The sequence below is a fragment of the Tachysurus fulvidraco genome, chromosome 1 (genome assembly GCF_022655615.1).
Source record: "Tachysurus fulvidraco isolate hzauxx_2018 chromosome 1, HZAU_PFXX_2.0, whole genome shotgun sequence".
Taxonomy (NCBI): Eukaryota; Metazoa; Chordata; class Actinopteri; order Siluriformes; family Bagridae; genus Tachysurus; species Tachysurus fulvidraco.
In genome coordinates this window covers 12,186,240-12,258,328 of record NC_062518.1, presented here as the reverse complement: position 1 = coordinate 12,258,328, position 72,089 = coordinate 12,186,240, and the positions used below count along the sequence as shown (strand labels likewise).

The 72,089-nt window shown below is 40.4% G+C and overlaps 3 protein-coding genes across 11 annotated transcripts in view; 1 reads left to right on the top strand and 2 right to left on the bottom strand.

The window, feature by feature from the left end:
- Positions 1–13,352: 13,352 nt before the first annotated feature.
- On the top strand, positions 13,353–50,651 carry phf21aa (PHD finger protein 21Aa). 5 transcript variants are annotated; one of them, XM_047817123.1, is made up of 18 exons: positions 13,353–13,649; positions 17,473–17,591; positions 22,125–22,176; positions 24,898–24,990; positions 25,916–25,948; positions 26,054–26,119; positions 34,935–35,105; positions 35,363–35,614; positions 37,857–38,300; positions 39,334–39,513; positions 41,260–41,311; positions 41,489–41,568; positions 41,655–41,712; positions 43,992–44,158; positions 44,812–44,967; positions 45,372–45,447; positions 46,068–46,171; positions 46,307–50,651. In XM_047817123.1, the coding sequence occupies exons 3-18, from the start codon at positions 22,147–22,149 to the stop codon at positions 46,931–46,933; spliced, it is 2,589 nt and encodes an 862-aa protein (XP_047673079.1). In that variant the 5' UTR covers positions 13,353–13,649; positions 17,473–17,591; positions 22,125–22,146; the 3' UTR covers positions 46,934–50,651. The 5 variants fall into 5 exon arrangements, with proteins under 5 accessions (XP_047673079.1, XP_026988838.2, XP_047673080.1 ...); XM_027133037.2 differs by lacking the exon at positions 17,473–17,591; XM_047817124.1 differs by lacking the exons at positions 17,473–17,591; positions 43,992–44,158 and adding an exon at positions 43,886–43,908.
- A 14,947-nt stretch (positions 50,652–65,598) lies between these two features.
- On the bottom strand, positions 65,599–69,097 carry zgc:110699 (uncharacterized protein LOC325371 homolog). 3 transcript variants are annotated; one of them, XM_047803846.1, is made up of 7 exons: positions 68,807–69,097; positions 68,588–68,668; positions 68,383–68,439; positions 68,207–68,280; positions 67,233–67,380; positions 66,824–66,917; positions 65,599–66,337 (listed from the first exon to the last, which is right to left on the bottom strand). In XM_047803846.1, the coding sequence occupies exons 2-7, from the start codon at positions 68,655–68,657 to the stop codon at positions 66,148–66,150; spliced, it is 633 nt and encodes a 210-aa protein (XP_047659802.1). In that variant the 5' UTR covers positions 68,658–68,668; positions 68,807–69,097; the 3' UTR covers positions 65,599–66,147. The 3 variants fall into 3 exon arrangements, with proteins under 3 accessions (XP_047659802.1, XP_047659775.1, XP_047659739.1); XM_047803819.1 differs by having other exon boundaries at positions 67,167–67,380; positions 68,780–69,096; XM_047803783.1 differs by having other exon boundaries at positions 67,167–67,380; positions 68,807–69,096.
- A 1,354-nt stretch (positions 69,098–70,451) lies between these two features.
- harbi1 (harbinger transposase derived 1) overlaps positions 70,452–72,089 on the bottom strand; it is a 2,890-nt gene continuing 1,252 nt past the window's right edge. For all 3 annotated transcript variants that reach the window (XM_027133052.2, XM_027133053.2, XM_047815383.1), the window contains exons 2-3: positions 71,661–72,089; positions 70,452–70,976 (exon numbers count right to left, since the gene is read on the bottom strand). The exon at positions 71,661–72,089 is cut by the window's right edge and continues 256 nt beyond it. In XM_027133052.2, coding sequence (XP_026988853.1) covers positions 70,600–70,976; positions 71,661–72,089 — 806 coding nt within the window. In that variant the 3' untranslated portion in view covers positions 70,452–70,599. The remainder of the gene's footprint in view (positions 70,977–71,660) is intronic.

The window sequence follows — 72,089 nt, the reverse complement described above, 5'->3', positions numbered from 1 at the left end:
AAGACAGCAATGAAAGAAATACCCCTTCACAACATCCAGCCAAGAGAAGAATGCTCTTCAGGAGGTAGGTGTGTCATTGTCAATGTCTTGAGTCAAGAGAAGACTTCATGAGAGCGAATACAGAGGCTTCACCACAAGGTGCAACTCTTCATAAGCCTCAAGAAGAAGAAAGTCCAGATTAGGCATCTAGACCAGTTCTGGATAAGCATTCTTTGGATGGATGAAATGTGCCAGAATGACAGGAAGGTTTGAAGCATCCAACATAACCCACAGTGGAGGCAGTGTGATTGCATGGGCCTGCACGGCTTCTAGAGGCACTAACGATGTGAAAGAAGACAGTAGCAGCTGGATGAATCTGGAAGTGTACAGGGATAAACTGTCTGCCCAGATACAACAAAATGCAGCAAAGTTGATTGGACGGCACTTCACAGTACAGGTAGACAATGACCCAAAACATGCTGCAAAAGCACCAGCAGTTTTTGAAGGTAAAGTATGGAATATTATGCAATGGCTGAACCTCAGTTTTTGGTGATGTCCATGGGGTCCAGACTTCAGGTAGTCATTGACCGTAAATGATTCTCAACAAACGGTTAAAAATGAAAGCTTTATTTATGATTATATTCATAAAAATGGTTGACAATCCTAAAGGATTCAACCCTTTGAATTAAAGCTAAAAGAAGATTATTTTTTTCATTTCATTTTATTTCTTTTCTGGTGGTATACAGAGGCAAAACTTTGAAAATGGTGCCAGTGCCCAAATATATATGGAAATAAATGTATGTACCAAGCTATAGCAATGAAGTAAAACATTCTGCCATACTATATTTATATATGTGGTTTAGGTCAGCACTTGAGTGTTATCCCTGTAGCCTGACCCTAATCCTTGGCCTAGCAATAAAGGTAGCCAAATTTAGCATGGGTACATAGCGACAATACGATTTACTTCACAAAACAAAAAGAACAAAATTTGTAAAGATGACTGTTAGGGGGAAAAACTGAAAATAGGGGAAAAAACATCCAGAAAAGTAATTTTATGTGTTAGACACTGTGTTAGACAAGACTGGGTGAGAATGTAGATTAGTGTCTCAGAATAGATCTTTACTTCATTTACATCAGCCTCAGTTCTGAGAATATAAAGGAGATGATTTCATACTAAACTGTGAGGGGGAGTATGTGTGTGTGTATGTGTGTATATGTGTGTGTATGTGTGTATCTATGTGTATATACTCGCCTGCAAGCATGTGAGCATACAGTTTTAAGGGCTTTCCACAAAACCACCTCACAGCAGCCCTTCCCATCAGCATTTCAAAAGCCGGCCTCATAAAAGCACATTTTTATGGAGGCTTTTTGCTTAATATGCCTGATTCTTTTGCACCCAGCATATGTGTGTTTTAAATGCAAGCTGAGATTTGCATGACATAAAATGGCTGGATGAATCAGAGTTTAAAATGTTAACATGTTAAAGAGGTTGACTTATTAGGATGAATCTGATGTATACTAGTTTGTATGTGTGAAATCTCAATTTAGAAAGTACTTACGCAGTTACACACACACACACACACACACACACACACACACACACACACACACACACACACACACACACACACACACACACACACACACACACACTATTTGTGCTTGATAAAATGAGAACAGGGATGTTCTTCTCCCTGGCCTGCAATACTGTATGTCAGGCAATAAATAGCATGAGTGAGTGATGGACAGATGAGTATAAGAATATGTTGCTAGAGAAATGGGAGAAAAGGCATGTGACTGATGTACAGCTTGAAAAGACAAGAGAAAATATTGATAAATATTAAAGTTCGGCTTTCAAACATTTCCCTCTTCTGTTCTTTTTTTGGACAATTCTTGGTAAAATGAAATTCATGCTATTACATTTAGAATAAGAATATTTTCCTTAAATAGAAGTTTTTCCCCTATTTGTTTCCCTAATTTAGTCACCTGCAAATTTCAAAATCAACACAAAAGCAATATGTTATCACTTATACACACGTGACAGCCTCATTTCATCTAAACACATGTTCTCCTGTTTACATGATTCTCATTAACAGAGTGATACATGTTAGTCTGTAGTCACATCTCCTCAAGGTTCATATACAAGGTTTATTTCCAGATTACCATCTCATTGCAAGTCGAGGTTTCCATGGGGAAAAGTGAAGGGAGGAGGTGCACAGCGAGGGGTGGGGCATATGAGAAGGATATTTTCGCTTCACTTGACATTACATCCAAGCTTTATGCTTTACATATTTGTAAAAAAAAAAGTGTATATCATAAGGTTTAATGAATAGGAAAGCATATTTTCATATTTTCATTATGTATTAAGACTTGTGTAGAGGAAGGCGAGGGCTGGCATGTGCTTCCTCCCAGACCCAAGGCCAGCTGATTCTAATGTTGGGGCCTTTGTATAATCACAGGAAAGAGCTCACAGACTGGCCAGTGTTGCTGTGATTGATAGAAGAGAGAGGAGAGAGAGAGAGAGAGAGAGAGAGAGAGAGAGAGAGAGAGAGAGAGAGAGAGAGAGAGAGAGAGAGAGAGCAATACAGAAAGAGAGAGAGACTATACCATCACTCCCTACCTGAGATCATGGTGTCAAACTCTAAATCTTTGAACAAAATTGAGAACTCTAGCAACACTCAAGACCCAAGACTTCTGTTCCAGACAATTACATTTAAGAGCTAAATATTAACATGTTATTCAGCAGTGAAGGTATTTTAAAGTTTATGCCCCCTCCTCTCAGGCACAGCCACACCTCACCCTATCATCGCCCCAACACTATCATCGTCATCCCATTCCCCGAAAAAACATGTATACACACACACACACACACACACACACACACACACACACACACACACACACACACACACACACACACACACACACACAAAAGACTCACACTTGTGGTTGTCCATGATTGTGTGTGTGTTGTGGGTAGGGTGGCAGACTGTGTTGCGTTGTGTGTGTGTGTGTGTGTGTGTGTGTCTGTGTGTGTGTGTGCACGCGCATGGTTTAGTGAGTGCAGTAAGATGGGCTGGTTAAGGCTGTGGTTGCTCTGATGAGAGGGTTTAGATCAAGGTCATGATGTAAAGAAGTTCACCACGCCCTGACTTCACTTCTGTTCCCGAATAAAGATGTAAAGTAGTCATCAGTGGAGTAAAACAGACATCACAGCTTTATATTAGACTAAACTGTGCTGTGTACTCGCTCCCCTCCGTATTATTCTGGAATTATCCTCTCACCAAGGTAGCAGCCTGACCAATCACAGCATGGCAGAAAGAAATGGATGAGAAATATCCAATCACAGCGCAGGACACAGGGGATGAGTCAGTCTGCCAGAACCTACAGTGTTTGACTGATGGCTCAGAATCTCAGACCATAATGAAAGACTTTGTGAGATGAAAGGAGTTATATAGTATTCATTGTCTGCAGCAGCTCACAACAAACTCTCTTTTCAAATTAGTTAAAAACTGTCGCTGATAAGATTCATATTGCATGTGGTATTGGATTTAAATCTCATAGTAACTCTAGAAGGATACAAATCTGCAGCCAAGAATTCTTTTTAGCAAGGAAGTTTTATTGTTTCAAATAGTGAAATGAAATCTCTTGTTTACTGCTGTAGCTAACGATGCGCAGTTGTCCAAACACACACACACTTTTATGGTGTGTGTGTGTGTCCTGTTTGTCCAGTGTGATTAGCTTCTTTAATTAGCCTTCTGGAACTTTTTTAAGGCAGATGATGAAACATAACATATGTACAACATCTGTCAAGGTGCATCATATTCTTCTGATAAATCTGAAGTCTCCTGAGGTTTTCGTGACTTTCAGTAAAACGCTTCTTTTTCATTAGGACAATTTATTTAGATTTTGCTGATGGAGAAGATAAAGATCAAGTCTGTAGTTTTAGTGTTTGGGGAATAGAAATGGTGGTGAAACAGCATGACTACTCTGGACTCTGTCTCCATCTACAGGTTTCAAATACAGTGGGCAGAGAGGATGAGTCAGTAGAGGATTTCCGCAATGAGAGATCAAATGACAATGAGAATAGAATGCAATGGTTCGGAAAACAGGCCGAAAAATAGGCGCTACCACTGTATCGCAGACACTGTCCATCACAAGTTTCCCTGCAGTAGGCACTAGACACTGTGAGGATACTGTGTTCACAGATCATCATTAAATGGCAGAGATAATATCACATTCTGCTACACAAGAATAAATACAAGTGGGGAGTCTCTTCCCAAACTGTGGAACTTCCAACTTTTTCTTCCAACTTTCAGGTTTTTGTTCAATATTTATTCATTTTATTTGTATTTATCTGAGGTACAAATTACAAACTTTATTTTTATCAGAATTTTCTTTGGGTGGGGGGGGTTCCCTACTACTATTTATTATTATTATTATTATTATTATTATTATTATTATTATTATTATTATTATTATTATTATTATTATTGTCATTATTATTATTATTCATTCATTCATTCATTTTCTGAACTTCATTCATTATCCGAACTTCTCTGGTCACAGGGAGCCTGTGTCTATCTCAGGCGTCATCAGGCATCAAGGCAGGATACACCCTGGACGGAGTGCCAACCCATCACAGGATTATTATTATTATTATTATTATTACTTCATATATGTTATCTGGCACTAAGATTTTAGCAGTAGGTCCTTTAAGTCCTGTAAGCTGTGAGATGGAGCCTCCATAGATCAGATTTGTTTGTCCAGCACATCCTGCACATGTTCGATCGGGTCTGGAAAATTTCTATGCCAAGTCAAAACCTTGTTCCTCAGACCGTCCTGCTGAAAGAAGTCACTGCCATTAGGAAATACCGTTGCCATAAATGGGTGAACTCGGTCTACACTAATGTTTATGTAAAAGCTTTCCCAGCAGAACATTATATAGAGCATCACACCACTGCCTCTTGCCTTATTATAACAGAGTGCATCCTGGTTTAAAAGTAAACATGATTCACCAGACCAGGTCATATTCTTTCATTGCTTTATGATTCAGCTCTGATACTCATATTACCAATGTGGGCACCTTTGGTAGTGTACAAGGCCGACATGGGCATTCTGATTGGTCTGGGGCCTCATACATAGCAAGCTGCAATGCACTGTATGACACCTTTCTGTCATGGCCAGTATTAACTTTTTCATCAATTTGCGCTACAGTAGCTCTTCTGTGAGATCAGACCAGATGGGCTAGCCTTCACTCCCCACACACATCATGAGCCTTGGGTGACCATGACTTGTCCCTCCCTGGTCCACTTTGGGTAGATACTAACCACATCATACCAGGAACACCCTGCTGTTTTGAAGATGCTCCGATCCAGTTGTTTATCCACTACAAAGGTTCTTACACTTACCCATTTTCCTGCATCCAACACATCAACCTTGAGAGATGGCTGTTCACTGTGCCTAATGTATCCCGTGCCACTGTGACAAGATAATCAGTGTTAATGGCTGATGTGTGTGTGTGTGTGTGTGTGTGTGTGTGTGTGTGTGTGTGTGTGTGTGTGTGTGTGTGTGTGTGTGTGTGTGTGTGTGTGTGTGTGTGTGTGTGAGAGAGAGAGAGAGAGAGAGAGAGAGAGAGAGAGAGAGAGAGAGAGAGAGAGAGAGACTTCCACTGCCTTAAACAAACATCCCCCATTCCAATTAATGGGTAGTTCTCTACATCTCTACCAATGAAAATAATATTGTGTTGCATCCAGAGCTAACACTTCTGGATCATATGCATCATTCTTTAATCAAAGCCTGCCTTCCTACACCATGGCCTCTCATAACTAAGAATATCAATGCTTCTCTTAGTTCTGGCTTTGTTCCCCTTACTTAAAATTGGATGCAATCTTTCTGGTTCTTAAAAAGCCAGGGTTTGACCCTGAGGAACTCAGTAATTACAGACCCACTTCTAACCTGCCATTTCTGGACAAGCTACTAGAGCATGCGGTAGCAGCTCAGCTCAAAGGACACTTAGCCTCCAACGACCAATTTGTGGAATTTCATTGTGGGTTTTGGACAAACCATGGTAATGAATCCGCAGTTGTCAGAGTTACAAATGACTTGCTAGTTGCAACTGATCGTGGGTTGCTGAGCATATTTGTTCTGCTTGACCTGACTGCTGCTTTTGACACAATATCCCATGACATACTCTGGACTCAGCTAAAAAAAAAATGGTCATTTTGGTATTGCACTCTTCTATTTCCCATCTTATCTGTCTGACACACGGCAATTTATTTTAATTGATAGTTCTAGTTTTTACTTGTCATGCCTTTCTCATTGCGTTCCCCAAGGCTCCGTTCTTGGCCCACTGTTATTCATTATATACGTGCTCCCCCTTTGTAATGTCATCAGCTCTGTTGTTATGCTATGTGTCCACTTTTCCAGGCTTTATGCCTTTACATAACTGTCTGACTGAGCTAATTATCTGGCCTTTTCTATGACATTGATAAAGTTGGTTATCGTGAATAAAAAATACTTACTTCATGAAGCACTTGCAGGAGTGATAGGTCCTTTCATCTACATAATGTTTTGCTTTATTCGACTTTTGCCACTGCACACTGAGGCAGAATTCTCTGCTCTACAACCTGTGTGAGTGAGGCAGAGCTCTGTATTAATGTGAAATGAATAGCATGCAGTGTAGAGAAATTGTGAGGACTTCCCGCTGCATTGGCTGTATGATACTCTGTCCAGGTTAAATGCAAACTTTCTGAGGCTCAATAAGAAATGAGGTCATACAGTTTGCAGCTATCCTAAAGAAAATGAAGCAATGTTTATTGAACATCCACCTCTGTTCATTTAGAAGACTTGGTGTCACTTTATACTCTATATATTAAAAGCACAATCATGCCAGCTTTCTGTCACCTCAAGAACATTGCATTCATTATTGATGATGAGTCGTGTTTGTCATAGCCAGAAGTTTGTCATTGCCAGGCTTGATTATTGCAGCATTGGTACTTCTACTTAAATACTACTCTTATTTATGCTAACCCTGTACTCCTATACTACTACTACTACTACTACTACTACTACTATTCCTTTACTACTACTAATCGTACTACTCCTGTACTACTACAGCTACTATTACTATTACACTGCTACTGCTGCTATTAAATTACTAATATTGTCATTACTACTACTACTATTCAATTTCAATTCAATTCAATTCAAGTTTATTTGTATAGCGCTTTTTACAATAGACATTGTCTCAAAGCAGCTTTACAGAACATAAACATAGAGCAGTAGGTAAACATAATTAATAATTATAATAATAAAAGTAAAATAATTGACAGAATAAAAAATTCTAGATTATTATTAGATATATATAGTTCACAATCTGTATGTATTTATCCCCCAGTGAGCAAGTCTGAGGTGACTCAGGCAGCAGTGGCAAGGAAAAACTCCCTTAAATTGGTAAAGGAAGAAACCTTGAGAGGAACCGGACTCAAGGGGGACCCATCCTCATATGGGTGACACTGGGGGTGTGATTGTAATATACAGTCAACAAATGTTGTATTGGTGTAAGGATCATGGACTTCAGATCTCCTTAGTATCACAGAGTCTAACTGGAGATGTCTCAGATAATGAATTTTCTATAACAGTATCTCTGACAATAAGGCCTTTTGTAATACAATTACAGACTTTATTAATGTGCTATTTTTTTTACACAACTAACACTCACCTATGTCTTTAAGCCCAATAACAACTGATTATGTTGTAAAAACTCTCAGGATTCACTACAACCCAGCCTTAGTGTAAAGCAGTTAACAACTGTGAAGAAATAAAGAAAACTAAAAAAGCATGAACAAATACAGAGTCCCTTTTAAAAAGGAGTTTAGGAAAGCAGTACATGCTGTATAGGAATCACTGTGTCCTAGTTAATGGTTCTACATTCTTAAATATTTATTCATAATAAATGATGTATACTGAAACAATCACAGGACAAAAAGCAACAATAGGTGGTCCTGACCAAGAGGAGAAACATAACCATACTGTACACATCTAAAATACAACACAGGAAAGTCTCAGGAAACACAATACTGAATGATGTGACATCCAGTAATGACTCACCAACCCTGAACACTTCCAAATGAAACTCCTATCACCAATTTCCATGTTCCTCACGACAACTGATTATAGTCTGCTGAAAAGGTATATGATTAAAATCAATAGGAGGTCTAGTGAATGAGTCTTTGTAAGCAATGAACAAGAGCAGTATCCTAAAGAAAATGGATGAAATTAAGAAAATGTGGAGTTATGTAGATGGTGGGAGCCTTCATTATACAAGCTATTATGTGAATGGATACTCTCTCTGCCCTGTTAGTTACAGAAACATTAGGCAATTCTGGACTTATGTTTCCCCTGTTGCAACACGTATTCATATTTTCATGTATTCTGTCACTTAGATTGAGATCTTTCGAATTTTAAAGCCAGTAGCATCTTTTTTCATCCTCATCCTAAAGCTGTTCACTTCTGTGAGTCTTTGGGTGGGTGTTTATTCAGGAAGTGAGCGCTTCCATCAGGACAGACATGCTTCATCACAGAGTGAAGGTGATCAGTCAGAAAAACGTTTGCAGCCGTCTCTCCTATATCTAAGGGGACAAGTAAGCACAAACCACGCAAAATGATCTATAAAGCCTTAAAGCTCCACTAATTTTTCTTTTCTTTGGATTTTGTACAATTTTAAATTTATAAAATGAATTTATAAAAGTAAACGTATATTATTTATATTTAGAGAAGCTCCCTGAATTGATATGAGGAAGAAATCTCGAGAAGAACCAGGTGTTTATTAATAATAATAATAATAATAATAATAATAATAATAATAATAATAATAATAATAATAATAATAATAATAATAATAATAATAATAATAATAATACATTTTATTTAAAGGCGCATTTCTGAACACTCAAGGTCACCGTACAAAAACAAAAAAATAACAATTTCTTGGTGCTCATCTGGCGGAGAACCTCACTTCGTCACTCAAACACCCCCCCCCCCCCCAATCCTGACCATGTTCTACAGAGGGACCATTGAGAGCATCCTGAGCAGCTGCATCACTGTCTGGTTTGGGAACTGTACCGTCTCGGATCGCAAACCCCTGCAGCGGATAGTGAGGACAGCCGAGAAGATCATTGGAGTCTCTCTTCCTTCTATCATGGACACTTACACCACACGCTGCATCCGCAAAGACAACAGCATTGTGGATGACCTCACACACCCCTCACACACACTCTTCACACTCCTGCCGTCTGGAAAAAGGTACAGAAGCATTCAGGCCCTCATGACCAGACTGTGTAACAGTTTCTTTCCACAAGTCATCAGACTCCTTAATAACTGAACTGAACTGTACTGAGCACAACACACACACACATCATCTGCATGGACTGCACAGACCTACACCACATACACACACTTCTAATATACATCTATCAACTTGTTTACATACTGCTTACATGCTGTTTTGCACACTTTTTTTTTCTTTGCACACACTGTCTGACATTTCAGTCATTTTGTTCATACTGTGCAATATTTCAGTTGTTGCTGTTTTTGCACAATCTTATACATTATCTCAGGGACCTGCTGCTAAGAAACTGTGTTCATTCTAGTATTACTGCACGCAATATTGTCTGAACTTACAGTATTTACATATAGTACAGTATTTACACTGGTCGGTCGGGGCTGTTTTTTGTTTACTGTCTTTTGTGTACTGTCTTTTTTGTATTTTGTGTATTGTCTTGTAATCTTTTGTCTGCACTGTCTTTTGTCTGCACTGTCTTGTCTGTCTTGTTCTGCACTTTCTTGTCTGTCTTGTTTGTATTGTCCTGCACTGTCCTGTCTGTCTTGTCCTGCACTGTTTGCACCAGGTTGCACAAATACACTTTATGCGGTTAGGACTACTTACAAGTCCTTAACCCTGTTTTATGTAGCACCATGATCCTGGAGAAACGCTGTCTCATTTCACTGTGTACTGCAACAGCTATATATGGTAGAAATGACAATAAAAGCTTCTTGACTTGACTTGACTTGACTTGACTTGACTTGACTTGACTTGATGAGTTTTGAGTTGAGATTTAAATAATGAAAGAGATTCAATATTACAGAGTTCAGGTGGAAGTGAGTTCCAGAGCTGATGTGCAGAGTAACTGAAAGCTCTGTTCCCCATAGTTACAAGACGGACAGAGGGAACAACGAAATGAGTGGAAGAGGAGGATATAAGAGTGCAAGTTGGTGTTGGAGTATGGAGAAGATCGAGAAGATATGAAGGTGCAAAATTGTGGATAGCTTTATATGTTAGAAGAAGAATTTTGTACTTAATACGGAAAAATAATGGGAAGTCAGTGTAGCTGTTGCAAAACAAGTGTAATATGATGAATAGAGGGGGTACGAGTGATAATGCGGGCAGAAGAATTCTGCTGCATACATTCACCTTCGAAATATCATATATTTTGTATATCATATATATAAAATATATATGATATACAAAATATATGATATTTCGAAGGTGAATGTATGCAGCAGAAGTAAAACAAAATAGGGTACTATCAAAGACGACACCAAGACTCTTAACCTGAGATGAGGGAGCTATGAGAGACTCATCGATGGAAATAAGAAAATTTTAAAATTTCTTTTGCGTAGATTTTGTGCCTACTGTATAATGAGAAATTCTGTTTTATTATTATTTAGTTTAAGAAAGTTTGCAGAAAACCATGATTTTATGTCAATGAGACAATCAGTAAGAGCAGATGGAGGGATTTAATAATTAATAATTATAATTCATTTCTCTACTGTAACTGTGTACAATATGGTCAAAAGATGCAATTGCTCAAGGAAATAGTTTAGGTCAATCATGTTGAAGATTTAATAACTTCATTATTATAAAGAAAATAGTACAATTTAGAAAAATGAAGCATTTCTCTATAAATCTGTGTGAAAGTCTATTACATGATCATTATTTACATCATATTATAGCTCAGCTCTGTTTGCTGCCAACATGAACATAAGATGGAAGAAATCAGCATCTCAATTTAAATCCTGGTTAAGAGTCAATCAGCGACTGATTTATTATTTTAGGTGTTTGCACAAGGGAACACTTAGTTGGCCTGCAGGTCAGAACATCAGGTCTAAGTACCTTAGGCTTTATTATTTTTTTTATTTGTAAATTATTCGAACACTATAGAGGAGTGCACATGGAGGATTAGTACAGGTGGGATTATATGTACACCACTACATGGCAGATTAGTACATTTGCCTCACACCTTCAGGGTTGGGGGCTCATTCCCACTTCTGGCGTGAGCATGTGTTCTTCCTGTGTCTTGTGGGTTTCCTTCATGTTCTCTGGTACCCCAGTCCAAAGACATGCATTGTTGGCTGATTGGCATATCTAAATTGTTCATACAAACCCGATTCCAAAAAAGTTGTACAAATTGTGAATAAAACAGGAATGCAATAATTTACAAATTTCAAAACTTATATATTTTGTGCACAATATAATATAGATAACATATCAAATGTTGAAAGTGAGACATTTTGAAATGTCATGCCAACTTGGCTCATTTTGGATTTCATGAGAGCTACACATTCAAAAAAAAGTTGGGACAGGTAGCAATAAGAGGCCGGAAAAGTTAAATGTACATATAAGAAACAGCTGGAGGACCAATTTGCAAATTAATAGGTCAATTGGCAACATGACTGGGATAAAAAGAGCCTCTCAGAGTGGCAGTGTCTCTTAGAAGTCAAGATGGGCAGATGATCACCAATTCCCCCAATGCTGTAGTGAAAAATAGTGGATCAATATCAGAAAGGAGTTTCTCAGACAAAAATTGCAAAGAGTTTGAAGTTATCATCATCTACAGTGCATAATATTATCCAAAGATTCAGAGAATCTGGAACAATCTCTGTGTGGAAGGGTCAAGGCCAGAAAACCATACTGGATGCCAGTAATCTTCCGGCCCATAGACGGCACTGCATCACATACAGGAATGCTACTGCAATGGAAATCACAACATATATTATATTATCACAACACCTAATATTTGTACTATGTATACCTCGATTGCACATTTCATACTTGCACATCTGTACATACATATTGTCTAAATGTTTACTGTTACTTCAACTGCACATTTCACAATTGCACATGTGTACATACAAATTGTATATATTGTATACCTAAATTGCACATTTCTCACACTTGCAAATTTGTACATACAATTGTCTATATTTGTATATGTATATTTCATATGTATATTTAAACTGCACATTTGTGTACATACAGTTATACTGTATATGTCATTCTGTTAGACTGTGGAGCTTCTGGCACTAAAACAAATTCCTCGCATGTGAAAACATGCCTGGCAATAAAGCTGATTCTGATTCTGATTCTGAACATGGGCTCAGGAATACTTCCAGAAAACATTGTCAGTGAACACAATCCACCCTGCCATTTGTCGCTGCCGGCTAAAACTCTATAGGTAAAAAAAGAAGCCATATCTAAACATGATCCAGAAGCGCAGCCGTTTTTACACAATTATTGCTATACATTATTATAATATTATTATTATGCTATATTATTATTATTATACAAAAACCATTTAGGGATTAATAAATTTTTTTTAAAATTCTGGCCATTTTTGTCTTACAAGAGCTCTAACACCAACAAAATGGCTTTATGAATAATATAATATTAAACATAGTCATTTTGCTAAAAGGGGATGTAAATTAAATATTTATTGTAATGATGTATGATTCATTTTTTGGGGGAAATGGCACAACAAAAAATATAAAAATACATATGTACAATAAGCCTGTAGCATTATTAAAGAGGACATTTTTAATATTACTTCTGGGGCAGAACATAATGAAGTTTGATGAACTGAGTGGAGGGAAGCTGTGTGTGTGTGTGTGTGTGTGTGTGTGTGTGTGTGTGTGTGTGTGTGTGTGTGTGTGTGTGAGAGAGAGAGAGAGAGAGAGAGAGAGAGAGAGAGAGAGAGAGAGAGAGAGAGTTGTGCAGGATGCTGATTGGTCCGTCCGCGCGTTCACGTGCACCGTCTAACTTCAGTTTCACCGAGTTTACATCCGGGTTCTTTTCCCTAGGCATTGGGGGCGCACTACCCCCGTTCCTTAGGCAAAGTGAAATAAATTCGCCGCACCGTTACATAAACTAGTCCTCTTTACAAAACTAATCTTCCATTTGCTACGTAGCCAATTACAGCGCAAACTCTAGCGGTATAATTGTGCTTTCCGTGCTGACGTAGAATCCCGATGAGGATCGTGTAGAGTTAGTGTTTAATTCTGAACCCCTTCTCTCTCTCTCTCTCTGGCTTCCTGCGCGCAGTGATACACGATGCTCGCAGGCCCGGCTGAATGAGATTGAAGAAGAGTTCTTGTTTTGTATGGCAGTTTCTCTGCTTTTCACACAATTTTGTACAAAAAAGCGATCCAACTCGTCGGATAAGGAATGTATTATCACACGCTATGAAGCCTGAATCGTATCGGAGGGTATAAAGTGAGCCACGGGACAGGATCCGGTGGTGAATATTTATTTATATCATTAGCGTGTGTGAGGAGGACGAGGGGCTGCTGACTGCCTGCTGCCTGCTGGAGCAGTGAGAGGACCGACCAGGGTGAGTGGGGCTCACATTATAGCCTTACAACTTTTACTGTCGACGGGAATGGGCACTCATCACTTTTACTACAAAATGGGACGGGTTTCTTACGGGGGGATTCGACGCAAAGACAAACGTTTTGTTCGCTTCTGCTTATTCTAGGAGTTGGCCGCGAGTGGAGAGCTATTGGATACCCAGAGAGGGGGGGTGGGGGGGTGGATGATGTGGGGGGGGGGTGTGGGGGGCATATGTGTGTGAGTGTGCGGTTGGGGGGGTGTTACTGAGCAACTTGCAGCTCTTCTTCCAAATTAAAATGAAATCTCATCTAATTTTAGTGTTAATATAAAGCCTTTATAAGCCCTTATACACTCTCGCATCCAGGTTCATCATCACCATTCCATTCTTTACGCTGCTCTTGATGTTATAACGTCAGTGATGCTAAAGGCCTGTGGCCAAAGCGTCAAGTTTATACAAATGATTTATAACAACTTCATAACGTGTGAATAAGGCCTGCATGAGCTTTGGTGAAGTAAACGATGCTCTGAAGGAGGTTTATGGCTGTATTTCTCTGGTTGCCGGTAGTGCTGAAGGCCTCTGACCCACTGCAAGTGCACCGAGGTTGGATCGCATCGTAGCGTAAAGTGGTCCATGTTGCCAGATTGGACGCTTTCCCTCCAACATGCTGTGTTTCTAATCACCTTTGGCTGGGAATAAATAGCCCAAGGCCATTAGCATGTAGTTTAAGCGGAGTGCTGATGAAGAAGCAGTAATAAACTGGGAGGGATGGTAAATCCAAATCTGGCAACCTGAGCAGGTGGAAGCGTGTTTTTTTTCCTGCTTTCTGAATTCCTCTGCCTTATTTTATTATTACTATAATTACAAATATTTCTCCTTCCATGCAGGTGTTTATTATATTTTTATTTAATCTCGGTTTGACCCTTATTTCTGTACACAGCAGTACTTATGTGTAAAACTAGGTCTGTTATTTCCTTTGTAAAGTCAATGTAATTATTAGTGATTATATCAGAGACGAGCATGTGTGACGTGTTAGGGACACGTAGTAGAGGAGTAGCTGTTGTGAACGTGATGACGTAGATTTCAGGTTTATTTATACACCTTCATTAGTAGCAGTATGAACACTGGAGTGTAATTACAGCACGTGTCTGTTGGACAAAACGAAGAAGACAGAAATGTGTCATTCAAATCAACACAACAGAAAGGATTAGTTTTATATGAAGATGTCGACAGTGAATAAAGATATAAGTAGATTGCACAGTTCTTTAAGGATCCTCTGATATAGAAAACTCAAAGCATTTCTTCTTAACAGCTGCCAGATTGCACGTTCAGTCTTTTCCCCTTCCTCTTGAAATACCTGCTGTAACTCTACCAGATGGCCGATGCTGCCTTCTGAACCCATTTAAAGTCCCAGCTTATTATTCTTTTATTTTTCAGCTCATGTGAATCATGCCGTGAATCTAATAAGACAAAAATGACAAATAACAAAAGACAGGATTAATAAGTCTGGACCCTCTGCTGACAGTTTAACGGGTTAAATAAACGTCTGGAGATCGATAAGTTTATAGCAAAAAATTAGTTTGTTTTGGATTGTTGTTAAAAAACATATACTTGTACATATAATATACATTAATTTATTACTTATTAATAAACGTTACATGTAAGTGCTATATAAATATACTTTGTTTTTTATTTTTATTCAGACTCTTTCATTTTTGACAGTATTTTTATTTTACTGTATTGTCATTTTAAAATAAAGAACGGCTTCCTGAACAAAAACACGATCGTATCATAGCATTACTGTCGCATACAGTGTGGAAGAAAAGGAAGAGAATTAAAGAAAATTGTGAAAAATGATTCATTTGAATCATCCATTAAAATGATGTCTTAAATGTCATTTTAAAATGTTTGAATTTTGAAATAATCATTACAAGCGGTATTGAGTTTCATAAATAGTTACTCAAGTAAAAATACCATTAGCCAGAAAAAACACTCAATAGAAAAAAGTTCTCATCCAAATACCTACTCGAGTAAGAAAGAATCTACTTCTACTGAAGTAGCTGATACTCGTTACACAGGAAGCGTCGTGTAAAACGGTCCGAATGTATGTCGGTGTGGATGCAAGACACTGTGCTTATCGTTTAATAAAGAACAATAAGTTTTTAAGTTTTGTGTTTTGTGTATATAAATAATCAGCAGTGGTTATCTGCATCGTATCACATGCTCTTCATAACAGATCACAGACTCTACTGTCTTCACTCCAGTTGATCGTCACTGCGCTGAGCCGCTCGACGTTTGCTTAAAATTCAACATTTCCCAACGCTTCGCTGGACATAAACACATCTAGTCACCGACAGACGCTGTATTTCGTGTCGCCAGCTATCGCTGAAAATGATTGACCTCTGGTATCTTTGTTGTGTAACGTAGCAGGTGACGGACAGATGTTTGTGATGTTTGTGTAAAAGTTTGGAGCTCCAGTCAGGAACGGCTGCATCTGTCCGGCCAAATTTAGGATTTTTAACAACACAGGAACGTTATGTTGCATTTGAGCTTTAAAGCTGGTTGATATTGAGGATAAATTTGTAATAATATGATACAGTAACTCATAGCTGGGTTTAATATTTCATACTAAACTGGTGTCGTGTCAGCCGTGTCCTATTGCAGCTTTAAACTGGATCCTTATAGGCTCAGGAAATGAGAAATGCTAGTCAAATAACGGACTTATTTAATGCCGTTAGACCATGGCTTCTGTAGGAGAGCGAGGAAGAGTGTGAGATGATGATGATGATGTGCCCATGGTGATCACTGAACAATGTTCCAGTTCTTTCTCCACATACACAAGCAGAGGAGCTTATTTTGATATATCGTGATTGAGGATCTAACAAATACGGCCTCTGAAACATATGTTGGAGATTTTAGACAAATTATGATTATTTACAAACTTGTCCCGTATCTAGTAATGTTTGCCAGTCGCAGCAGTGCTCTACTGCATGAGAATGATATCATCTGGCATTAAAGATGTATAAAGGCTTTCTAAATATCATATAGAGTGCATATTGCATTCAGACTTTGCTTTACCTTTCCCAGGGGTGGCTTGTCTGAAGGGGCAGGTGTGGCAGAGCCCCACTGTTAATGTTCATGTAAATCAAACACTAACAAGTGACCAATGATAGAAAAGTCAGAAAGCAGCTATACAGAAATACATAAGTCCAGGATACAAATTTATCAGTTTATCCCCAATCAGAAAGTCAGATGTGACAGTAGAAAAGAAAAACTCGCTGAGACAACATGAGGAAGAAACCTGAGAGGAATCTGACTCAAAGGGAAACTTTTCTTCATCTGGGTGACACTGGAGAGCGAGATTAGAAATCATTGCCCTTCTATAAATGTAGAAAAATCTTTATTATGTTATTACAAATGATTCATTAACATTTTTAAAGTGACATGAAATTCCTAACATGAAGTCTATCTAGTCAATGTTATTAAACTGTTCCCTAATGGACACTTGAGTGTAAGACGGTATGAAAAAGATAACAACAAATTTTCCATTGATGTGCCCCAATGTGCGCCTCGAAGATTTGGTTTTTAGCAAATAATTGGGATTAAATTGAAATTTCTGTTTTCTGAAAGGTCTGGTAAAGGTTAAGAGGAATTATGGAGTGGATAATGTTCACATGTAGGAAATACACAAGGAGCAGTTGAAAAAGGTTCCTGTTTTTTTCTCTTGGCCAAATTTTGGACTAGTTTAATGTCATTCATGTATTTTTTTAAATCTGGGTGTTATCTTTGGAAGTTTTGCTGAAACACTGTCACTCCTCATTAACAGAGTTATCTTGAACCCAGCTGAAGAACGTCCACAATCTCCGAGTTAAATCTGCTGCTAGACTGTACTCTGGACTCCTCGCTTCAAAATTCACACAATACTCGTCTACAGTATAGAGTCAAGTATGAGAACATCTCTCTCTCTCTCTCTCTCTCTCTCTCTCTCCTTCTCTCTTGTTTGAGGCTATTATTAATGTTGGCCTGCCTCACCAAATCTGAGGTCACAAGATGTTATTGCCCTCTCCCCATTCCCTCACTCCTCAGTTTCTGATTTTAGACATGATTCACAGAGACACTCTCATGATTCTACATGGAAGAGAGATCCATCCGCAGAAAGGACACAGGACCGGTGATGAAGCAGTGTTCACATTTTTCCTTAAAGGGACTCTTGTTTTGTTTAATGCTGATGTGGCAAGTTTTAAATTCTGGCCTGAAGGGAACCGCATGGAAATTTCTGTTGCTTTTGTTTTACACTGAAAGCATTTGAGTTTGAGATCAAAAGACAAATATGAGATGATAAATGAGAAGTTCAGAGTTCATGTCCTGATATTTACATCTAGATGTGTACTTAGACCACAGCACCTTTAGTGGCAGAGCAGCCCATTTTCAGGTGTGCCTAAAGTACCTAAATCCTTCTATGTTGTCTTCTTCTTAAGCCCTTTGTTGAGCTGGCAGTGTGTTTTTGGATCATTGTCTTGCTGCATGAAGACGTTCCTCCCGATTAGATTCAGTCTGCTGCTACCATCATGAGTTCCATCATCAATAACGTCAGTGAGTCTGTTCCAGAAGTAGCCATGCAAGCCCAAGTCATGAATCCATGAGCAGATCCTTTCTTTCTCCAAACCTTGGTCTTTCTATCACTTTGGTAGAGGTTTATCTTGGTCCCAGACCTTCATTTTATGCATACCAGATTCTTATATTGTTGGACAATGTTTATGCAGTATCTCAGACTGATTGTCTTTCTTTTATTCAGAATGGCTTGCTTTTTGCTTATAGATGGCTCTCTGGTCTTCATGATCGTTTATTCTTTTAACACCAAAGGCAGTCTTCACTGGTGAAATCCAGGGTTCAGACCAAGCCTAGATGTTCACATCTATTAATTGTTTAAACAGTCAAACGTGATTCCACATGGCAACATGAAACATCTTTTAGCCTGTTTGAATATTTGTGATCACTTAAAATGTGTGGGTGAGATATACCCACATAATAATATAATATATATATATATAGTATAGAGGGTTGGATATAAAGTATAGCAGTTTATACATACATACATATATATATATATAGTGTAGTGGGTGAGATATATAGTGTAGTAAGTGAGATATATAGTGTAGTGGGTGAGATATACAGTGTAGTGGGTGAGATATGTAGTGTAGTGGGTGAGATATATAGTGTAGTGGGTGAGATATGTAGTGTAGTGGGTGAGATATGTAGTGTAGTGGGTGAGATGTAGTGTAGTGGGTGAGATATATAGTGTAATGGGTGAGATATATAGTGTAGTGGGTGAGATATATAGTGTAGTGGGTGAGATATACAGTGTAGTGGGTGAGATATATAGTGTAGTGGGTGAGATATGTAGTGTAGTGGGTGAGATATGTAGTGTAGTGGGTGAGATATATAGTGTAGTGGGTGAGATATATAGTGTAGTGGGTGAGATATATAGTGTAGTGGGTGAGATATATAGTGTAGTGGGTGAGATATATAGTGGTATCCTTGAATGAAATGATATGAGATTTTATTCCATGTCACTGTACACTTAAGGTTCAAACATGTTCTCATTGCTGATGTTTGGTAACTGAACACTGTCCATCCTTGTTAGAAAAAGATAAGTAGCTCAGTAACCTGAACAACATGCGGCAGAGACGTGCTCTCATGGCTTCGATGAGTCAGAACCTGCCTGTGTTTATTTTTAACTGTTAATCAACAAAGAAAGTGAATAACCGATGTGTTATGGCTCCAAGGTGGAAATTGCCTTTTTTTTTTGTTTTTTTTTTGTTTTTTTTTGCATCTCACCAACCTGCATCTGAGTTAAATTTCACTTTGGAACAATAAAACCATTTCTGCTTATCTCAGATTCATTCCACTGAAGTCTCTCTGAAACCTATTAGCACGTGTTTAGAGCAGAATACTTGGTTTGGTGCTGTACAGTCAGGAGAAGTTAGCAGTCTGCCACATTGAGATCGAGAAGTTCAGTAGTCTCAAAACATATGGGACGACGGTATGTTTTTGCTGAGAAATCCAGGTTGTTGAGATGAGACAGGAGACATAAGATTCCTAGCTGAAGAATGCAACACAGCTACACAACGCAGTCGTATTGTACGCACACTTTTCTGTCTAGTGTAGGAATTTTAGAGGGACATTATCGTTTCAAATCGAATGCTAACTTTTTTATTAACAGAACTATAAGACGTTTCCCAATCGATGGTAAATGACATCAGACGCATATTAACGTGACACCGGAATACATGAAAGGGATTTTCTTTACCATCATTTCCCCATAGACTATTTGTGCCCCATGATCCATGAAAACTAACACACTAATACCCCTTTTCCACCGAATAGAACCAGGTGCTGGTTCAGAGCTAGTGCTGGTTCTAAGTTCCACCTCCCTTCTAAGAACCGGTTTGCCTTACTGTGAGTTAGAGAGCCGAGTCTGACGTCACTGTATACGTGTCACGTGTCCCAGCATCGTTAGCGCAGCAGCGGCAAACACAGCATCAACAAATGTTGCATTACTGTTAATGCTCATGGCTTTGTGAACCTACATCGCCATCCAAACGCGGCGAATCCAATGTGTACGCACAGCTCCATGTAATTTGTATAAACAGAGGTTGTAATCGAGAAAGTACATAACGTTATTTTAGCATGTACTATCATGCGTGCTGATAACTGATCATATTGCGGTAAAAGTGTATTAAACAGTAGTATACTTAAGGTACATTATCATATGTGCTAACAGTAGCTCCGCCCATAACCCCTGACATAAGCAGTTCTTAAGTCTAGACCAGCAACGTTTTGGTGCTATTTAAGAACCACTTTTAGTGGATCAGAGCCGGTGCTTTGTCGAAACAGAAAGAACTGGTTCTAAATTAGGCTCTGGCTCCGAACCAGCACTCAAACTGCCTCTGTGGAAAAGGGGCATAAGCTTCTAGTAGCCCTGCCCCACTCCCACTATGTGCCCACTGAGCGCATCAACTGAACAGCAGTCCACATCATCCTGCTACTCGAAGTACAATTCATCTATTTCTACCACAAAACGGTGTAGAATAGCTCATAATATACGTGGTACATTTTTGTGATCTATGAAGCAATATTGTGATGTGTTTGCTATGAAGCAATAAATCTGATGTGTTTGAGCAGCATGTATCAGATGAGCAGGTGAGAGAGCTGGACAGACTAAAGTGCTGCCGCACTGCTCTCTCTAGGTAGAGACTGAACATCCCACTGACACCACTATCACAAAGTAGTTTTGTGGGTAATGTAACCAGTGTGAAAATCAAGCATCATGTCAGTTAAAGAAGTTTCCACAAACACCAGCTTATCGCCGTGTAGCCCGTCTGATGTAGTCAAACGCCTCATCGCTTTAACCCCGATGGGTAAAAAATGAGAGCAGGTTCGACATTATGAGGCGAGTCGTATGAAGTCACTTCTCTTACTGCTTGTGAGGATGTTTACTGCAATAATATTTAGTGACAGTTTTTATTTGGTCTCACATTTTCTCACCCTAATCCACATGTATATATCTGCATATTAGGGTTGATATAAGAGTTGTAGATTAGTTTAGCTTTGTCTTCGTTTGGTTGTCTTTTATTCCTAACTATGCATTAAATGTTTGTCAGTTAATCTGCGTGTGTATGTGGACTGCATTTGCATTTGTAACAGTTTCATGAATTAAACAATGCAGCATATTCTATAGAAGAGTTGGACAAATAGTTACACAACATGTGACACAAATTCTGTATTTGTATAGTTTATACAGTAGATAGTGATGCTGATTATTGTTAGTTTTGGCTCAATGTCAGTGTTTATAGTTCTTTTTAGTCAACTAGCCCTAAGACACAGAAACACACACACACACACACACACACACAAACATACACACACACACACACACACACACACATACACACACACACAAACATACGCACACACACACACACACACACACACACACACACACACACACACACACACACACACACACACACACACACTTTTTATTTGTAAAAAATTGTAAAAGACCAGTTTCTATACTGTACTGATGCCAAAATCCACAAAAAAATTCAGCTGATCAACAGTAAATATCTGTGACTCTGTGTGTAAGCAGTTTATCATGTGGGCATTGATCGAACCGCAAACCTTTTATTTTCTATGAATTCTGCGCTCAGCCAGTTGCTTATAAATCCACACCTTTCTCTGTATTGCACTTTAGTATCAGGTCAGCGATGAACTTTGTCTGACTTACACCTTTAGAAAGCCAGAGTTGTTCACTGCTGGACGCTAGGGGTGTGGCTTAGGGTTAGGTTCAAACCCTACTCAGATCAAAATGTAGTGTTTGTAAAAGTATTTGAGAATTAGCCTTTTGTTTTATGTGTGTATGTGTGTGTGTGTGTGTGTCTGTCAGTGACTCATATCTGCCCTTCATTTTTCCAGGCTCCCCCACACTGCCAGTTGGATGGTGTTCAAGACAGCAGTCGCTGTGAAGGTACACAACACACTACACTTTGCTTCAGATTAGACAGAGATCAGATAACAGATGTGATCCAGTGGTTCGTCTTTCATTCGGTCATTTATAGGTTAAACACGTGCAAGCTAAAGTGTACCGTTTAAGTGGCTCACCGACTTTTGGAAGGAGTCGATATGCGGTATATCAGTACACAGCATCCTCCTCGAGCACTAAACACACGTAGATGTTAGCTTTAAATCAGAAACGTGTGTGTGGTCTGTACAAGGAGTTTGTTTATTTCTTTAGTTTTTATTTAAAATCTAACATGACTGTAGCTGCGTCCCAAATGTCCGACTACACACTAAACACTAATGCTATGCACTAGACTTACGCAAGCGGATGAATTTTAACTTTAACCTGAAACAGAAGTCGTTTCATATCAAGTCCGTTGCAAATGATGTCAAACAGATATCACGTGATGGCCTTTAGATTAGCCCAGCGTGGACTAATTCATAAGACGTTTATAAGACGTCTTGTTCATCAGAATGTCATTAGAAACCTCCTCCAGCGTCAGTGCTCGGTAACTTCACCCCTCTTTATGCTACATCTGTACTAAACTCATAGCATCTCATAAAATTTGCTCAGATTTACTTTATTTTTGCATTTCTTGCATTCCAGAAAGATCAGAAACGTTCACTGGACACGCTTTCATTATCTGCACAAAGCAGGGTCACACATGCTGGGAGCTGCAAGTCAAAGAGGGAGCTGCTTTTCATTACAATCTCTCTGTTACCTTCTGAAGAGTGCCAGAAATAATACAGTGATTTAAACAGGAATTTTGAAAATGTACATTTAAAATGAATTAAATGCGTATCTTTATTATATATACATATTGTGAATTTCGCTGAAACCAGGCAACTCTCCCTACTATGAGCTTTTGCTAGCTGTTCATTAGGGTGCATTATTACAGTACAAACCGCACGCTGACACGACTTCATTCGTCCTGTAGGATCCCAGTGCGCTCAGCTATTAGCGTTCTCAGAAAGCTTTTTCAGAACAAAACCCTGAACACAGAATACACGTACCGTTCACGTCTGTATTCGTGTCCGATGCACGTATTCGGTTATATATACGTAATATATAATGAGAATCAACACTTAAACCTGATTTAAGTCGGTTTAACCACAAATTAGAGAATCTCATACCATTTATTTAAAAAAATAATAATAATAATTTTTGTGTCAGGACAATGTTGGTCTTCCTTCCTGACTGGGTAGATTAATCATTTCCTTTTTCCCCAGCCTGTGTCGCGTCACCTCACAGATGTATAGATGGATTTGCGTCTAGTCATTAACTTGCTCATTCAAAACATTCATCATCTTTTGGATAAATCCATTTCTTAGTTATTAGAATGTCTGCTTCAGGTCATTGTTGTGCTGAAATGTGAAATTCCTTTTTATCTTCAGCTTATTAGCAAACACCTGAAGGTTTTATGCTAATATCAGCTGGTATTTATAGATGTTTATGCTGCAACGTGGCCCTGCTGCTCTTATGGTGTGTGTGTGTGTGTGTGTGTGTGTGTGTGTGTGTGTGTGTGTGTGTGTGTGTGTGTGTTCACTAAACCTACCTTTTGTGTGTGTGTGTGTTTGTGTATCTGTGTATCTATGTGTGTGTGTTCACTAAACCTACCTTCTTGTGTGTGTGTGTGTGTGTGTGTGTGTGTGTGTGTGTGTGTGTGTGTGTGTGTGTGTGTTCACTAAACCTACCTTTTGTGTGTGTGTTCACTAAACCTACCTTTTGTGTGTGTGTGTTCACTAAACCTACCTTTTGTGTGTGTGTGTGTGTGTGTGTGTGTGTGTGTGTTTCACTAAACCTACCTTTTGTGTGTGTGTGTGTGTGTTTCACTAAACCTACCTTTTAGAATAATGAAATTATTATCATTTTGGTGTTAACCATAGCACATGGCCACATGGTTTTGGGTTATTGAGTTTGGATTTGTTTGTTTGTTTGTTTATATTTCAATGTAATTCAGGTTTATTTGTATTGCGCTTTTTACAATTGACGTAGTCTCAAAGCAGCTTTACACAACATAAACATAGAACAAAAGGTTATTATAAAGAACATAAAGATTTATATAATACAAAATACAACATTACTATTAGACATATTTAAATGTGTTTGTATTTATCCCCAATGAGCAAGTCTGAGGTGATTCATGTTAGTGTAATAGTTTTAATATAACGTATAATTTTATGTTAGTTTTTTTTTTTGTTTGTTTGTTTTTTTGAGAAAGGTCTCAAGAATAGAAGAGCTTGTTGTCACATGCAGCGAGTAATCAGTACTCTTCAGATATTCCTGCAGCTCCATGGAAAGTTTTTGTTTAGTTTTTATAACTTTTTGGATGGACATAAAGAAGACGTCACTGTGGCGCTCCATATTCTATATTTGTTTACTTTGTTAAAGGCCAGTGCATCTCATGTTCCTCAGATTCTTTCATGCTCCTTTTCCTGATCGAGATCCAAGCATTGTGGACAATAGCTTTTGCAGTCAAATCAGTAAACACCAACACGACGTGAAGAAAACCTTACATAAAACAGCTGATCTATATTTGGGGTTAATCTGAATAATCTTAGCGACGTCAGCTGTACGATCTACCTCTGAACGTGATTGGTTCGTTCTGAAACTAGTCACACCGCCTGTTATGAAAGGGTGCACATACTTATGTAACCACTGTCTCACTTTCTGTCTCTGTCCCCCTAGGCTGAGGGAGGTGTGGAATTTGGGCAGAAGGGCTTGATGATGGAGCTCCAGAGTCTACAGGAGGCTCTCAAAGTGGAGATACAGATTCATCAGGTAATAAATTGAACTTGGGACCAAGAGATATTTTTGTATATTTTTTAGATATATTTTAATATGATTTCATTCTGATGAACTCCGTCTGTGTTTATGAATTACGGCTAGTTACAGGCTTTTACCACCTTCCCCGTTTTTACGTGTACCATGTGGATGTAAAGACTTTACTGCCATATACAGTAATGCTGGTATTCACCTTTCTCATTATGACAGTTACATGACTGCTCATAGGGGAGATGAACATTAGTTTAATATGACTAAACTACTCACCTTAAAGAAGATATTTTCACTAGAGCAAGTCTTACAACACCCATAACCACAACCACGGCGTTGTAAAAATCATCTCCCGTCCACAGTCTATTCGAAATCTATTCAGAACGAATCGTTCCTAACTTACCTGGGCTCCAATGTGGCCCAGTTACAGGGTGTTTCATTAGGAATATGATCACAAATACATTGTAAGTGATATCTGTCAGGGTTCAGTCTTCAGTCTTAAAACAAACACACAAAAGAGCTTCTTTTCTTTTTTCTTGAAGCGGACTCAAACATGAATATTTTTCTGGCTTCTCACGTTTTTAGTTCAGCCTCATTTTGCAACAAAAACCCTGTAATTGTGAACTCCAACATGGAGTACAGCTGTAACTAGGCTGTAGGATTTGTGCTGCTGCTTACAGTTTCCCTCTCTGCCTGTAGGGGTCGCTGTGTGAACAGCCTGAATTACACTCTGCTTGGCTAACCAAGTATATATGAAGAGCTCTGAATGATCTGTGTTCTGACTATTCTTTCTGTTTGCTTTTCTTTCTCTCTCTCTCACACACACACACACTCTCTCTCTCTCTCTCTCTCTCTCTCTCTCTCTCTCTCTCTCTCTCTCTCTCTCTCTCTCTCTCTCTAATACTTTGTCTCAATGTCATTCTTTCTGCAGAAGCTAGTGGCACAGATGAAGCAAGATCCACAGGTGAGAGCCGGAGCAGTGTGTAAAAATATGAATAAATAAGTAGAGACGCACACAGATACGATTTCTCAGTAGGAGTGTCAGTGATCATGTTTCTTTTGTGTGTAGAATGCTGAGCTGAAGCTACAGCTGCATGACCTTCAGGCCAAGATCACAGTGCTGAGCGAGCGACAGGTAAGAGACAAAAGACATCTGACTTTGTGTGTGAGAGCGAGAGAGAGAGAGAGAGAGAGAGAGAGAGAGAGATCTGGGTCTGAGAGACAGTTGAAGACAATTTAATCATGATATTAAAAAGAGTAATTTGATCCTTTTTGGTTTTACAGATTTATTATTCAGTGACTGTTTAATTCCGTCGAAGAGGCGTAAATATAAAACTAGTGTTTTAACTACAAACTTAAGGCACACTGTTCTTTACTTATTTGCAATAAATAAGCAACCAAGCGACTGATTTGAGGGAGTTTTACACACACTTATTGCTCTCTGGCACACAGTTCTTAATAACAACAATGGCTCTCTGAACTCTAAGCAGCGCTTTCTGATTTTCTATGACAAAGGCCGAGAGAAGATTAAGAGCCAGTGTCAATATCTCAGGTAGGAGGAGATTTCACACTTTCATCGATCTCTGAAAATCAGCTGAAATATGATGACAGGGATGATGAGGACCTGGAAGATTAGGGAAGTGTCTGGTGGTACAGCACCAGCAGCAAACACATTGACATCATCGTGGCTTTGCGAACCTACATTGGCATCCAATGAAATGATTTAAAAATGGCGCTAACCACGTTCACTTTTGTCTTGTTGGTCACAGTAACCCCTCCCACAGCCCCTGACGCAAGCAGTTCTTAAGTCTAGACCATAATGGCTTTGTGGTACTTAAGAACTTATAGTAAAGAAAGTTGAATTGAATTGAAACTGAATTTAAATTAATATCTGGCTCTGAACCAGCAATCAAACTGCCTTGGTGGAAAAGGGGCATTACAGGATGTACACTGCAGGAATATACCGATGGAATAAAGGCTGCTTTATGGTCAGGACCTTTGGAGAAAGCAGAGAGAAAGATAATAGAGAAAATAGAGGAGGAGTTTGATGGACGGATGGACGGACAGATGGACGGATGGATGGAAGTGTAAAAGAAGGGCTTTGTGTCAAAGTGGTGGAATAAAATGATCTTCAATTACACCAGAGGATAATAATCAGCCAGTAGGTGGACTAGTGAGTCTAGTTTGCCCGTGTGTGTGTGTGTGTGTGTCTACAGCAGTGACACTAGCATATCTACTGTAACGGACATGTTTAATAATAATAATAATAATAATAATAATAATAATAATAATTAGCAAAGCATGAAACATACATGTTCTAAGTAAATGTGCTATTTTGATCTAAACATTTCATGTGGTTTGCATTTTGTTGCTGGTTTTGGAGCCAGTGATTAATTCTGCTCACAGTATATTTGTGTCATTTTGTGTTTGAGCATTTTAGAAAGTGAGACATTGTTTACAGAGCTGTGTGTAAGCAATTGGGAGAAAGTGTGAACACACACATTGGCATCGGGCCTAGTCAGTTATTCCTGTCTTAATGTTGAACAAGAGAATTTGTTTGGAAACTTTTAATAAACGAATACCAGTAAATGGCGCACGAAGCTGCTGTGGTGGCCCAGTGGAGGCTGGCGCTCGTGCTGAATGTAGAGTCTGTAGCAGTAAAGCCTTCTGAGTGGGAGAAGGCAAAAAAGAAAGGTAGTCAAGCAACAGAGGGGAAGCGAGAGAACGGTCTCTCTGCAGCGTGTCTGACGAGCTGTATAGTCACACAGTGTGAAATCTCCTCAAGAAAACACTTTCCACCTGTCGCTTATTGATCTCCTTCATTCTTCCTGCCTCTCTCGCTTTTCCTCACTCGCTCAGTCTTGTACATTCACGCTGAGAATTCTTTTAAATACCACCAGTTATTAGTGCAAAGGACTGCTGCTAGGGCCTCATTTAGAAAGACATAAATGAAGTTGTGACCCTGCTTCAGCTCTTCTTTATGCTTCCTCCGTCGTTTTCTTTGCTTTGACGTCCACACGCCGGTCTTCCCGTGTCTCTTTGTGTTCGGCATTTGTACAGAATAGGAACATAATCTATTTAGTGGTTCAGTGCTAATGGATTTAGTATTTTTTCCCCCACTAGAGTTTTTTTTTTGTTTCCGAGTATTTTGATCATTATTAGCCTGGGAGAGACGGGGTTAAAGACTTTGTTTCTTAGCAACAGGTAGAGTACATGAGTTTCTCACAACCAGCCAGAATTACTCTGTGTGTGTGTGTGTGTGTGTGTGTGTGTGTGTGTGTGTGTGTGTGTGTGTGTGTGTGTGTGTGTGTGTGTGTGTGTGTGTGTGTGTGTGTGTGGCAGGTAATTTCTTTCAGTCATAACAAAGTGTGTGTGTGCATGAGTTTCTGTGCTTTTTAGCTGGTGTGACACAAAGGATTTTGTGTATCGGGTCCTTCGGCTGCTCTTAAACCTAAGAAAGCAACGCAATGAACATTGAAGTGGAAATCAGCACTAAATGCATACATGTTTTTTGTATAGCTGTAGATTTGTAGATTGTGTTCAGTAGCACATAAAACACCTAGTGTAGAAAAACGTTGGACCTGGAGGAAGCAGTTGATGAATGAATGTAGCAGCCTCATAATCAGACCCTGTGTTACGTGTTATCCTGTTACAGTTCTGTACAGAAAAGTGCTCATTATTGGGTAATTGGCTATTCGCTAAGGTACTTTTATTTCTAATTGTAGTTCAATCACAAAAGCTTTGCTGTATATTAAAGGTGGAGTCTCCGTTGTTTGAAAGCCAACGCTGACATATAAAATGACCAAAACAAACACGCCCCTAACCCAAATGGGTCCCACCCCTGTATTGATAGCTCCGCCCCCACATGCATACATAACCCAGGCAACTAATGGAAAGAAATGTCTTTATCATAGCTGAAGGGAAGAACAATACGATTGCAGATAAGGAAACAAGCAAAAATGACACACAAGCATAATCATGTAAAGGACAATCATGTAAAGTTCTGTGTAACAAAGCAAAACCAACATTACTCACATATCGAGAAGGAAAAAAGCACCTCGGTAAGTAAAGTTGAGTTTCCCAAGTCAATAACTCCTGAGCTAAACACTGTTACTACACAAATAACACCTCCTTTCTATCGTAGTAATGTAGAGATGTCACACATGCGCACTGAACACTCTCTCCGCCCATATTGACAAGACCCACCCCTTTCTGCTCATTGGCTACATGTTAGTTTTGTTTTTGTTTTGTTTGGCGGCTCAACGCAGTTTTCTGAAGCATTTCTCAAACAACGGAGACCCCACCTTTAAAGTTGTTTAGGGGACGCAACACTAAAGACGTTTGCTACGAGGAAGTTGGCAGAAAACATCTCTCCCCTCTACACATCTACCCTCTAATTTCTTTCTCTGATTTGTGGTTTCTGTGTAGGCCTGAATATTGCCAGGTTATTTGGAGTGAAGCGATAAACCAGCAGCTGTTTCAGTGCTTCAGTTGTGTCTCAGGTATTGGACTGAGCAGTGTGTTGCATCTGTTCTGTTTTGTTTAATGCTTTGAAAGCCACAGAAGCACACGACTCTGCAGAGAAGCTATAAGTGTGTCCACTCCCCCCAATATAGGAAAGTATGTGTGTTAACATCTCTTTTTTTATACGCTTTTGTTTTTAAACGGACGAATCCTGAACGAGAGCCATGTTCCAGGACGTTCACACACACGCTCGCTCTCCTGTGGTGATCATCTAAGTTCGGGTTAATTGAAATGAAAGATAGAAGGCTTTGTGAAACAAGCCTGTGAGAGCCAGATCAGCACTTCCATGCTGTTCCTAATGACTAGATGTGCACTAGTGCTGAGAGAGAGAAATGTGGTGTATGTGTGTGTGTGTGTGTGTGTGTGTGTGTGTGTGTGTGTGTGTGTGTGTGTGTGTGTGTGAGGAAGCAGGCAATGTGAGTGGAATTTTAATCGGAGGCTCAGAGCTGGTTAAATACCAGCACAGAGAGAGTGACAGCAAGCAGAAAGATCCTCACAGCTACTCTCTTGATGTCTGTGCGTGTGTGTGTGTGTATGTGTGTGTGTGTGTGTGTTAAAGGTATTATCACTATCAAATAGAAATAAATTGACATTAAGGGCAAAGAGAGAGCATCAGAAAAAGTAGTATGTCTTCAGCAGAAGGAGAGAGAGAGACTGCATCATCTATCGCAGTAGTCAGTCACCGGGTTCTCACTGTGTACGCCTGACAAAGTGTTTCTATACAACACCGTGCACAAATCATTACTAAGCTCACTCAGATTAATAATCTTTCTGAAACAAATCGTAGTTTCTGCTGAAACTCGTATTATGGACATTATCAGTCGTTGTCTCTGTATGCCTGGCATCACCCCCATATGTACTTTTTTATCTTCCCAGTGCAGATTATAATAAGCTCCACTCTTCTGGGAAGGCCTTCTATTAGATGTTGGAGTCAAACACAAGAGCAGTAGTGAGCTCGGGGGATCTGGGGGTGCAGTCAGAGTTCCAGTTCACCCCAGAGGTGTTCAGTGTGGTTTGAGGTCAGAGCTCTGTGCAGGACACCAACCTTGGCACACCATGTCTACCTGGAGCTCACTATGGGCCCCTTAGTTCCAGTGAAAGAACCTATAGCACTACAGCATACAAATATATCCTAGACTATTGTGTGCTTCCATTTTTGTGGCAAGAACTGCATATAGGTGTGATGGTCAGATGTCCACATACTTCTGTCTGTATAGTGTATATGAAGCCCGGCGTCCTGCCCCATTACACAACTTCTCCACAAAGTTCTGAAAAACACAGCTTTAGCTACACATTAAATGAAGTGTGACAGAAATAATGAGGCCATGTTCTGTCTTTCTGCATGATAAAGCAACAAAATACCAAATCAGTCACAGCCTCCACCGATGGTCGGGTTAGTACTTTAGTACGAGAACGTCTGGCTTAAACTTCTACCTCAGGCTAACCAATTGAGGATCAAGCATCTACTGAGCTTTATATCCAAGTTTGTTTTTGAAGCGTCGCAGGATCAAGTCGAAGTCAAGCATCTTTATCAGGTGTAAAACTGTAGTGAAATTATAAACAGATTCTGTAGATGGTATCTGTGTAGGTTTTTTCCTTGCTGTTTGGTGGTCCCCCCCCCCCCCCCCCCAACATGCCTCTCCAACGTCCCAGTGTGTAGACTGCAGTGTTGTAATGTAACGGAGTACAAATACTTAGTTACTGTACTTAAGTAGAAATTTCACATATCTGTACTAGAAGGCTACATTGGGATTGGGCTCCAGCGGGACCCAACGCAAATCTCGCGGGAGCGGGCGGTTTCACCTTTGCCCCGGGCGGGAGTGGGCAGTCAGAAAATTTAGCGGGAGATCCGCGGGACCCGGTGGGATTTGGCGTGCAGCCTAATAATAAGAATGGAGTCAACACATGACGTTGAGAAGAAGATTAGTATTAGCATCAGTATTAATTTATCTTATTTAAATGCAATCATGTTTAATTCTGTTATTCTGGACATTATCCTGAACTAATAATTAGTCTGATCATTTGTATACAATCAAAATTTTCACAAGCTCTCAAGAACAAATCTCCGGGAGTGGACACAAACATTGCGGGTGCGGACGGGAGTAGAACACGCAGCTTGCGGGCGGTCCTGGTCAGAAATTCAGCGGATGCGGGTTTATAAAAACAGTCCCGCGCAGGGCTCTAATCTGTACTTTACTTCGCTATTTAAATTTATGTCAACTTTCACTTTTACTCTGCTACATTTCCTAGATAAAATGTATACTTTTACTCCGTTATATTTCCACTAAGCATCTTCGTTACTCGTTACTACAAAATAAAATCAGAGGAAATGTGTGTAACTGCGCTAAGGGAGGTTTGGCGAATCACTGCTCCTAGATTGCATTACGCAGCTCCGCACGCTCTACGGAAAAGCACAGGTACGCACAGCGTGCACGCGCAGTCAGAGTTGGAGGCGTTTATCTATAACGTTAATCGGCAGAAAGCCGCAAAGACGGCAACCAAAAGCAGTGAAATGTCACTATTCTTATTACCAGAGTTGTAGCACAAACAACATATTAATGCAAACGATCCATTCAATACTAAATAAAAATAACATTATTGATTTGGTCTTTGTCTTGTAAATATTTGTTTATTAATAACTGCATTCATTTAACACACGGTGAGAATGCACACATACACGAACTGATTTGATTCAAGACTGGCATCATTACATCATGCAAAAAATTTTGGTGTCCACTTTTTCCATTTTAAATAATACCATAACTTTTGGCTTACTATGTAGTCATATAATATAAAATATATAATATAAAACTCTTCTTGTTTTAAATTCTCACTGAAATTTTTTTTACTTCAAATACTTAAGTACATTAAATATCAGAAAATGACTTTGATTCTTAAGTACAGTAAATATCAGATATTTTAAGACTTTTACTTGAGTAATATTCTAAAAGGTGACTTTCACTTCTACCAAAGTCTTTTTCTAGTACGATACCTGTACTTTTACTCAAGTATTGCTTTCTAGTACTTTATACAACACTGATAGACTGACTGTGATAAATTGCCTCTGGGTGTGAATGAGTGTGTGTGATGTACCTGATGCTCTGCCATCGACTGGTGTCCCATCAAGGGTACATTCATGCCCAGTGATAGGCTCATGATTGATGGCAACTCTGACCATTCAGTTTCCTAAAGTTTAGTTCTTGGATAAAAGCAGCAGTGGAAATCAAGGTCATCATTCTATCAGTTAAATCGTCGCACAGTGCAGGTGCACGGTACACAATCGTGGTAGTGCCTCTGCGTACGGTCGAGAACCTTGTGCCACCTTAATTATTGATAATGTTGCAATGTCAAGGTGAACCAACAAGTTATAGTCACTATGGGAACTCGGTAAAAAAAACTTGAGGGCTAGACGGACTACCCTTAGTTCTGGTTGGGAGGCGTTCTGAACGTGAGCGCAACTCGTACTCGGGTCCGGATCAGGAAGCGAAGTAACCATCTTGAGTGTTTTAGCTAATGACAACATCGCTAGTTACCAAACGAGGTGACCTGCTGTTCATAATAGCACCTTATTGATAATTGCCCTGTGCCACAGCCCCTGACACAAGCGGTTCTTAAGTCTAGACCAGCAACATTTCGGTGCTACTTACTGTAAGAACCACTTTTCCTGGTTAAGAGCCGGTGCTTTGTCGAAAATCAAAGAACTGGTTCTAAATTAGGCTCTGGCTCCGAACCAGCACTCAAACTGCCTCGGGGGGGAAAGGGGCAATAGCGACCTGACTGGCAGGTATAAAATTGTGTGGCATACACTGGTGACAAAGCAGCTCACGTTCTCAGTCAATCTACCTTGAACTTTGAGTTTTGATGGTAAAACAAAGAGCTTTATTATTATTATTATTATTATTATTATTATTATTATTATTATTATTATTATTATTAAATCATTGTAAGTCCAAGCACTACTATGTGTATGTGGGGGCACCTAAGAACCAGTCATGCAAATATGCCATGAGGGAGGACAGAACCACACGCCTACATCTTGAAAATGCCCACAAGTCAGAGATAGAGAGAGATCAAAGGCTAATGATTGGTAATAGAAACCCACGACGGGACTTTTCATACCATCAGCGATGAAGCCGTACAAAAAAGCAGTAACTTTGTTTTACAGGATACAGTTATTGTTTTCATACACGTCAGAAAGTTGCAAGAATGCATCGTGTGCATGCTTCTAGTAGCAAAGAGCTAAAATCACATTTAAAACCATCCGGCAGTGCGAGTACCTTCTCTTATTTTACGCTTACGTTTCTGGAACGCTACGTGCTTTTTTATGTTACGTAATCTCGACGCCCCCGATTCAGGATCCTCACGAGCGACAACCGTCAACAAAAACTACCAGAAATATCTCAAAATCAGCTGATCTGCATAGCTAAATATGTTGTATTCTTGTCAGAAGTTTAGATTTATTCTGCTGAGGATTCCTCCTGTGTAGTGAGAATGAAAGTGAGAACTCTGTGTTTTTGGGGCCGTTTGGTGCCTTCGGAAGCCGCTGGTACGGAGAGAGAACGAGAGAGTTTTTAACTGTGTTTATGAATCATAAATGAACTTGTGCTTTACAGCGATGGGGGACTTGAGTCATATGACTTGACTCGAGTCAGACTTAAGTCACAAATTTGAGACTTAAGACTTGCTTGACAAATATTAAAAAAGACTGGACATTCATGACTCGAGACTTACTTGGGACTTACGTGTGACTTACTCCCACCTCTGGTGCTTTATGATTAAAGTGCATGCTATTTACTGATGTCACACACACACACACACACACACACACACACACACACACACACGGAGCATACCTAAGCATATCCCCTATTCCTTTTCATTCCCTTTCAAAGCCCTTGTCATTAGTCGAGGCCAAAGGATGGGCAGTAACTCCGTCTTCCACTGTGATTGACAGAGTGGATTACATGAGAAATGTATTACTAACCTTGTGACCGTCCAACCAGGACACTGCTGGAATGAGGAATTTTATGGTCTCACAACAGAAGGGTATTGAGAGTGTGTTGAGGGAAAGATGACAGAATTCACCGCCTATTGCACTACTAGCTCATGTTGTGGTTTTACATATTATTAGATGTTTTATATTAGTGCTGTTTATATTGCTGGAGATTTTTTAACTTTTTATACGCTCATAAAATACAGCCACAGCAGGAACAGAAACACTTAGACCATCTGCTATAGACTGCTGCAGCGAGAGAGCTGAACGCCACAAAGCAACATAGGCTTGGCTGAGTGAGTGTGTGGTGTGTGTGTGTGTGTGTGTGTGTGTGTGTGTGTGTGTGTGTGTGTGTGTGTGTGTGTGTTCCTCCTCTTTAGAGCAGAGTTTGTTGTGTATCCACTGCTTTATTGTTGCTGTATTCTTTCCACAGAAAAAGGTGGTGGAGCAGTTGAGGAGAGACTTGCTGGTGAAGCAGGATTCGGGGGAGATCAGGCTGCAGACACACACACAGCTCCCTCTGCAGGCCGACGGCAAAACTACCACATTGATCTCCAACCAGAACCAGAGCTCTCTTCCTCCGACTCACCTCAACGCCCCACAAGTAGCCGAATGCCTCTTACTTCTTTAAAACCAAGACTTGTGTCTTACTGAACTGTAGAACTAGTTTCACTTCATGATGTATATCACGTCCTCCTGCTTAAAAAAATGAGGTTAAAAACTGCTAAACTATAGTTACGGCATATAACTGTTTCTCTTTTGTTATTTTTTATTTTTCAATGGTTCATGAGGTGTGTCTGCTGTGGTTCTATACCGTGCTCTTGTTTTTGTGACTCATGTGAGTGATTTTATTCTCTGTAGAACTCCGTGAGCGTGACTCCGGTCATTGCCACTAAGACTCTACCTCTGATGCTGAGAGCTGCCACACCCACCACTCCCATTGCCATGATGCCTACGCCCACCATCGCCATGGTTACCACCCTCACCAATACGCCCCGCCCCAGCCTTCCGAACTCAGACCCCCAGAATTCACCAGTCGGTCTCCAAACGGCCAGCAAGCCAGCCAATCAGGGAACGGAGCCTGTGCGGATCGTTCCCAAAAACACCATTGTTGTAAGTGACCGTGTCGTTATGTTTTAGTAATGAAATATAAACGCAATGTAAATGAGAAGCAGATAAAAAAAAGGATGGTGTATTTGAGTCCAGTTTGTAAAGCAGTAGTGAAAACTACAAAGACAACGGGATTTGTTTTATTAATGTGTTCCTTTTGTTTTGCTTTCATAGGTTTCTATAGTTTCACTTTGTTTGCCTCAACGTGGCATACAGTGTTGTGTAAAACTTGCCCAACATCTGATGTATAGGATAAAAAAGAAAAGGGAATATTTGAGTCATATCTTTAACTTATCAGTTTGTGGTCCCGGCGTTTAAATTCATGCCACGTGTGACTCGTTGGCATTCTGCCAGTCGGAGTGCCTAAATTTGTCCTGTGCACCAGACAGACAACTGAGCTTCTCTATGGCAAGTTTGTTCCCATGGAAACCGTTCAGTCTCCATCCCAGCCATCATGACTAACCCATGTAGAGAATGGGTGCTCACACTTCCAGTAACCCCTTTAACTGTAAATTTTATTCCTCGGACCTGCTCCAAGCACAATCCATCTATTTAAATATTTAGCTCATCATTTCAACAGGTACAAGAAGATTTCAACTTGCTGATGTTTCTCCCAGCCGAAGCAGACCCACAGGCTAATAACTATAAAACCGCAATAATGAACATAATAACATTGATATTTGTAGGTTGTGATTTGCGGCAACGTAACAGTGTAAGAAACACGGAGCTTTGGGCTACGGCAGGATAAACAGTGTTACTGTTATGTTTATGAACAAGTTTATCTTTCACGGTCGACGTTGCTGTAGCTTCTGTGGTTCTGCTTTTTATTTCCTATCAAAGGCAACATTTCATTCAGCTACATTTGCCTGGGAGCAAGTGGTTCGAGTATTTACAGATAACGCTGTGAGAGTGTCAGGATACTGTTCTTGTTTCCTAAATGTTGTGTGTGTAAAAAAAACATCATTATTCATTAGCGCCCTCTACTGATCCTGGGGTCTTTGTCATTTGACATTGTTCAGAAGGACAATTTAATTAGAAACAGTAACACAACAAGAGAATCAATAAATACTTCAGAATGTAAAACAAGACAGTGTTTATCGAGCTCTATGTAATAACCTCCGGTTGTTCCTCTTATGAATGTATTATACTGAAATCCTCCACCTAGTTATGCTTAACGAAATATCATAAATATTCAGCTTACAGGTTTATATTTCACCAGTTCCTTTGTCATCATCATCTTGCTCTGTAAGGTTTATTTAGCTTACCACACTTTTGGCAATGCATAAAGCATATACAGTGGTACACCGCTTATCCGCCTTAATCCGTTCCTTAAAACCGGGCGAAATGCGAAAAGGTCGAGGAGCGAATGTAATTATCCCATAAGAAATAATGGATACCCAATTAATCCGTTCCCGACCTCCACCGATACCCAATAATTAAAAATTTTTGCCCTGTTTTTAGCAGTATTAATGCTAAATAATACATAAAATAATACAGGTACATAAATAATATTGTATATAATACAGTAAAAAGTATAAATTAAAAAGTGGCCTTTCCAGTACTCTTTCAGGGTCAAGTTGCTGGAAAGTTTGCTATGACCATCAGATCCATAGGCTGAATGAGGGAGGTCGTATTTGGTGGCAGAAATTTGACTGTAATCCAGTCAAACTCAGCCTCCAGCTCATCGCCTAAATCTGGAGGATGTGCCGTTGCATTGTCCAGGACAAGCACGCATTTCAACGGCAAACCTTTCTTCCGACAAACCGAAGTTTAATTTGCGATAGATGCTCTCTCCACGAAGGCTGAGGCGAGACTGGGAAGATCCTTCCCCTCGCTCTACGTGGGTCGAGGTCCATAAGCGGGGATTTGATCGTTCAGCGGGCGCAAATTTTGGTCGAAAAAATGTTTGCTAAGCGACAAGGTCGATGTCCGAGCCGGTCGATAAGCGGGGTACCACCGTAGCACCTTTTTCATCCCATCTTTCAAAGTTCTACCTCAAACTTTGGAAAGGTAAAGAATACTTATGCACGCTTGTGTATATTGACGTTATTTACTTATACAAGTCAATGTAATCGCTCTCTTGTTTTGCCTCTTGCACCAGCCTTTTTGGGAAAAGTGATTTTAAGAGCAGCAGATGTGCTAGATGTGCTCCAAAACCTTGTAAATCTCTCTCTCTTTCTCTCTCTCTCTCTCTCTCTCTCTCTCTCTCTCTCTCTGTCTCTCACTCACTAAACATTTGGAACAGGTAATGCCCAAAACATCTGTGGCTCCAGCAGCACTGCAGCCAATCCTGGCCTCATCTCAGCAGCCTGTTCTCCTTACTGCCAAGCTCAGCTCTGCTCTGCTGCCCTCAACAGGCCCAGTGCACCAACTCCACATTTTTAATCCCCAACCTGGCACTGCCAGTGTCCCTCCTGGAAGCACTAATGCCACCCAGTCGTGCCCTGGCAGTGCCCAGGCAGGCTTTAACATAATCCAGCCTTGCCCTGGCATCACCATGACGCTCAGCACCAACATCAGTCAGTTCAGTACAAGCAGCACAAAGCACAGCACGCAGCTTCCCAGCATTCTCATCTCGCCCCAGCCCAGCAAACCCCACGCTGCATCGTCTGCTCAAGCTAACACCGACTCTGCAAACGCAGGCAACCCTCACACATCTCGGGGCAGCGAGTCCTGCCCCAATACCCCTGTGAGTACAACACTGCCGTCTCTTAAAACCTTCTGTAAACATAAACATCAACTACAGCTAGATCATGTAAGAGATATTTATTTATTTATTTTATTCATTTATAATATTTTTATCGGTTTTATAACAGTAACAGGGAAAAAAAGTAACACAGTAGAGAAAAAAGGAGCGGCCACACGAATAAAATGACATAAATGCCCTAATAAAGTACAGAGGAGAAAAACAGGTCACAAATAGGGGCATGGAAATGAACAGGAAAACTTTAATATCGCACATCAAAATCTGGAAATTCTTCTGTCATGTAAATGTTGGAGGAAGGGACCCCAGACTTTGCTTCACTGAATCGAATTTTCTCAGTAAGACAGACACCGTCTCATGGAGACATCACAGAAGACGTGGGGGAGCACAGACTTCCACACTCTCAGTATAATTCTCTTGGCCAACACCGTGACCAGCATTAACACCAATTGCAAGTGAAGGGAAAAGATGCACCTGTATCATAGCAGTCAAAGGTGGCCAGTTCTCTTTCAGCCAGGAAAACCCGATCGTATGCCGCAGAATACCAAGAAAATATATCTGGCCAAAACCTGGGAAGTTTCCTCCGATCCTCGGCATTGATCGCGAATCAGAGTTAACTTTATAGTGCAATGTATGTACAATTTTATTCTGAATTAAACTTCATTATTCATTAAACTAAAGTCTAGCGTTGATGGAACAGCTGTGTGTTCTCCGTAGAATTGTAGACCAAACGTTGACAGATAATTTGTACAACTTTTCCCAAGCCCAGCCTCCTTGTCCCAAGCTACCTTAAAATTATCAGAAATATTCAACTGTGAAGTGAACAGAGAAACAAATTTTGAGTCCAGCACTTGATGCACTGGATCATAGAAGCAGTGTTGTTCCTGATGCCATAAGAATTATTATTATTATTATTATTATTATTATTATTATTATCCAGATGTTCAAACATGTTCACTTGAGATGTTTGACCAAACGGACATGACATTTGAACAGATATTGACTTTGTCTCATTCAGACTCCTGACACAGTGGACAGAGTGGAGCCAAAGACATCAACCAGCAGCCCAGCACCTTGTCCAGTTCCACTGAAATCACCTGTTCCTCCGTCTCCAACCTCCAACACACACATCCACTCAAACTCTAACACACCTGCAACTGCACACACCCCCACACCCAAAAGTCAGGATAACCCACTGGTAAGGCATGGCCTCTCTCTCTCTGTCTCTGTTTCTCTCTCTCTCTCTACCTCTGTTTCACACACACTCTCTCTGTCCCTCTCTCTCTCTCTACCTCTGTTTCACACACACTCTCTCTGTCCCTCTCTCTCTCTCTCTCTGTCTCTGTTTCACTCTCTCTCTCTGTCTCTCTCTCTCTCTCTCTCAATTTCACTCACTCTCTCTCTCTCAGTTTCACTCACTCTCTCTCTCTCTCTCTCTCAGTTTCACTCTCTCTCTCTCTCTCTCTCTCTCTCTCTCTCTCAGTTTCACTCACTCTCTCTCTCTCAGTTTCACTCACTCACTCTCTCTCTCTCTCTCTCTCTCTCTCTCTTATATAACAGATGTGAATGTAAAATGTGAACGAAAGTAAGCCATAAATCCATCAACACATTTTAGGGGCGCAGTGGCTTATCAGTTAGCATCTTTTCCTCGCACCTCTGGGGATGTAGGGGATCTAATGTGCTGTTGTGCCCTGTGATGGGGTGGCACAGTTTCTAAGGTGTCCCTTCCTTTGTGCCCCAAGCCCCCTGGGATAGGCTGCAGGTTCCCTAGTGCCCCTTTTCCACCGAGGCAGTTTGAGTGCTGGTTCGGAGCCAGAGCCTAATTTAGAACCAGTTCTTTCTGTTCGACCGCCAAAGCACCGGCTCTGAACCAGGAAAAGTGGTTCTTAAGTAGCACCAAAACGTTGCTGGTCTAGACATAAGAACCGCTCGAGTCAGGGGTTGTGGGCGGGACTGTTAGCGCAGTTAATAATGTATCTTAAGTTTACTAATGTTTAATACACGTTTACTTTACCGCAATATGATAGTAGGTAGCTACATGCTAAGGCTAACATTTTTCTGTGTTAATGATAAAATAATGTTATGTACTTTATCGATTACAACCTCCGTTTATACAAATGACATGGAGCTGCACTAACATGTATGATTCACCATGTTTGGATGTTAATGTAGGTTCACAAAGCCATGAGCATTAACAGTAAAGCAACATCCGCCGTTGTTGTGTTTGTGTTTGCCGCTGCTGTGCTAACGTTGCTGGGACACGTGACACATATACAGTGACGTAACACTCGGCGCTGTGACGCGCTCTCTAGCCCATGGAAAGGCAAACTGTTTATCCAGAGTATTGTTCTTTCCTGGTTAATAACAGATTAATAATGATGAACAGATGTTTAGGTCTTTCGCCTGTAAATGTCAGGATGTCCCAGACAGGCTGACAAGTTAAATCTCTATTCTAATAGCTTTTTATTGTCAAAGCCACAGCAATAATTTAGCGAGAGCATTCAGTGGTAAATGACTCTGTCTGCAAGATGCTATTCACCATCTCATATATATATATATATATATATATTCACTATAGCTGTGCCATTATTGTACATATAAGACTTTATTTTGTACGTACCTTACACCAGAGGGGTGTGCAGTGTGTTTACATCCCTGTCACATCACAATCCTGAAGGAATTCTGCTATAAATGTAAACATTAACTGAGTGAATTACATCATAGCGGCACACAGACATACTGAATACACCCATGTTAGTGAGGAGAGGCTTTGATTTATTTATTTATTTATGTGTGTGTTTTGTTTTGTTTTGTTTCTTCGCAATAAAAACAAAAAAACATTTGCGCTAAAATGTTGCTATATTCCAGTTTGATCCGTCCCACAATAGCTTATATGTAATGTGTCACAGGTTAGTGATGTTTTTCACTGTGTTTGTGTCTACAGAAACTGGCCTTCATGCTGTCTCTGGGGCTTGTAACACACGACTATCTGGAGGGTGAGTGTGTGTAGGAGTGTGTCTCCATTTTGGCAAGTTTACTAAGTACATGTAGCACAGCAAGTATCCGTCGTATGAAGACTCGCTCCACTCGTGCATTTTGTTCAAAGTTACACTCAATCCAGTCAAAGCGTCCGGGCTCTTTGTGTTAACCTCAGCGCTTTGTCTTGTGTGCAGAGATTCAGAGCAAACGTCAAGAGAGAAAGAGACGAACAACAGCAAATCCGGTGTACAGTGGAGCAGTGTTTGAGCCAGAGGTAACACACTCCCACACACACACAGATACAGTGTGCACGTACTGTAATATGTGGAAGATGATTCCTTAACTGCGATTGTGTTACAGCGTAAGAAAAGCACAGTGTCTTACCTGAATTCTGCTAATCAAGAGTACAGTAAGAGAGGTGAGTACATCAGTCTATATTTTAACTGTGTGTGGGCGCGTGCGCGTGTGTGTGTGGTGTGTGTGTAGTGTGTGTGTGTGTGTATGTGTGTGTGTGTAGTGTGCTTTCACTGGTACCTGTGCAACTTTCTCTCACTCACACACACTCACACACACCCACACGCACACACACACTCACACGCATACACACACACACATATACACACACACACACACACACAGTTATATTCAAGTGCTTCCTACAAGCTCTATTTAAACATTCTGCTTTAATTAGTCCGATACATCCGTGCAAATGCAAAATATTGTTTCATTAAAACAAACAATCTTCATCGAAGTTCAGCTTTCTTCCTCTGCCTAAAAGTTTAGCTGTGCACAATAATTACATGATCTTCTCCACCCTTCTTTCTAACTTTATTAGTTGTACATTTTCTCCTTACATTAAAAACAGTCTCTTTTAGCTGAAGATAACATGTGGACTTCATATCAGCTATATTTCTATTTACAAACCTCAGTTTCCTGTAACTTATTTTAAACGTTTTTATCTAATTATTACTTTTCAAATCGTCAGAACTCACGTCGCATTTATAACGATCACACTCGCTGCTCCGAGGCCGGCTTCCCTCGCGTGCTCTATTAAAGTCTGAACACTGTCTGGGACATAATAACATACTATCCTGAGCTTTGAGATCTGCAAAAGATGTGTATGGAAGTATTTTCTGGACTGTTTTTAAATCTTATTGCAATTTCAATTTGGGGGACGAAAAAATTGCAACGTCGTATCCGTGCAAATGCAAAGCGCACTTTTGTATTTTCATTCATAGTATCTGTAGTATAGATGCAAAACGAACTGTGTTTCCATTTTAGTTTTGGAAGAAACTGGGAAATGCGACTGCAGACTTTTGTTTGTTCATGTAGACCAGGGGTGTCAAACTCAAATTCACAGTGGGCCAAAATATATAACAGAGATAAAGTCACGGCCAAACTGAATGTTTATTGTAAAATGAACTGCAACTGATATGTAATGTTCAACCTTTTTCATATGGAAACAAACTTTAGTTTTGCTTAAATACAGGATTTGGAACAACCAGAGCTTGATGTTAAAAACACATAAGAAATTAAATTTGAAATAAAAGACACATCAGTGGTGTTCATTTCGCAAACTTTGACCATACACTTTTTGACACACTCTCCCTCATTAAAGGGCCAGGCAGATTTGTCCATCTCTGCTGCCACAATAAAGCTTTACAGCCTTTACAGCAGCTTCACTTTTTGATTTAGCTTTCAAGAACATAGTCTGAAGGGAAACCAGACTTTTTTTCATCTCCTCCACCTTCTGGAGCTTCTGCTTTACGTCCAGGTCCTTATACTTCTCATAATGTTTAGTGTCATAGTGTCTTCTTATGTTCTATTCTTTCGTTACAGACACGTTAGCTCAGTTAGCACACAAGAGAAACTGGTCTGTCCTTTATAATCGTGAACAGATAATCTGCCTCCCATCTGTCTTGAAAGCTCCTATTGTCCATCTTTCGTTTGGCCGTTTTTGTGGAGGGTGGAATTAACTTGCCCAATGTGACTGTAGCAGGGTTGTTAACGAATGTCAATACAGTGGCAAGGCATTCTGGGATTTGTAGTATTAGCGGAGCATGCGGCTAGCCAGCTGTAATGCACATTTGTTATGATCTCGCCGGCCAAATATAATTACACCGTGGGCCAAATTTGGCCCATGGGCCAGAGTTTGACACCCCTGATGTAAATGAAACTGCAAACTTTAACAAGCATTAAAACAGAAAACCCAATTTACTATGTTTTAGAAATAGTCTGTAGAAAAATATTTTCACATAATATAGGCTTCTTGAACCACTCAGTAAACACGTATCCACAACCGTTTTTTGCATTGTAACAGAATCGTCTTTCTACAGCTTTCCTCTTTAACTCTCAGCATCAGCACGGTCGCTCTTCTAACTTTATTGAGATGAGAAATGAACTGAGGCATTACACGTCCTGTGAAAGGAACTTATTAAGCTGATTATTAATGATTACACTTACCTATTTAACCTGTATTAAATGAACAGTTAAATCCACGTTGCTGGTTTATTCTTGAGGTTGAATCCCTGCGTTGCTGTTTTCTCTTGTCTAATCTAACGTTTCCATTCCCACTTCTCTTTCTGTTCCAGCCAACGAGGACGGCTCATCGGAGGTATGTCCTACCAGTGTTTCTTTTTATTTGTCTTTTCATTTTATTTTTTTTTCCCCTTTTGTTGTCTATCTCATCTCACCCAGGTCGCCCACCCAAACCCAGCCGCGGGGTGGAGAGGGGCATCAGCCCTTTGACCCCCACCAGCCTACACCCAGCGTGTGTGGGTCCTCAATTCCCCGTCTTTCCACAATCCCTCTCATCACATCCATCCCCATCCAGCCCTCGTCTCAGCCCGAGCTCAGTGGGGGATGTAAGTAGCTACGGGAGACTACTGCACCCACTGATACACTCCCCTGTTCTCTTCAGGATCCCCAGCACTCCCTATGTGGCAGATGAACCTGTGGGCTCAGTGGGGGCTAAATGAAGCTTGAACGACCACAGACAGATTGTAGCATTATAAATCATTACAACTGTAGAAGCGTAATGATTTATAATCTTACGTAATCTGCCTTTACTTTTGAATCTAGTTCCAATTGAGGTTGTCTCAGGATGTTTGTCCTCGCTGTTGTCGCCTCCGGCTTCCTTATCGTAAACTAAGGCCTGCATCTGGACTCTAATAAGCTGCTTTGTGACCATTTCCAGTGTTTAAATCATTCTATAACTAAAATAGATGAGTCGAACTGACCAGCGTTTGTCCTGTAACCTGCTTTTTACTCTATGGGTTTGTCCTTTTGTATAGAATAGATCTTCATAAAAGATATCATTAAAGAGCTGTGATTTATATTGTAACACGACACGTGACTTTAAGTATTAGGACACCAGTTAAAAGTTGCTCAGAATTGTTTAGAGAATTAGTTGAATGAATCCTCCTGGGCATTTTAGAAATCTAAGTTCCGCCTCCACTTGTGTGATTGGCCCAGCATGTGGCAGTCAGTGTTGTGATTGGTGGATTCTGTGTGGCAGGGAGACATCCATGATGCTTTCTGTACGGTGTGTAGGCGCAGTGGGCAGTTACTCATGTGTGACGCCTGCTCACGCGTCTATCACCCGGACTGCCTGACGCCGACCCTACACAATGTGCCTCAGGGCATGTGGATTTGCCCCTCGTGCAAAAAGCAGGTAAATGCCCACGTGAGCACCTACAACTTTTTCCCCTGAACTTCTGCTAATTTCTGCTCCTTTTAAACTATAGAGATTATTTCCCCAGCCTTAGCAAGCAGGGATTTGGCCATATTGAAGAACTACACACAGTCTCAGTGACATGGGAGCAGTTCAGTCCTTTGAACTTGAGCCAAAGCTGTTCTGTGCTTTGGAACTAGAACATGCTTCATTGTCCTCGGTTCTCGGTTATTTGCATTTTTCAATGTTGCATTGTCCTCATCCACTTCTGTCAAGTTCATATCTTTTTTTTTTTATCATTTCTGCACCAAAGATATGCTGCTGTGTGCTTTGATTGCCAACAGTGGTTTATATTTATTTATTTACTTTATTATTATATATTTTTTTTTTTTTACAATTTCCAGATTTTGAAGAAGGATGAAGTGATCGAGTGGCCTGGAACTCTTGCTATAGTCCATTCCTACATTTCATACAAAGCAGGTAACGGGTTTGAGTTTGAATCTTTATGCATTTCATACAGGAGCCCTACATTTTAACCTCATAGTACTTTTATTAGTTATTACTGAAAAACGCACAAACAGAGCAGCCGTGTTATACGGAACGGTTGACTAATTAAATGAGCAAATGATTTGAACTCCAGTATTATTTGTACACCCGCTTCTTTCCCCTCTCCTTACATTAATAAACTGTTGTTAAATGATTTAGTTGACATTAGAATAAGTATTGAGCGAAACATCAGTATTATGGAATACTATTGAAAAATGAAAACCCCACAATAAACAAAAATGAAGATAATTTCTGTTTATTTCACTTTGCTGGTCAGTAGCACAGTCAAACAGCATGTCATGGTAGAGACTGGAGTGCACGTGAATCCCTGCATGCACGTGTCTGTGTTAGTTCAGCTGTAGACACTAGACACATTTTACTGTGTATTCTCCTATTAATTACTGTACAGAACATATTTTACTGAAAGGACTATAGAAACAAAAGTACATTATACCTCTTCGGGGTTGGCGGGTCTTTAGTAACAGTTTACACTGTTTGATTTCCTACCTTGTAGTGATTCAAATACGTGCCATGACATGTGATTTGTCTCGCAGAAAGAGAACAGGAGAAGCAAAGGTTGGAGAAGTGGAGCTCTGAACTGCAGCAGGAGAGAGAGGAGCTCGAGCTTAAAGCTAAACACCTCAGTGACTCCATCACGGTGAGATCAAGTCTCATTTATATCTCCAGCCCCAAGGTTTCCAACTATAGCCACATAATTAGTCATTCCATGACGTTTTTAAATCTTAAGATGACTTAAACTTGTATTTAGTTTACTCGTTCTCGCCTCCTTCAGATATGCACAGAGAGCAGAAATGGAGTTCTGGCCCGACAGAAGGAAATGGAGGCCTCGATAGAGAAGGTGAAGGATCTAGTGCGTCTTATTAGGGGCATCCAACTGCCCTCTCTGCCCCAGTTCTTGGCCATGGGCATTACCAACGGAAATCCAGGCACTATTTTCATCCAACAACCCAACAGTGCTCCCAGCTCAGAGGAAAACCAACATCCAAACCAAAAGAACAGCACAAGCTTCGGTAGTCTCTCTGACGTAGGCAACACCTTTACAGATCTCAGAGATACCTCAAACCTACTCAACACTCCCACAAACACCAACAGCAGTGTCTCAGTTGCTGAGAAAAGCGAGGACACCAGTGAAACGAAGAACATTAGCCGACACGATCCTGTTACAAACACCTCTCCAACTCTCAGCAATACACACAGCCAGAACACCATGTGTGCCAGCTCAAACGGGACTCTGGAGCCAGAGGATGAACTCGAGGAAAGTGAAAACCAAAATATCACCAGTGATAAAGGCTGCATGGGAGACATAAATAAAAACAGCATCAGGGACCTCAGAGGAAGTGCAGAGCCTCCGTTGCCTACAGTAATGCCCATGGCAGAGGTAGTACAAGGTATAGAATAGTATCGACATTAAAGTGTGCATCCCGTTCTGCCCCATTACACCCCATACAACCCCCGATCTAAAAAGTGTCCTAAGTTAATGCCATTTGATGTTTCTGTTCCTGTGTTGTCTTGTCTGTAAGAATCCACAGTGCCATTTGGAATGAGCAGGATTAAAAGTTCTAAAGTACCAGCACCTGAAAAATTTAACACAAATAATAATAATAATAATAATAATAATAATAATAATAATAATAACCAATAATAATATAAAGAAATAAATGAAGAGTTATCAGAGTTTAAGATATCACACCGACGTGTGCCTGCTATAGTAGCCATTGCACCTCTTGTTTGGAAAGCGTCCGGAACAACTGAGCAAAGGCTTTTACCATCTATTAAACCATTAGTTTTAGGACATATAAGTAGGCATGTGCCGATAATATACAATAGTTACGCTATATAAAGAGAGAGTCTTTTTATTGTAGCCAATATTTTTTTTGCTTATAGTAACTCAACACAAAAACTAACCTTACGTATAATTCTAGTTTTCTTTTAGCATCTTCATTAATTTATTCATTCATTTTCAGTATGACTTTATCCTGGTCAGAGTCCCAGTTTATCTGGAGCAGGCAGGAACACTGGGCTTGAGGCGGGAAGACACCCTGCGTGGGATGTCAGTCCATCACGGGGCTTTCTTTTTTTTTTTTTTGCAACTGGATTGTAAAATAAATGCACAAGAACATAGAAGTCGTGAATATGAGGTTGCCAAATCCTCTCGCTGCTGTTTGCAGTTAAACTGAGATAAGGATGTAGTATGTATTCATGTGATCTTGTGATTACATCATGAACCAAGTTCAAGTCGCAGTAACGTCACAGTGTGAAATCTGTATATCGGTACATGTCTACTTCTGGTCCTAATGGTGTTAAAAGGCGTAATAAGGCTGTTAGAGTGAAAGAATCAGTCCAGTACAGGTGTAGGGCTTTTCTCTCTTCTGGGCTCCAAAGCAGAACTGCTAAGTGAACGACATGAATACTAATTTACAAGCAGGTCTTCCAGGTGTTCAACAAGCTACACACCTATTAGATGTATTTGTTCTATTTATAACGTCCACGTGCAGCAATTCTGTAAGTATATTTTTAACTTCTTGTCTTTTCAAATCAATTACTCAGCTCTGTTTTGCCAAATATTGTTTGCCACAGGGACATGTATTTTTACTTTATGGCGATTAAATAGATGTTTGAATAATAGCGTTGTATTTGCGTAGCATCAGTATTGAGGACTCTTAATAAAAAGTCAGACAGCCTTTACTAGTGATCACAATGCCGTGTGTTTGAGTGTTAAGGCGGTTAGTGAGTTTGGTGTCGGATCTCGAACACAACCTTTACCACAGAGGAGTACAAGCGTAACGTTCTACGTTCTGAACACGACACTCTAACGAATCAATCAGTTAGTTAATAGAACGAGTCTGAACCCCTATTTTACAGTGAGCTCGTGGTTATTTTCCCTCTGTAGCGTGCCACAGGGCCGGCAGCATGCGGACACTGAGTCACGGTTTGTTAGTGAAGGGTTGCGCAGCACTCTGATGTGTCCCTTCTGGGTTTATTTGGCCCTGTGGTACTTTACTGTTGGTTTATGCACATTTTATCAAGGGAAATGTTTTATTTGTGAAATGATGCTTATGTAGCATTATACAAGGGCTTTCTATTTTGTATTGTTTTATTAGCTGAAGTGTTAGCCTTCCACATGGCAGCACTGTTAACACGACTCGGAACAAAAGCACAGGAGCGCCAGGTTTAGCTAAGAACCCAACAGCACAGGAAGGTAAACGAACCCAACACCGAAGCTCGGCTCATCTGCCGTCGTATCCTGTTCAAGAGCGAGCGATCAAAGACATGCTGCATTTGTACCATATCTCTGAAAGTCTACAGATGCGAGTGTCAGACCATTACAAATACAAGACTTGCGTGTTTTATACAAGGCTACGGCGACTTTTATGAAACTTTATGTCGATAACGAAGCACAACAGATCTCGCAGAGATGCAAATTACAAATATTAATGTGATGCAGGTCTGTGTAAATATAAATAATAGTACTGGTTGTGTCCTCGTATCAGCTTTGTGTGTGTGAGTGTGTGTGTTTCACTACTCAGGCAATCAGCCTGTCTGGCCTGCAGTAGAGTTTTAAAGCGGTTGCCTTAACATGCTCTGGTTTCTTGGTTATTCGATGTCCCAGTTGGAGGAACGTGCGTGTCAGTGTGATTTGGCAAAATGGCGTGTTTTCCTGTCCAGGAGTCATTACTGCTTTTTTGTTGCACTATCATCAGATTTTAGTTGTGTATATTATGCTTATTTTTCGGCCAGTGCCTGATTTGAGTTTTGTTTACAAGACCTGTTGTTTTAATTATGATGATTTTGCACTTTCAGTTCATACAAATTCATCTGTTTTTTTTTTTGTTTTTTTTTTTTCTCTCTCTCTTATTTCTGGAGCACTTTTGCGTCCGTTTCACGGTTTAGTCGGATCGATTCAAAGCAGCTAAGCTTCATTTCAGACCTGCTACTTGATATTGTTTAGCAGTGAGCCACTTGATCTTAATTTTCTAAAGCCCTGTGGGAGACAGAACATTTTCTAGATGAATAAATGTTTGTTTGCTGTTTATACAGACGTATGTGTATCTGCCACAATTTGACTGGGACCTAATGGACAAAAAAAACTGGTGGGCAGCTTGAAGCCCAGTAAAAATTAAAGGGGAAATCGGGGGAAATACAAATACAAAACTCTTATTGAATCTCACTCCAGCTGTTTGATCTCAGTTGTGAACTTCGATGTTCTTTATAATACAGAGAATTGTTATTTTATTTAATTATTATTATTATTATTACTTTTTATTTTTTTTGCTATGATGATGAAATGTCTGATATAATAAAAGTGTGTTTAAGGGGATGTTAAGGGATTGCCCATTAAATTGAATATTTGCAAATGCCATCTTCAGCCCTTGTCGGGTCTGTAATGTCAGGGTTCGATGATAAGACTGACCATTTGTGTTTGGATGTTTAAAGCCGTAGTGTCCGAAAAGTGTGGAAAGTCTCTGCATATACATAACGTACACTAGAGAATAAGTGTTTGTGTCATTTTATTGGTCCTTAAAGTGGTTTAAAAAAAAAGATTATTTTTTTTTTCTTGAAACATGAAACTACTGGAAAGTCCAACACAGAGGCAGTGCGTTACAGTCGACCGGGCAGAGTGTTGAGGTCTCGCCGTTCACGTTTTCACTCAACACACACTTGCACGCCTTCCTTTTACCATTACCTCATTAAAGGGCCTCTCACCTGTACGCATTCAGGAAGGCAATCAGATAAGGAGTATTGCACAAACACAACAAATTCACAGTGGTACAACCCTCGTGCCAAACTAATTCTGAAGTGTTCAGTATGCGATTTACATAGTTCTCTTGGAAAGAAGTGTTGAATATTTTTTCATAATGGTTTTAAAGTATGATGTGATGAATTACTTTTTTACAGTTTGTATGTTATCTGGTCTTTGTTGGTCTTTGTTGTTTGGTGCTGCCTGATGTTGGTCTGTTCGTTTCATTCATAGACTTCATCGTTTTCTTCGTGTAAGTTATTTAATGCACATTTACACATCTTTCTTCATGTTGAAGGGGATGGGCATTTTAGGAGCATTTGATCAATTTGTATTTATTAATTTTTACCATTTTTGCTAATTAAAACCATAAAGTCAATCACTGGTTAATTTCTGTGTCTGTTTCTGCATCCAGCTTTATGATGTGGTTCCAGCCTCTTCATGCGTGACTCACACTGTATAGGTTCTAGAAGCATCAAGCTATAATGCTTGATAAATCAAATCATAAACGTTAGATTTAATGGACTTAATAATCTTCTCTTAACCTTCTCTGCTCCAGGACATGCAACTCTTTGGCTCAACAGGTTTTCCAGTCAGTACTTTCATGAGCTCAGGAAGGCTGAATCCTGTCACTCATACAGGACGGTTACATCCATCCATCCGTCTATTTTCTACACCATCGGGTTGCAGGTGTGGCGGGAGTTAGAAGTGCAACAACAATTATTACTAGAAATACAAATGAGGAAAGTAACGAGGTATCAGTTTCGACTACGCCACTTTTGGGAATTTCACCCAATGAATTAGAATGGGACACCTACAACTGGTATACACAAATTCGTATCACTAATTAGAGTCAGAGACATAGGTAACAATACAAAATTATCTTTATTGACATCTTCATTACAACAATATTAAAATAAATAAAGAAACATTTTTCAGCCCAGCAGACTACAGGTCTCTTACTTTGAACAAGCTGAGGGCCAGGGACCAGAGTTTACCAGTACAAGAGAAGCGGATAATCAGACCACACCCCTTGTAGGTGAATCACTGCACTTCACTGTGTACACATGCACGCGCGCACACACACGGTGAGGTGATCACTGCACACTTATGAGGAAATACCACCACCACAAATCAGTCTTCTGCCCCTAGTGCTCAGGCCCTGCCATGACAAAGATGACATGCATCAATTACAGTCATGTTGGAGACTGAATTGTTCAAAAAAAACACAAGTAAATAATTTTTGCAACAAATAAATAGTTGCTTGAAACAAATCAATTTTAACAAAATACAATTAAATGTAAAAGAAGGGGGTAAAGAAGAATAGACTTTATAAACAAATTATATAAATCAAAAACGAAATCCAATGAAATTGAAGAGAAAGCAAATTGAATAAGAATTCACAAAATTAAAATGAAAACAAAACAGTTCAAACCCCAGAAGCAATGCAAAATCGAATGCAACTGAAGAACAAAAGCAAACTAAAGAAATATCACAAAGATATAATTAAAATTGCAAATGAAATACTTCAAACTTCAGAAATAAAATATTAATACCACTAAAAAGAGCAGCCGAAAAAGAACAGTAAACAAAAAGATGAAATTGGAAACAGGACAGCACTGCAGCCATACACAAACACAGAGCACGCCGACTGGAATAGTTACGGGCCGCCACAACACCTATGAACAAAGCAAGACTGTTATTCTGTTAGGTATATTTTCCCATTCTAATGCATGTGTGCATAAATACCTACCAATCGAAGGGATTAACGTTTTATAAAGAGCCAACGGAATCTTTTACGGCAATGGCCAGTACAAAAACAGTGATCCAGCAACTGCGTCAGGTTCTTCAATATCAATGCCCGATTTATGTAACAGTACTAAACCGACATTACAGCAAAACTTGTGGGGTCAAGGCAGAAGTGCTCTTCAACCAAATCGCCATCTCTAAAACACATTAGACAGAGAGTGCACCTTTCGTAATCAAACACATGCAATAGCCAACAAAACAACTAACAGCGCGTTCTCCTTACCGTCTAAGGCACTCGCATCCAGTTCCAGGAAGTGACAGAAGCGCATTAGTGACGCAGCAGTTCACCAAGTTACGCATCCCAGGTAACATGCATGCTCCTGTTTTTATAGCTTCGCAACGCTGCCAATAAGCTAAAACTGCACCTGCACCGTGATGTAAGTAAAATCACTCCTCTTGCCACAATCTACCCCCCAATTGTGCATCGACGCCCTGATAAATTGCAACAGACTTCAGTTTACTAACTCCAAGGCCTAAACAAAACTGAAATCGTGTTGGACACAATCTCGGGATTACTGGTAGCTCTCCTACAGCTTGGGGAAGACAATATACATTGGAATGCTGACCTGCCCCAGCTCGGCCTGTTTGCCAATTGGCAACCACCCACTCATGATGGGAACTGGAGGGTACTTCACTTTCCCTCACTGTAAGTTCTACACCCTGTTCTTCTGGTTCTACCAAAACTGCACCCACAGGAGGGAGACCCTCTGGCAGGGATTCTTGAACCTCAGGCAGCACTGAGCTTCCAACTTACCGAGATACCATTCCTTGAATAGTCCGAGAAGTATCTGGCACCAATACCTCCAAATCAACATCTGCCTCTTCATACTCCTGAGGGTCTTCCTGATTTTCCACACCACCAGCAGACTAATCAACAGGCAAAACCTCCTTCTGAACACAAGCCTTTAGCAGAGAACATTGCACTCTCCGTACCTTAACCTGCTCTGTAACTGGTGCAATGGCATACACCACACCTCCCCCTTTGGGAGAACGGACCACCTGATATATTACTGAACTCCACAAGTCCTGGATCTTGTGGCGGCCCCGCACTACATGATCTCTTAAGTAGACTAACTGACCTTCAGACAAGGGTTTTTACCACCTCATATTCAGAAGGGGGAATCCGTCGATATCGTTGACGCACCGGAACATTATCCAATAAAGGTATGTCATGGGAAATGAGGGGAGTGCAACCTATATCACTCTCGTGACCCGAAAACACTGTCTGATATTTCTGCAGTAGAGCTCTAACCAGACCCTGCTCTAAACTGGGCAAAACCGATGTCAAGAGATTCAATCTGTTTGGACCAGGAAGAACCCTCCACCAAGATCTGGGACAGGACTGTGGCAACTACTGGCTTTTCTTCACTGATCCCTGCTGGCAAACTGACCATATAAACCTCCCTCAAATTACCCACCACTGTTGAAGGGCAAAGTATTATCCTCACCAAAGCAGGTGATGCTAGAAGCACAGCTGGAAGGCCTGACTCAGGGGCCTCAAACAAAATGCTACTGTCAGAATACTGGGCCGAATAGGTTGCAGCAACCAGCTTCATTGTGACACATGGGATGTGACACACCTTGCTTCCACGCACCCGCACCCACCCCACATGGTCGGAGAGCTCCCTAGCACTTACTTGATGACAATATTGCAATGCACTTGACACACCAGGTAATTGTGTAACCACAGGTAGATCAAAGAGAGTGCTGCCATGCTGCCCAAAAAGCACACGATAACACCGGCCAAGAATGGTCATCCCTATCACCCCAGGGACATCCAAGCGTATGCCATCAGAAGGATCTCGAACCACCAGGACACCACACCCAACACAACCTACATCTAACTCCAAATATCTAACATACGGAATGGTAAGCCTGTTGGCAGCGCGAAGTTGTAACCACTGACAATTTTGAAGGCGATCTTGACCCCACGGTTCAAAATGATGTCGAAAACAGCTTTCGGCAATTGTCTACACCATCGAACCTTTATCCACTAAGCAGCGCACTGAAACACCTCCCATAAGGGCAATCACATGTGGACAAGAGGACATCAGGTTAGAAGCAGTGTGCGACTATCTTACTTGAGTCAGTTCCTTTGACCACCCAGACCATAATGTAAGCAAAATCATTCCTCTTGCCACACAGGGAACCTGGAGACTCGGGACAGGGTACACGCTGGGCAGGAGGCCAAGTCAGGGCACAATCGCACACACCCACACAACCATTTACACACTCCTGGTGAAGGAAACCAAAGTACCCAAGAGTTACTTCCAAGAAACCTTCAAAGCATGAGAAGGGGACCATGCAACCCCAAGCCACAGTGCCCCACTGTAATGTAAGTTGAGTGTCATCAATATAACTATGTCATGTACAGGCATAAACTCACTGAGAGAATGAATATAGATGGAAAAGAAAAGAGGCTTGAGCACCAAGGCCTGTAGCACACCAAAAGAAAGTCACATTTGATGCAACCAAATGTTTTCTCAGCAGCTGCATTCCTCATTAACCGAATATTGAAATGAACACCATATGATATGATTATTGTGGCAGCAGCACAATGCATAAAATCATGCAGATAAACATCAAGAGCTTCAGTTCATCTTCATATATTTAGTTTATGTAAGGAATGTCCTCCAGTGACAAGACGACATTTCAGAAGAAAATTAGATCACTTAGTCCAAGCATTAAGGAAAGACGTATAGCAAAGTAAAGAAGTTGTTTCAGTTTTAGTATTCGAAGCAGAAAGATGTCATTTTTAAGCTGGACTGGAATTTTCCCAAGTCTGGGAGAGATTTCCCCTGACTCAGCAGATCACATGGGCAGAGTTTCTTCTATGTGCGAAAATACTTCTATGTGGGAAATGGAGCACAATAAGGAGGTACTTGATCACAAATGATTTGCATGATCGAGTTGCCAGGAGAAAGCCGTTACTGCACCCATGCCACAAAAATGCCCGGCTTCAGTACACCAGACAGCACCTAGACAAGCCTCACAGCTTCTGGAGCCATTTGGAGTGATGGGACCAAAATTGAAGTTTATAGTCACAACCATAAACACTATGTTTGGACAGAAGTCAACAAGGCCTATGGTGAAAAGTACACCACTACTTTACTTTACTTACACTACTGTAAAGCATTGTGGAGGATCTCTGATATTTTGGGGCTATGTGAGATCCAGAGGCACAGGGAAGTTAGTAATAATTGATGGCAGGATTCAATTCAATTTATTTTTTATAGCACTTTATATAATAATACATACATTTAAAGTTTAAAATGAATTTAAATATTTTGATTTAAAATTTAAAATACTATATACCTCTAACATCACATCTCTATCAATAATGAGCATGCTGGAGGTGACAGTGGTGTAGAAAAACTCCTTGAGATGATATGAGGAAGAAACCTTGAGAAGGGAACCTCATCCTCATTTGGGTGACATTGGACAGTAAATGATGTAAATAAAATAATATTTCTACAATGGTTTATAATTTTGCAACTGACAGCTTCTGAGGAACTATAATTGCTGATAAAGACCAGACCATACGGCTGACTGACACAACAATGGTTCAGGGCGTGACAGTTTCCGGTCGGCTCCATCTACAACAATCTTATGAGTCACCTCTGGCCATGCAGATCCCAAGCAGGGTGACAAGACTCCAACCAGGAGTAGAACATCAGGAGTAGAACGTCAGGAATGACGAAGTAGCTCCATAAGAAGAGACAATTAGACTAGGAACTTGGAACACTGGAGTGGAATATATAGCTCGAGAGAGAGGGAGGAGAAATTTGTTAGGTATGATTTTATTCAGGTGATGGACAATGTAAATTATGTGCAAAGTGCAGACAGGGACTCCGACAAGACTAGCTATGACATCATAAATAAAAGGCTAGAGCCAGAAGGTGACACAGACATGAGGGCTTCCTGGGATGTAAAGCGAGGGTGGTAAGCCAATAGCATCCAGGCATCCCTGTTCACCAAACACTCCCATGAACCCTCCAGATCTGCTCCTTTACCTAAGAAAAGCTATTCGTAAAAAGCTAGATTAGACAAATGTGTTTTAGGCTGGACTTAACACTGACTGTGTCTGAGCCCTGAACACTAATTGGAAGTCTGTTCCATAACTGTGGGGCTCTGTAAGAAAACGCTCTGCCCTGCTGTAGCCTTTTGTACTTGAGGTACTACCAAATAGCCTGCGTTTTTTGATCAATGTAGGAGTGATCATAAAAAAAACAAAAGATCACTCAGGTACTGTGGCACGAGACCATGAAGTGAGCTATCACACACTAGCTCCAAATAAATACTGACCACAGAGTCCAGACACTCAAGCTGAAAGACTGTACCATCAATGTGTTGGAGATCTAAACCAATCTTCAGTAGAGACACCCTTATAGATAAATCCCCTGGTTACTGGTCGACCGCTATGTCTTTGGTTCTAAAAGTTTATTAAGTCTAATACCTCATCAATTGGGTACAGTGACAGTGAAATTTCTAAAAAACTATTTTAGTACTCAGAAGGTCTCAGAAGTACTCATGACAGGTCTTTTGTACATACAGTATCTTACTACGAGTACCCAAAGCCAGAATTCATCTTGAGACAAAGCTATCTTGTGTGTCTCTGTTCAAGCTAACCGCAGCTGCCACTGCTGATATAATAATAACTTTGTGTCTAATTCAAGCATATTCCTCAGCTATAAGAATGTGTTGTGGACTATTTTGGTGTATTTCTAAGCCTCACTTATCAGTTTCACCCAAAGTATCTTGAACTGTCCAACAGAGTGAAGCAAAATTCAAAGACAGCATTACCAAATCTCCACAACAACTCCCTGGAATAATCCAATATTTTGGGACAAATATTTAACCAACATTCTAACAACAGGGCCTGGTACATTAGGATTTCTCACAGGCCGTGACTTCTGCAGTTGAGCCTACTGTATATGTCAGGATATAGCCCGGACTTTTTTCTTGTGCCGTGTGCCTTTTTGTTTTCATTTTGTTTTCAGCTGTCTGCCCCGCCCGTGTCTAATTTCTTCCCACTTCAGCACACCTGTTCCTCATGTGTCTAATTGTCTCCCTATTTATTCCGGTCACATTGCCTCGTGCAGCGCGGAATCCTTGTCTTTGTGGTGTCTCCGACCTGTTTCTTTGAGTACTGGTTTTCTTTTCTTTCTCCCTGTGTTATGTTTTATTTAATAAAGCATGTTTTTAGCTATCCCTGCATTTGGGTCTGAATTTAATCTCGAAGACACCCCTGTTTTCTGACACTATATTTGATTACTTTCCTCAAACAAATGATGTTTATACTCATAAGTGGTCAGACATGTCAAAAAAATTATATTTAATAAAATTAACATTAACATTAAAAATGATATTTAATAAAATTACAGTACTTGTATGATATGCAAATTGTATATTAAAGGTGTGGCAATACACCTTTTTCAGCATTGATGATTCTGGGATGACTAAAAACTGTTTGATGTGGTTCAGGTGGGAAAAAGATGCTTGTAGCCATTTTATTGTATGATTCCATATTTTGTTAGCACAGCAATGAAGTCATTACTGGGTCCTCTATCTTTGGCAGTTACACAATGTTACAGCAAAGTTTAATCAAGTCACCATTTCTCAGGATGTCGATGTCAGACAGTTCCGTTCTCTGTCCAATCTCCACTGACGGATCAGGAATGGGAGTGATGGTGTCCAGACCGTTGATGGAGAAAGCTGTTCTTCCATAGTGCATCACAGAAGAGTAGTCGTTCAACGTGTTGAGGTTGTTGGTGTTCTGCAGCTCAAAATTAGACGTTGTGGATGGGTCGATGTTTGCCCAGTTGATGGTCACATAGCTGTCATGATCACTCCTAGTATGCTCGTGGTAAAAACCAAGTGCATGGTTTAGCTCGTGCTCGGCGATGCCGTGGTAAACACAACCCAAAATGCTGAGAGAGACCACCTGAGCACCACCTGTTCTGCCCACAACAGAGAAGCATCTGAGAGATTGACCAGGTCAACATATGGACACTGCATCAAATGAGAAATAAAGAACAACAAATTTCTTTACAGATACTGGGAATGGTGCAGTGGTTCTCACCCATCTTGGCTCTCTATGCTGAGGTAATCAGGTTGATTTGTCCTGGGAACAAAATGGATGCAGGTTTTGTTGTGGAAGGAAGCCATGGCATTTCTAATAACAGTCCTGTCAGAGGAAGCTGTAAAGAACATGGGCAACAAATTCAAGAGAAATAAACAGAGATGTGTCATAAGTGGACAGTGTGAATAAGGAAGTCTTTCACTTACAGAAAACATTGCTCAATATGTAAGGCACCTGCACTAGGCCATTTGAGGACTTCGTCCAAAAGCAGCTGTTGTCACTGCAGACCAGAGCATTCCTGGTTCTTGGCAAGAGTATGTCTCCCTCCAACAACACTTTGCTACTTCATCCAGAGAAAGAAAAAGGGATAAATACAACAAAAACAATACGCAGTACTAATGGTGGTCTCTTAGCATTTTGAGTCAGGCATTCTTTTGTCAAGAAAAACTTTCACCAGCAGAGTTTCACTGGTGCAAGCAAAATAAAGAACGAAAGACACGATTGCAAAATCCATATATTAGAACAAGACCAGTGCTAGGCCCATAACTGTAGAATGTTAAGCAGTAATAATGCTGGTGCAGTGAGGTTGAGATTAGGGAGTTTTCAGACAGTTGTTGATGGTGAGAATCCTTGACGTGATGTCCACGTGCTCAGGTTGGTTGAGATAGAGGGCTCGGGTGAAGCCAATCAGCAAGGCTAGAATGGAGAGAGATGCTCTGGACTCCATGATGCTTCAGTTTTTCGGAGATCATCTGGATGCTCCTTCACCGTAGCTTAGTGACTGCCAATGTTCATTCCAGGCTTTTTATACACAGGTACACACAGAAACAACTTGGCCTGGTTTTCAGGGATTAACTCTAGGCATTAGTGTCTACTGTCTAATTTGTGGAACTAAAGGGAGGATCCTCTGGACTCAAAACTCATTTTAATGCCTTGCTGAAGCAGAACAGGAGTCAAGGATTTGTTTGGATATTCAGGAGTAGGGGATAGGCTGTAGCTTTTAATGAATTCTTATAGATCTATTTTTTCAGGCTCTAGTCTTAGCGAGTGACTTGTGAATTTGACGAACTTAGGAGTTAAGCCAAGGTAAACAGTCTCTGTATGAATATTTGATCTTAATAGCTTCAGGTCATGTAGAGTTTTCTTGTAAAATTTCCAATTCTTATTATTTTTTGGCTCTGGAGAAACATAATCTGCAGCTAATACTGTTGTGTATTCACTTGAAATAAGAAGACAACACGCGAGTACCGAAAAGGTTTCTTTACTAAACATTTTAAACATGTGCTACTCCCGCTTCTTCCCTTGTCTGCTACTTTCATAGCTATCACACACTAGCTACATCTAGTGTACATCTATTAATTAGCAATGTAATAAGAGAACACAACATCTCCCCCTTACAGTGGTGGATTGTTCAGAGTGTTCTGGAACCTGAGCGAATTCTGTGTTCACTGGTGCCATGTTCGTCCATCACTCAGTTCAAAACTTTGTGTACCTTTCTGTCTAACAATCTGCATGGGGTTGCTGAATTTTGACTTCCCTTTTCTTACATGCACAGGTTTTCTCACCTGTACAAAGTCATCTTCCCGGAGTCTTTGCTTTGCGCTTTGTATCCATGTATGCTTTCATTTTCCACTGGTTTTGCGTCACTTTTGTTTTCAGCTTTTTCATATCAGGATTCACATTGCACTTTGGAAGAATTGTCAATTTTGTTCTCATTTTCCTTCCGAACATCAGCTCAAAAGGAGAAACTCCTGTAGTAGCGTGAGGTGTACAGTAGCTCGATACGTTTGTAGAAAATCCACAATGAACGATGTTCAAAAGGGTAGTTAAGGGTTGGTGGTCTGATCTTAAGTTGAAATGTTTGCCCCACAGGTATGTTGTCCATCGCTCAATGACCCAGACACAAGCAAGGTCTTCTTTTTCCAACACAGAGTATTTCCTTTCTGCAGATGTCAAGGTTCTGGATGCAAAAGCCACTGTCCTTTCTGACTTATCTGGATGAAGCTGAGTCAGGATGCCACTTATGCCGTAGTCTGAGGCATCCGTTGTAACAATTGTGGGCAAAGCAGTATCAAATAAAGCCAATGCAGGGCTCTGTGCAATCAGTTCTTTCACTTGCTGGAAACTTTTGTGCAGTTTATTAGTCCATGCAAAGTTTGAATTTCCTCTAAGAGCATCTCTCATAGGCTCAACAACTGCTGCATAGTTTAGAATGAATTTAGCATACCAAGCGGTAAGGCCTAGAAAGGATCTTAGTGTGGACGCATCCGAAGGCAGTGGAGCATTACGTATTGCTTCCAGGTGACTGTGATCTGGCATAAGTCCGTCTTTAGAGATAGTATGTCCCAGAAATATGAGCTTCTCCTGGCAAAATGTACATTTCTTCCCATTTAGATGCAGACCTGCGTCTTGTAATTTGTGCAGCACTATTTTTAGGTGAGCATCATGACTATTAACAGAGTCACCAAACACAATTATGTTGTCCAGATAGCACTGGATGCCTGTAACACATCTGAGAATAGTAGACATCAGTTTTTGAAATGCTGCTGGGGCTGATGCTAATCCGTAGCAAACTCTCTTGAGCCGAGACAAACCATCATGTGTTTTAAAGGCAGTGAGGTCCCTACTGTCCTCATGCAGTGGTACCTGATAGTAAGCATTTGCCAGGTCAATTGTAGCAAACATCACAGCACCTCTCAACTGTGAAAAGAGTTCTTCAATGTGTGGAATGGGGTAGCTGTCCACAACGATTGCTTTGTTGGGTTCCCTGAGATCCACACACATTCTGATGTCTCCAGATTTCTTTTGAGGAAATACGATGGGTGAAACCCAAGGCGAAGCATCCACTCTTTCAATAATATCTGCTGCTAGTAGGCGGTTCAGCTCTGTAGACACAGCATCCCTTACAGCAAAAGGTAGTCTGCGTAGCTTCTGTTGCACAGGAATACAATTTTCATGCATTTCTATTTTGTGTACAGAGTTCTTTGCCCAGCCAAAGGGTGGCGTGGCAGTATGAGACACTTGTTGCACTCACAGTTTGGAGATGAGTACTTTATTTCCAGTTATGCACAGATTTAAGGAATATATTAAGCCATTAGTGCGTTTCCACTTTTCACAATTTAGAATGTGGCAGGTACAAGTCTTAATACATCCCAGCACTGGAAGGTCATCTTTTGAGTATGTGACAAGATGCACATTACTAACTTGCCTAAGTTCTCACGCACCACCCCACTGCTTCATTAGCTGCAAAAATAAAATTCAAAACACTGATGCTTGCCTACAAAGCCAATAATGGACCAGCTCCCTCTTACTTCAAAACTTTTATCAGTCCTTGCACTGCACCTCGCACCCTTATAGCTACCAGCACTGCTCGACTGGTCCCACCATCACTCAGGGTAAGAGTGCAAGACTCTTTTCTGTACTGACATAGAGGTGGTGGAATTAACTTCCTCCAGATGTTCGAACTTCCTCTAGAGTCACTGGCAGTCTTCAAAGGATGAAAGAAGAAATACTTGAACTAGCACTTTTTCATGTTTGATTTATGTGTATAAAAAAACGATGAACAAGAGATTTAGGTTGATGGTATCCTTAGTCTGTAACTTAGTGAATGTGTTAATGTATTCATCAATAGAGACCTTAAAGCACTTTTGTACATCGCTCCGGAAAAGGGTGTCTGCTTAATGGCGTAAATGTAAACGAAGAGAACACGGTATATAAAGGTTATGCTATATATAAAATAACTCTAGTTTGTTACATTCATGAAATTATAGAACTACAAAAAGAAAACAATTGACAGTTTATTGCTGGAAAACACCAAACTCTTATCAACAATAGAAAAAAAAAAAACAACACTGGCACTTGTAGGGTTACTTTCAAACAAAATACATAATGCCAGTATGTATTTGAGTCCTTCCCTTTTTTTGTAAAAAATAAATAAATAAATAAAATAAAAAGCAGCCCACTTTTTGTGCAAAAAAAATTAAAATATAAATTAAGAATATAAAACACTTACATGAGTTCCAGGTCTGATATATTTTTGCAAAGAAACAGTGTATTAACTGTTAGCCACGAAACCAGCAACCGTAGTTCTTCTGAGATTTTCCTTTTACCTTTTTTTACGTAACGTATATTTTGGTCGACAAACTATTAAAACACTTTTGATTTCAATGTTACAAGATGACTTCCATCTGGAAAATAAGAGGTATTCGATTGAGAATAAAATAAAAATAAATAAAACAAAAAACAGGCTTTATTTAATCCCTTTTCTTTTCTTCAAAGCAACAGGGAGACACAGAAAATGGATCTCTAGAGCTGCAGGTTACCAAAACCTGCACTGGAAAAAGATTGTGTGTAATAAAAAACAAATCTTTATTAAAGATTTCTCTAGAATACCTTTCTTATGCATGCACAACACAAACAAATAAATAAATAGATAAATAAATAAATGAGTAAATATTGACAGAAAACTTCCTTTACACTCTGGGTATATCTGAGGACTCTTCTGTAACTCCATCTCTCTCATCCAAGGTTAAAGAAAGCACTTACACACGTGGACAAAATTGTTGGTACCCTTTGGTCAATGAAAGAAAAACTTATAATGGTCAAAGAAAAAACTTTAATCTGACAAAAGTAACAATAAATAAAAATTCTATGAATGTTAACCAATGAAACACAGACACTGCTTTTCAACCATGCTTCAACTGAATTATTTAAACAAAATAAACTCATGGAACAGGCCTAGACAAAAATGATGGTACACCTAGAAAAGACTGAAAATAATGGGACCAAAGGGACATGTTAATTCAAGGTGTGTCCACTAATTAGCATCACAGGTGTCTACAATCTTGTAATCAGTCAGTGGGCCTATATACTGTATAGGGCTCCAGGTAGTCACTGTGTTGTCTGGTGATATGGTGTGTACCACACTCAACATGGACCAGAGGAAGTGAAGGAAAGAGTTGTCTCAGGAGATTAGAAAGAAAATTATAGACAAGCATGATTAAAGGTAAAGGCTATCTCCAAGCAGCTACATGTTCCTGTGACTACATGCACATATTATTCAGAAATTTAAGATCCATGGGACTGTAGACAACCTCCCTGGACATGGCCGCAGGAGGAAAATTGATGACAAATCAAAGAGACAGATAATCCGAATGGTATAGCAAAAGAACCCAGAAAGACTTCTAAAGAGATCCAAGGTGAACTTCATGCTCAAGGAACATCAGTGTCAGATCGCACCATCCGTCGTTGTTTGAGCCAAAGTGGACTACATGGGAGATGACCAAGGAGGACACAAATCATAAAAAAGCTAGACTGGAATATGCCAAACTTCATGTTGACAAGCCACGAAGCTTCCCGGAGAATCAGCTTTATGTTCAGATGGAAAAATGAAGCATATCAAGAAAAGAACATTGTCCCTACTGTGAAACATGGAGGAGGCTCCGTTATGTTCTGGGGCTGCTTTGCCGCATCTGGCACAGGGTGTCTTGAATCTGTGCAGGGTACAATGAAATTTGAAGACTATCAAGGGATTCTAGAGAGAAATATGCTGGCCAGTGTCAGAAATCTTGGTCGCAGATCATGGGTCTTACAACAGGACAATGACCCAAAGCACAGCTAAAAACACCCAAGAATGGCTAAGAGGAAAACATTGGACTATTCTAACGTGGCCTATAAGCCCTGACCTCAATCCTATTGAGCATATTTGGAAGGAGCTGAAACATGCCGTCTGGAAAAGACACCCTTCAACCTGGAAACAACTGGAGCAGTTTGCTCATGAGGAGTGGCCCAAAATACCTGCTGAGAGGTGCAGAAGTCTCATTGACTGTTACAGGAATCGTCTGATTGCAGTGATAGGCAGTCGTGGCCTAATGGTTAGAGAGTCTGATTCGTAACTCAAAGGTTGTGGGTCCGAGTCTCAGGCCGGCCATGCCTTGAGGTGCTTGAGCAAGGCACCGAAACCCCCAGCTGCTCCCCGGGCGCCACGGCATAAATGGCTGCCCACTGCTCTGGGTGTGTTCACGGGGTGTGTGCGTGTGCGTGTGCGTGTGCGTGTGCGTGCGTGTGTGCGTGTGTGTGCGTGTGCGTGTGTGCGTGTGCGTGTGCGTGTGCGTGTGCGCGTGTGCGTGTGCGCGTGTGCGTGTGCGCGTGTGCGTGTGCGCGTGCGCGTGTGCGTGTGCGCGTGCGTGCACTTTGGATGGGATAAATGCAGAGAACAAATTCTGAGTATGGGTCACCGTACTTGGCCATACGTCACGTCATGACGTCACGTCACTTAAAAGGTTGTGCAACAAAATATTAAGTTAGGGGTACCATCATTTTTGTCTAGGCCTCCATGAGGTTTTTTTGTTTGTTTGTTTGTTTGTTTTTAAATAATTCCATTGAAGCATGGTTGAAAAGCAATGTCTGACTTTCATTAGTTAACATTCATAGAATTTTAATTGATTACTTGTCAGATAATTTTTTTCTGTGACCATTGAGGGTTTTTTTATTTTATTTTTTTTATTTATTTTTTTATCTTTTTATTGACCGAAGGGTACCAACAAATTTGTCCACGTGTGTATACAGATTAGCAAATGGTTTTCAGCTAATAAAGTGAAACCTTCCTTTTCTTTCTTCCTTGCAAAAGACATTATCCTTCAGCATCACAGACAAAATCACTGCTATATTTTGAAGCATATTAATCTTTTTTTTTTTTTAGAACAAACTGTCCTAAGGTGCAACATGAAGTCTTTAGCATTTTTCAGGTCAAGAATGTTTTTCTTCATCATAGACACTGATCGCTCAACATTAATAAGCTATGTTTAGGATATAACATGTAGCTGTATTCAACCAAGTGTGAAATTAACAGTATGAGGAAGTCACACCCAGCATACAAAATGTCTGACTTCCCTATGCAGGTGATGTTTGTTCTCTTAACCCAGCATGATCTTTGCTAGAAGATTAAAATTAAATAATTTTTTACATTTTGGAGAAACCTGTATTTATAGTTTCGTACATTTTAGTCACTGTGTCCCAAAAACAGAAAACGAATCCCCAACATTAGTTTTTCCTTTTTTTCTGTCAGAATTCAGTCACACCGGAAACCAGAGACTTCTCCCAGACCTCATGTGTGTGTATGTATGTGTGTATGTGTATGTATATGTATGTATGTGTATATATATATATATATATGTATGTATGTGTGTATATATATATATATATGTATGTGTATGTATATATATATATATATATATATATGTATGTATTTGTATATATATATATTTATGTATGTGTATATATATATATATATATATATATATATATATAGGGCATACAGTGAATGTAAACAGGGACAACGCTATAAATCCCCAGATTTGTCACAAATCACACAAGATAACTGCCACAAAATACATTGCACCTGACATTTCTCTTCACCAACACACAAAAAGAAGAATGAGTAAAATACAGCTGTGAAAGCTTTAATACAGTATTTCCACTTCTGGGGCCTGAAATTTCCCTGGAGTGAGTGTTTTACTTTCAGACATCTTCCTCAACAGGATGGCAAGGATTTTATGGGTTGTGTCACTTAAATGGGAGGTTCAGAATCTCCCAATATGGCTCTGTGTGTGTGTGTGTGTGTGTGTGTGTGTGTGTGTGTGTGTGTGTGTGTGTGTGTGTTTTACCTTCCCTACAGCTCAGATTAGCATCTTGACTTGTTGGCACTAAATCATTTTTACTGTATAAAGGACACTTTAAGCACATATATGACTATCATGTGTTCTTGTAATTCCCACAGAATTGCTTTTTAGTGTAGAAAAGTGCATCTACATGGTAAAGGTATAGGTTAGGTGTTCCTAATAAACTGTCAACTAATTGTGTAAATGCAAGGAATTTTCCCATCACCCAGTCATTACTAGGACGTTCCCCAGTTCCCGTCCTTTTCCTGACTGATGGACTGAGGGTACTCAGCACACCTGGATATCAGAACACCTCCAGAACTGCATCACCACTGCATGGTTTTGCTGCGTGTGAGTTTATTCTTCAGCGCATGTCTCATCTGAAGCACACGTGAACGTTTGTCCACGGCTAACAGGTGGCGATGGATCTCCACACGAACCTCGCGGATCAGCTGGCTGAAGGCTGCCTCCACCGCTGAGGAGCACTCTGCTACGGAGAGCTCAAAAAAACTACACCTGGTACAACAAATCAGACAAAAAGCCTAATAATTAAAATAATAACACTAGTTTTAGACAGAAATAAAAACTGCATCATATCAACATTTATACCTTTAGCACCCAGAGAGGAATAACAACATTTATTTGTGATTTCAACAAATGGAATTTTTCCCCATTTCTGCCCAGTTTTGACTCATCACATGACAGCTCACTGGTGAAAGTGTTGGCCTACAGCTCCAAAGGTTGTTAGATTGAACCCCAGGTCCACCAAGCTGGCACAGCCAGGCCCCTGAGCAAGGCCCTTAACCCTCAGTTGCTCAGATAAGATAAGGAAATGAGATATCTGCCAAATGCCATAAATCTGAAGTATTCCTTCAACTATTCTAAAAGCGGCATATTTCTGTTTCTTATTCGCTACATCAACATGTCAAAACTTTCTAATTGGTTACTTGCTGAATGTTGAAATATCAAATCACTTTTGGTGTCACAGTGTGATTTACACACCTCAGGTCTCTGGCCAAAGCCTGTCCCTCTTCTGTCCTAACAACACGTCCATTTTCCATGTCGTTCTTATTTGCTACAATCACTGTGGGGATTCCTAAGCAATGGAAACCACACACACACACACACACACAGAACTTTGTAGAACATTGTACTCCTAAATCAGAGCAGGCCATCATAAAAAGGAATGAGGTAGAAGGTATTTATGGCATCATAAACGATGGACAACACACACATACACACAGCCTAAGAGTCGCTGACATTCGAATGTTTACATCACACAATTATAGGTTACACAGATATTTACTGCTGGTCTAGAGCTTTATCTTAACTTGGAATTATTTACCTTCGGAAAAATACCTCACATGACATGAACAAAGCCGGAGTGAAGCTGATCTGAGGTCAGTCTTACCCAGGCTCTGTCTGATGTGATCAATGAGCCTCTTGAGGCGTGCAACAGCCTCAAAGCTGCTGCGGTCCGTCACTGAATACACAATCAGAAATCCATCGGCCCATTTAATAGAGCTCTCCAGAGAGGTGGCGCCTGGTGCAACACACTCCTGGGCACGCACACACACACACACACACACAAACACACACAAACACACACAAACACACACAATAAGGAAGTATGAGATTTCAGGCCTGGTCTTTGGCAGAGGGAGCTGATCAAACCCAGGACTTGCAAGAATTGAAACAGTAACTTCTAGTTCTGATCCTGATTCTAGTGTTTACTCAGAAATATCTAAACACAATCTGCTGATGCTCAGTTAAGAAGAAGAACCTGAGAGCACTGGAATGAACACAACAGCTCTGCTTACTGTCAGCGTGACAGCGAGGAACGATCCCGAGCATGTAGGTGATGGACGAAGATAAGCCCTCACACGGAGAAGACGACTGCTGTGACCAACAACGGTGACGACCACAATAACAGACCAAAACCCATGAGCAGAATTTTTTTTTTCATAATACACAATGTTATACCTGTAGTCCATAATATACTTTTAACACGTGTGTGTAAATATAATCCAGAATAATTGAGATACACATTTACATAAAGCTTTAAGCTCTGATTTTATTCATATTGATGCCTTAATATAGATGCATTCATTTATTTTGATTAACAGTTTTTGTTTGTTCGATGGCATGGATTTATACAAAGCACCACAGAATTACAAGGTCAGGTAGCGGTTCGAGGCCTCATTTGCATAGTACGACCCTCTGAAACGGCAGCGAGCAAAAGTCAAGATCGTGTTAACAATGAACTAATGATTGTGTCGTATTGTGTTGCCCCATTAAGTCACTTAATGTACCTGTTTGTTCCTTACTGCATGTGATATAGTACAAATCAGAGCTGTGTGTGGTTCACATTTAAAAACTGTGTACCTTGTTAACTGTGTCTAAAATCTCCAAGTCAATCGCTTCCTTGTCCACTATTTTGCGGCACCTGTACGTCACCTCTGAGACAAGAAACACAACATGAACCAGACAAGATGGCTAGAAGACTGAAAACGTGGTTCACTGGGAATGTGAATCTGTTTGTGTGTGTTTGTGCGTGTTACCCTTTTTATGGTCATACTCCCCAATGAAGCGCTTGGTGATGAATCTCACACACAGAGCTGGATTTTAAACAAAACGAGTGTGAGAGAAACAGTGAGAGAAGCAGAGAGTCAGAAGTGACACAAAAAGGAAGAGATATATTATTAATAGAAGGACAATTTATTATTAATAGGCCGTAAGATCCACCACGTGAGCCTTTGCCTTTACCCGTCTTTCCACAGTTCTCTCGTCCCAGCAGAACCAGTTTAGCTCTCGCAATTTTTCGTGTCTCTGTCATTCTTGCTCTATCTGAGAACATTAACATTAATTTATTAACATACATTAATATCTATCATAATATTATATTACATCCAGCTCATCTAACAGCATGTTTACTAATATCTAACACACATCACTTACTGATCCGAGAACAAATCAGTCCCTTACGTCCGATTGATCCTGGAGTGATCCAGACCCCACGTTGTCCTGCAGGTCAGAGCCGCTCAGGTTCCTGAAGGTCCCCTGACAACCTCGAGGTCTCAGCAAATCTGCAGCTTTATGATAAATGACAGAAACCCGAAGTGCACTTGCCAAGTCTTAAGAGCATACTGTATGTGTGGGATTGGGACGGAGCCACACACACAACGCCTTCCCTCACATTACCATCAGCCTGCCTACTGCACGCTTCACTAACAGCACAAAGTGTTCACTCTTCCTCCCTCCCACTCCTCCTCTACATTCATCACTCCTTTCCGAGACGCTGTGGAGTCATTTTCTGTCTTCTCTTGCAGGACCGTCTTTGCTCTCTGATTAAGGAAGCGGTTGATTTATGGTCTCTGACGGCAGAAACATTCCGTCTGCTCTGTAAAGTGGCCATTACCTGCAGCTAAAATTACCCAGTCCCATTCATCATTGATTATGTATTCAGCTTTTTTTTTAGGGGGGGTTATTGTGGAATTGTGGAAGTGAGGCCATCAATAGGCTGAAAAGAAGTCCAACATTTCATATTTTTACCTCTCTCTCTGTTTTCTTCTTGAGGCTTTCACAGCAGCCAGCGAATACAAAGAATACTGAAGAAATGTGCAAATTTGGGACTTCTAAGTAAAAAACGAAACCAAATGAACACGATTCCACAATTTGTGCATTTGTTATCTCTTCATCATCCCCAAAAAACGGGCAGTCAGGGAAAAAAAGACGTCATTTATATTCACAAATTCTAATAAAAACGAATGGAACGTTCTTCTTGTCCTGAAGCAGACGCTCCTGTCTGCTTTCTGTCTTTCCATTTAACGAATGCTTAAGCAAGATGCTGCTTATTAGAATGTTTCAAAACCATAACCTCCATTTAACAAAAATCTATCCGTCCGTCCACACCGAAAAGAAAACTTTTTGTAACTCTACACTCTACAGATTTCACTATGTTCTATTTCTTTTAATAACAGGAGCTAGCTGTTAATAGCCTTTAATAAAGTGTAGGAGTCATTTTGTAAAGACATTCGCAGTTTCCAGTGATTGTGAGCAGGTCTGCTGTCACTGGGTGTTGAAACTGCATTTTGTGATATACAAAGTTTTTGTCTTCTTTTCTCTTTCACTGTTCCCTCTATTTACAAATGAATCTCTTTTTTGTTGTTGGTTCATGCAAGTCCAATAAATATACTATATATACACTAAATAAAAATATACTACTACTAAAAATAATAATAATAATGTTGCTAATTTAAATAAATAAATAAACAAACAAACAAATAAATAAATAAATAAATAAAACATACACACTTAAACAATTTGCAAAGATATCATTTTTCGGAGAGCAGAACATTTATTTCCCTGTACCCAGGATGTGGTGTGTTTGTGTGTGTGTGTTGTATGAAGTATTAAAAATAATTCTGAAATGTGTGCACAGCACTCTTAACTTGTTTCCATTAGAAAACTGAGAAACAGAAGCTCTCATGTTTATTACCTATGTGAGCTGGTCTCAAGTCATTTTGTGTGTGTGTGTGTGTGTGCGCGCGCGTGTGTGTGTGTGTGGGTTTCCTTCTCTGAAGAGTATAAATACATACATACATAAATAAAGAAAAGTACACATTATCTGTTCATTCCAAATAATGTATTCGTATTTGTTTACACCCTGCAACACATCATACAGACACACAAATCAGCACGTTTGGGTTCACGGTAGACGCCTCTCGCTGCTTCTAAATCATCTTCACACACTTCTGTGGTTCTGTCCCAGCTCAGCTCTAGCTAAAGTGATTCTGGATCAGTTCTTGACGGACTCTCAGTGCCTCCTGGTCAACTTTTTCTGTTGGATCGTTGCTCTCTTCTGATTGGTCAGTGGCCTCAGTCCTCTCGAAGGTCCAGGCGTCCAGTCCGGACTGCAGCGAGACGTTATGGAGGACGCAGCAGGCTTGGATGATGTGAGAACACTTCTCAGGCGAGTACTGCAGATAGCCTTTGACTCCATCCAGGCATCGGAAACGTGTCTGGAGAGCGCGGAACGTACGGTCGACGATCTCGTGCGTGGTCACGTGAGCCAGGTTGTAGCGGTAATCTGCCGGAGTCTCTGGATTCGGGACCGGGGTCATCAGCCACTTTCGCAGAGGATAGTGATTATCTCCTGCAAAGACATTAAACAGAAAATCTCTCAGAAATCCACTACACGAGTAGGTGTTAAATGTGAAGAACCGCAGCGTCACCCTACGTGACGTGACATACGGATAAGTACGGTGACCCATACTCAGAATTTGTTCTCTGCATTTAACCCATCCAAAGTGCACACACACAGCAGTGAACACACACACACCGTGAACACACACCCGGAGCAGTGGGCAGCCATTTATGCTGCGGTGCCCGGGGAGCAGTTGGGGAGTTTGGTGCCTTGCTCAAGGGCACCTCAGTCGTGGCCGGCCCGAGACTCGAACCCACAACCTTTGGGTTACGAATCAGACTCTCTAACCATTAGGCCACAACTGCCCCTACTGGGACTGATTAACGACACAGTTAGGAGAAACAGCACATTCTTGTGGAATGAGCAGACAATTAGAGGAGGACTTGGAAGTGAACTGCATGAAGCACACAAACATCAGGCTAGAGACTAAGGCTATTGGGACACGACTTAATATTGCATATAAACAGTTACCGGTCAGAGGGAAGTGGCAGTACAAATCAATACAGAGTCATTTCTTTCCTAATGGCAGTGATCTCTCTTTCTTTTGAAAAGCATATAACATGTCAGATGGACAAATACTTACTTAAATAATTCATATAAACTAAAAAAAAGGCTCTTTTCTGTTCCTCTCACCTAAAAGCCAGCCCTCGTGGTTCATTTGTTCCTCAAACAGCTTGCAAACACTAGACTGGTTAAAAACAGCTCTGTCTGTGAGACTGCCAGGCCAATGTGTCTCAGCACTCAGCAACAACCCTCGGGCGTCGCACACCAGTTGGCAGTTAATGGAGTGGAAGCCTTTCTTATTAACATACGATGAATCCTCAGCATTCGGTGCTTTTATTGCTATGTGTGCACAGTCTACAACTCCTAAAATATCAGGAATCCCTGCCACTCTGTAGAACTCTTCTTTAGACTGCTGCACGGTGGCTTTGTCCCTGGTGAAGCCGATGAACTCTGGGGCTTTCTCCATAAGAGCTTTGGTGACGTTAGAGACACAGCGACTCATAGAGGCCTGACTGATGCCTATGGCGTCACCCATCTTGCTCTGAAAGGAGCCTGATG

What these genes read in the sequence shown, in the direction of transcription:
- phf21aa (XM_027133037.2), top strand. Translation starts at nt 22,147, where the DNA reads ATGGTGTTCAAGACAGCAGTCGCTGTGAAG. An exon ending in GCCCGAGCTCAGTGGGGGAT is followed by an intron (nt 44,159 to 44,811) that starts GTAAGTAGCTAC and finishes TCTGTGTGGCAG; the next exon opens with GGAGACATCCATGATGCTTT. An exon ending in CTACATTTCATACAAAGCAG is followed by an intron (nt 45,448 to 46,067) that starts GTAACGGGTTTG and finishes TTTGTCTCGCAG; the next exon opens with AAAGAGAACAGGAGAAGCAA.
- zgc:110699 (XM_047803819.1), bottom strand. Translation starts at nt 68,657, where the DNA reads ATGACAGAGACACGAAAAATTGCGAGAGCTAAACTGGTTCTGCTGGGA. An exon ending in TTTTAGACACAGTTAACAAG is followed by an intron (nt 67,381 to 68,206) that starts GTACACAGTTTT and finishes GTGCGTGCCCAG; the next exon opens with GAGTGTGTTGCACCAGGCGC. An exon ending in GCTTTGGCCAGAGACCTGAG is followed by an intron (nt 66,338 to 66,823) that starts GTGTGTAAATCA and finishes TTGTTGTACCAG; the next exon opens with GTGTAGTTTTTTTGAGCTCT.